A 72,089-nucleotide genomic window follows, 5' to 3' on the forward strand; every position below is an offset into this window, starting at 1 on the left:
TGGAAGCTGAAGTGTGGCTGGTATGTCACTGTGAGGCTGCTGGGCTCAGAGTTGCTGGACCAGGATTGCAGCTATACACAGACACTCAGGGTGTGACCTGCATGCTGTTTGTGAGTGGCCCACAGTGGAAGTTGCAACAGCAGAGCATTGTAAGGCACTCAAATTTGCAGGACAGGCGGTAACACAATCTCTCCCTGGTCTGTATTGCACCCTGGAATGTGACAGAGAGATTGTTATGTAACAAGTTATGGCATAATCATCAGAGCACTGTGCCATCACAGCACCATGACTTCGCTGATATCGCTGTCAGTTAAGGTTATGTTAAAGTTTGCATAGAAACTGGAGCCCATTCAAAATCAGGGTAAGTTCAAGGCTCTGCTATGACCTTATACAGCAGCCCAGTATTGTGAAAGTTTGACTTGAGCTAGTGCAGCTTGTGAAAGCAACATCTCTTGTTAGCCCCCTCTCCCAGTCACTCTGCTAGGCCCTGGAACTCTGCTCTTATCTACCTACACTGTCTGTGGGCTGGGAAGTGACTTAACACTTTTTCCTGTTCCTGAGGCCTGATAGAACTGCTCCTTAGAAGGGAGATGGGAAACGTTATTTCCCTGTGCAGCTGCCAGCACCAGTGGTCAAGTCGCAGAGGATCCTTAGCATGGTAGTAAGGGAATGTATTTATAGTCACACCTTTCACAATCTAACTAGCTACCAGAAAGTATAGACGTGTGCAGTGCTGCGACATTAATGTTGCCCTGAGAGCTGTAACTTTTTTCATTTCCTTGCTTTCCTGTTTAAATTTGGAACCTTAATGTTACATTAATACAGCATTTCATTCTGGATGCTCTAACTGAAAAACAGAATGGAATCTGTGAGGAGGCTGTGCTTCTTGTTAGCAGATTAGGAATTAAGGTGGTGTCATTCATTATTCAAGCAGTAGAAAGTCTTCTTTGGCAGGTGGTTGTAGTGGGGGGGAGCAAAGTCATTAATAGGTATATTTTCATAGTGCAAAGGCAAAAGAAATTAGAAGCCATCCAATACTGTAGTTGTGCATGAAATATCCAAGGAAGCAGGGATTGGCAACAGAAAGTTGATTACTAACACAGTATGCTTCTTCTGTGCATAGGCATAGTACTGAAATCCAAAACTAGAATTAACATGGCTAAGGCTAACATGTGCAAGGAAATTAAAAACAGAAAACAAAACAAAAAAAACCCTAACAAGTCTCTCTAGAGAACAACTTAGAACATAATGGAAAGAAAGGGTAGGACATCACTGGAGAAGGCAGGAGATCCACAGTTTAATCTTTTGAACACAGACCACCATAGTTCTTCAAATGCTGAGATGATTACCATCTGAAGTAACAGTGAAAACATATAAATAACAGATAATTCAATCCTTAAAGAAATATAACTTCTCTTCCTTCATTTGGAAGGATGTCCCTCTTTTGAAACAAAAATGTGGTGGAACAGAATTATGGATGTGGGTGTAAAGAAAGGAGTGAAAAAAATATTATTAGCAATATTACTACAGTATCAGACACTATTAGTAATAAAAATAGGATGCTGTAAGTGCTAATAGTAACATTGTACTCTAGGACAGCAGTGATAATGTTATAAGATGTTTTGAAACAGAAATCCCATTTCTAGTTTCATCTAAGACCTAAGCCAATAGAATAAATGTGCTTGAAATATTATTAACTATTTGTATTACAATAGCATCTGTCTAGAGGCCCTTATTAAGACTGGATCCCCATAGTGCCAGGCACCATACAAACATATAGTAAAAGATACACTCCACTCTTAAGAGCACAGAATCTAAATAGACAAGAAAGAGAGAGGGTGCAAGGGGGATCTTGTGTCCAAGATCACACAGCACATCAGTAGCAGAACCACAGACCAGGTCTCCTAAGGCTTGGTTTACACTTACCTCCGCAATTTGGCGGCAGTCGACGGGAGTTACGCAAAGTATGCAAAGAACTTGTGTAATTCCCGTCGACTGCTGTGCTTCTCTTCTGCGTGCCGTTTTCACTGCACTGCGCTGATGGGAACCGCGTTCCCGTTGACGCAGCGCTGCGCCATTTGCAGGGGTGGATTAATAACATCGTCTTCTGGATCGACTGAGCGGGTCTTCACTGACTGCTCAGTCGATCCAGATAAGTCGATCTGACAGCGGCGACTTTGCCGCTGTCACTGTAGACATAGCCTAAGTCACAGTTGAGGCCCCTAACCACTAGATCACATTGCCTCTAAATTTTAGACAGCTGAGAAATCTGAGAGAGTCAGTTTTGGGTCTGCAAAGACTTGAACAACTTATTGTACCCAAAAGGTATTATAAGTTTTCTAAGTGAAATGAGAAATAAGAGATGGATGATCTACTAGGTCTTTCTCTCCTCTCCCTCCTGCATCTTTAACTTTAAAAATTCTAGGACATAGTTGGGTTAAGCTGTTGACTTTTGACAAGATATTTGAGCAGTGACATTTTATGGTATTTCACGATTCAGTGGTGTGTGTGTTGTGTGTGTGGGGGGGGGAGGTTTGTTTTGTTTTGTCAAAGACATTTTCTCATATGTCATAACTACTGTTATTTTCCAAGCATTGTACTGAGAGTTTGTATTCACATTTGGGAAAATATAGTGAGCAAGATTTGGCCCTTGTTTATCAGTTCAGTATAACTCTCCTAGAAATATCCACCTAGTAGAATTCAGTGACAATTTCTGCTGGTTTGCTCAGTTTTTGACAGTTTTTTCATTTAGAATCTTCAAATATCTCTATGCGACAGTACTGGCAATTTTTTCAAGGTTGATGTTTTTTTAAAAACTTTCTCTTTTGTTTAAATGCAGACAGGAATTTTACCTTCTCACAAAATTAAAATGTTATTTATTAAATATATACTAACCTTTGCTAGAAGTAATTCCTAATTACCAAATGGCCTGCATAATTATTTCTTAGAAACTTTCTATATATCATATGACTGAGAGAGGAAATCAAAATGAAAGAAAATTGACACATCCATAAGCATAATAAATGTTGACTTTGGGGAGACATAATGAGTTCACTTTTGGTTGGGTTCTGGACATTCTTTGGACTAGATACCAAATACAGATCCAGAACCAACTTCTTCCCTTCCAGCTATGCTTACAAACACATTGAGAGCAACAAGTGCTACCTAGTTGCTATTGCGTAGGGAGGGAAAGCAGGTTAGGGAGGGCGCCACAATGAGTGGGAGTGATTCTAGTTTACTGAGGTTCTTATAAACCTCTGGCATCTGATGAGGTCAGGGAGAGAGAAAATGTCTGTGTGAATGATTATTATCAGAAGTCTTTATGTGGTAAATGAGTCTTTCTGCTCTATCACCTTTATGAACAGACATCTTCTCTCTTCTCCCACTGCTCCCAACATATTCACAGCACTTTTATCACATTAGTCTAAGTATGTATCTCATAATTTTTATTATTTATTATTTGTCTAAGTATAGCACCTAGGAGACCTAGTCATGGACCATGGTCCCATTGAGACAAGAGACAACAGATGGATAAAGACAGACAGGTGAGTGCAAGGAAACAATAAGACAATGTTGGTCAGCATGATAGGCAGAGATACCAGTTGCCTAACCATTGTCAAGTTTTTTTTAGGACACACAAAGAAGGAGAGTTTTAGAAACATAAGCCTGATCTGGATACTTAAAATGGCAGCCACATGTGACAGCAACCTTCTCCGGGATACAGCGTCCTGGTGCATCTCTTCTCTCTTTCCCATTTACTGCATCTTTTCGCCTCATTACCTTCCCTTGCCTCCTACAACTCCTTGAGGCTTCCCATCAGTGACCTTGGAAAAGAAGTGCTGTCAGGGGTCAGGGATGGTAGTGGGGACAGGAGCTGCAGTAAGCTGGAGAGGATGTGACAGTACTCAGAGGCTTGTGGAGGGAACCTACAGGACATGTTGTAGATGGTTCCATGATGTATACAGAGTGGTTTACATTTCATAAGCAGATTTGTACTAAGATGAATTTGGCAAAATTGTCAGATTTCTGTACAAATTAGTTAAGAATCAGGGATTTATCACACCTCTGGTACAGGATGCAGTTTCGGTGCAAGAACATTGAAATAAAATGCATATTTAGAAGTGTAATTGGCATATAAATCAGTTATCCCATTATTCTCCAGCAGTAGACATTTGGATAAAATCAGTGATATATAAGTCACAATAACTTTCAGATGAATTTAGACAAACTGTGAAATACACTATAAATAAATTCCACATTTTTTCTTAAGATATTCATGAAAACTCACTTCTTTTGTGCACAGTTGTATTTATATTTTGCTGTGTGCATGTCTTCAGTGTACACACAGGCTTAAGTCAGGTGGAGTTATATATATTTATACTAATTAAAACCATGACAACCCTAAGCTAGCCACAAATTACCTATTCAGATGTAAGTCAAAATGGCTCTCTGACCACTTGCTTAGAATTCCATTCAACAAAAATTAGCCACTGCTATGCCAAAGTGTACTATTTATGGGTGCCATAGTAATGTCTGTATTGCTGTATGTGCATCAAGTTTCAAAGAAAAAACATATGGTAAATAGAGTCCACATGAATATGATACGTGTCTTTTTTTTACAAGATGTATTATTTGTGCACAGCTGTACACATGTTTATGTAAAGAACATTTTTAAAATTGTTTGTGCATAATATAAGCTACCTGCCAAAAGGCAAAGTAATAATTTCTTTTTCTATTTTATCAGCATTGTAAGAAACGATATCATATTGCCTCATTTTGTGAATGAGAATGAAAAGCTTATTAGTCTTAGTCACGCCAGTGTGCTAGCACTGCTTATGTTTAATAGACAGTGAAAGGGGGAAACATAAGACAGCACACAGAGGAACGGATTAAATATTGTTTACTAAACTAATCCACTCTCATTATAAGAGATTTAGTAAGAAACCAGGAAACAGATGTGTAGGGAGAGAGATACAGACATTTTATCTATTACTCAGAAGAGAAGAAAAAAAGAAGATACCTTCCTTGAATGTCAGGAGGTCTATGCCACATAATGTAACACCAGATTAGTGACTAAACATACTTTTGGTATATATTGTAAGTGCTAGGGCCTGATTCAGGACAACTCCTAGGCATTTGCTTAAGCATCTTTAATGTGCTCAAGTGCTCAAGTGCTGTCCGGAATAAAGATCGTTTCCTGAATAGGGGACTTGGTAACACTAATTTAAAATACTCCAAATTAGCTTTTTGGGAGTTGGTCTAATGCTGACTGAAGTCTGTAGCAAAGCTCTCATTGATTTTGAAGGTTCAGGGTCAGGACCTAGATGTCATAAAAAACTCTGGTACAACTTTTTTAGTTTGCCATGTAGAGAATATTATAAAAAGCTATTTCTGTGCTTTACAAGCCTTCCGCTGCAAAATTAATTTTCTTCCCCAGAAGGCTTCTATAATACTTGGGCCCTTTTGTTCCTGTTCTTCATAAAAATATATGGAAAGGGAACACTGATGTACCCAAATAGTATTTGTGGATCTGATATTCTCATAGAACTGCAGGTCTGGTGGTAGCAGATGATATAGTCAAAAATATGTGTGTAAGCCAAGAATCCACAGAAAATGACATTTGATATCATTTAGCTATTGCAGTTGCCCTGTAGAAAGGATTTGTGGAAGAACTGGATTTCAAAGAGATATTTAGAATTTTGCTTCCCAGATAACCATAGCTGACCAGATACCAGTCTAAATAATTAGACGAAAGAGGCAACATGCTTGAGAGCATGAAACTGAGGATGGGAAGAAACAAGTTAGAAGGCAGAAGGACTGGAAAGAGTATAGAGTATGAGAAGAGGAAATATTAGCAGAGATGGAGAAGAGGGCAAGATAATTTCTGGAATAGGGTCTTGGATGATATAAATGATAGACAGAAAGGTAAAAGATTCAAGGAAGGAATAACATGGTCAGAACATCAAGAGAGATGAATTTAGCAGTACAGTAGAGAGAGAAAGACTGAAGGAGATGTTTACAATAATCAATGTGAAAGATGCCCAAGGTGCAGACAAGGGTTTTAGGATTGGGACAGTGAGGAAAGGGTGAACTTGGTGATACTAAGGATGAAGAAGTGACTGGATTCATTAAGAGACAAACTGGGTGTGGGAAGGAGGATAGAGAAGTCCAAAAGTCAGCTGCTATCATTGGGAATGGGATTCCATATAACTTAGAACGTGAATAAATGTGTGGGATATAAAGATGGATAAGAGAAAAACATAAAACAAGCAACATTTCCTACTATTTTTGGATTATGCAGCTACTGCATCATTGATGTGGCCCCAGTTTCTGTTCTGTGGTGTGCTGCTAATCGTTTGGTACTTGTATTGGCAGAGAAAATGCAGCAGCTGCCAAAGAGACATCTTTTCCTCTCTTGAGCTATCTGAGAATGGTTGATAAGGGATCTACTCACATGTAGCAGCTACTTAACCCAAGAACTCTGACATCAGTTGAACTCTGGATAACTGAGACAGAAAAATGTGAAGCTTAGGCTGACCTTGTTGGATTTGCTGGTGCCTGTGGTTTCACTCTGCCATTTCAACAAAAAAAATTATTTTAGTAGCATTTTTACTAGGAAGAAGTTTGAAATGACTTTTGAAAATGACTTAGCTAGCAAGAGATTAAAAAGTCACATTGCTTTCTCTGCCATCACACTTGCAAGTGAAAATAGTTTTCAAAGAGACACTGATCCAAAGCCCACTGAAGTCAATGGAAAGTTTCCTGTTGATTTTTAAAGGACTTTGCATAAGGCCCTTTGACTACTACTTAACTCTCTTAGATACACCAATGCAACAACTGTGCAAGCCTTCATTCCATGGAAAGCTACACAGGTGATGGAATAGGGCAAGATGACACCATTAAGAGTACATTGTATTGCATATGCTAGGTATTAGAAATGTACAGGTTTTGGCATTCATGTGATTCACTCACAAACGGTTGTAGCACAAGGACTATATGATTTTAATGGTTGTGACTGTGGTAGACATGATGATGGCCACACGTGTGAACTGTGCATGTTTCAAGGGTGCTGGAAGTTACTGGGCAGTACCTGCCACAGTGAAATCTTATAAACAAAATGGCAAAGACTTGGTTGCAGAAATTAATATGCATAACAATTAATATGTATCAGCAACCTTGGTGCAGGTCTCAGGATATGGAACTACACTTCCTCCTATTTATATTGGCCACACTTAAAAAGTTTCTTTCATTCTGAAAGATTCTACCACATGCAGTCACTGGCACACCCTTACATGCCTGATGTATTTCACTGCACTGAAGATAACGATAATGCCAAAATGATGAAGAATACCAATTTTCTGTAAATAACACACAAGTGGCAGCAACATGATATGTGTGAGGTTTCTCTTTTGAACGTGGTTCCACTTATGTACAGTACAGAGGCTTGATAAATTAGAAGCTTTTGAGAATTAAATCATAATGAATAGTGAAGTCTATATCTTTAATAGGAGATCTAAACTTACTTAAACAAATTATTTTTGTCAGAATAATGTTTGATAAAGTACACCTGCTAAACAAATACAATTCTGTGTAGCTGACAGTGAAAAATAATTGTTTCTATAAACTAAATAAATCTGATCTTATGTCAAAGCTATAGAAGACAAATCTTTATCCAAGTGTACAGTAAAGCAATAAAGCTGTTTAAGAAATAAATGTAATGTTTCCTATTACCATATATTTCCAATAATTGTTTATATTTTTATTTTAGTAGCATTTTTACAAGAAAGAAGTTTGCTCCTTAAAAATCTTTTTAATCTGAACAATGAATAAAAGATGTATAATAATACTTCTGAATTGGTCTTTGTGGATATTTTGCTTAAGAGTTGAGGAAAAACCAGAATGAACTTAAATGAAATTGGCATTAGAAAGTAAAAGAAACAGAAGAATTGTTTTGATTGATTGAGGGATTAATTACTAGAGGTAATGGTGAAAACTCTTCCATCTTGTGGCCGTTCAGAGCATTTATATGAGAATGAGTTTGTTAGTCAGGGCTGCCTTTTTGTTCCATGCATGTACAGGGCCAAGTACAATGGGGCCTTGGTCCATAACTGAGGCTCCTAGGTGCTACCACAGTCCAAATACAAATAATAATATTAATAATAGGTCTAGGATAAAAGTATCATAAGCACCTAAGTCCCATTTTCAAAAGTGACTTAGGCACTTAAGAGCCTATATTTAATTGAAAATCTATTGGACTTAGACTCTTAAATCACTTTTGAAAATGGGACTTCACATCCTAAGTCAATTATAACGAGAGTCCTGTAGCACCTTAAAGACTAACAAATTTCTGCAGACATAAGCTTTCGTGGGCTGCAACCCACTTCGTCAGATGCATGAAGTGGAAACCACAGATAGGAGGTATATATATACATACAAGGGTGAGAAACATAACAATGGAAAGGGCAAGCGCTAACAAAGTCAATTCAGTTAGGGTAGATGAGGCCTATTCACAACCATTGATTAGAAGGTGAGAATGTGTGAACAGTGACAATTACTTCTTGTAATGAGATAACCATTCTAAGTCCCTATTCAGACCTAGTCTGATTGTGTCAAGTTTGCATATGAGTTCCACCTCTGCAGTTTCTCGCTGAAGTCTGTTTTTGTAGGTTTTTTTGCTGAAGTATGGCAACTTTCAAGTCAGCTACAGAGTGTCCTGGAAGATTGAAATGCTCTCCTACTGGCTTATGGATGTTACCATTTTTTATGTCTGATTTGTGTCCATTTATTCTTTTGTGTAGTGACAGTCCGGTTTGGCCAATGTACATGGCAGAGAGGCATTGCTGGCACATGATGGCATATATTACATCAGTAGATGTGTAGGTGAATGAGCTCCTGATGGTGTGGCTGATGTGGTTAGGACCTGTGATGGTGTCACTAGAATCGATGTGAGGGCAGAGTTGGCAACGGGGTTTGTTGCAGGGATAGGTTACTGGGTTAGTGCTCTTCTTGTATGGTGTACGGTTGCCGGTGAGTAATTGCTTCAAATTGGGAGGCTGTCTGTAAGCAAGGATAGGCTTGAGCGAGTGAGGGATCATCTTCTAGGATAGGTTGTAGATCCTTAATGATGTGTTGGAGAGATTTTAGCTGGGGGCTGTAGGTGATGGCCAGTGGTGTTCTGTTGTTTTCTTTGTTGGGTCTGTCCTGTAGTAGGTGACTTCTGGGTACCCGTCTGGCTTTGGTCCAGATGATGAAAATGTCATCAATGTAAAGAAGAGGTGCTTGGGGACGAATTTCGAGGAAGCGATGTTCTAGGTCAGCCATAAAAATGTTGGCATACTGTGTGGTCATGAGGGTGCCCATAGCTGTGCCACTGGCTTGAAGGTATAGATTCGTTCCAAATCTGAAGTAGTTATGGGTCAAGACAAAGTCACATAGTTCAGCTACCAGGTGTGCCATATCATCATCAGGGAAAATGTTCCTGATGGCTTGTAGTCCATCTTTGTATAGAATGTTGGTGTAGAGAGCTTCTACATCCATAGTGGCTAGGATGGCGTTTTCTGGGAGATCACCGATGGATTGTAGCTTTCTTAGGAAGTCAGTGGTAGCACAAAAATAGCTAGGAGTGCTGGTGGCATAGGGCCTAAGGAGAGAGTCCACATAGCCTGACAATCCTGCTGTGAGAGTGCCAATGCCTGAGATGATGGGGCGTCCAGGATTCCCGGGTTTGTGGATCTTGGGTAGCAGATAGAATAACCCTGGTTGGGGCTCAGGGGGTGTGTCCATGTAGATTTGTTCCTGTGTTTCTTTAGGGAGTTTCTTAATGAGGTTATGGGGCAAGCAATGTTGCTTGTCTACAATCTCAGCTTGTGCATGTCGGCGGAAACACTATGTAAAAGTCTAGTTTGTTGTTTCGACCATCAGGAGGAGTCCATGAAGAATTCTTCTTCTTGTAGCATTGGTAGGAAGGTATCTGTGTGTTAGTGTGTTGTTCAGTGGTGTGGTGGAAATATTCCTTGAGTCGGAGATGGTGAAAGTAGGAATCCAGGTCACTGCAGAACTGTATCATGTGTGTGGGGGTGGTGGGGCAGAAAGAAAGTCCCTGAGACAAGACAGACTCTTCTGCTGGGTTAAGTGTATAGCTGGATAGATTTACAATATTTTTGGATGAGTCAAGTGTATCACAGTTGTGATCCTTTGTGGCATGTAGGAGCTTACATAGTTTAGAGTCCTTTTTCCTCCGTAGAGAAGCAAACTCAGTGTTGTAAATAGTCCATCTTGTTTTTGTAAAGATCAGCCACTTGGAAGTTTCTGTGGAAGTTTGGCTTTTCATGAGATTTTCCAGAATTGAGAGTTCTTTCTTGATCTTCTCCTGTTTGCTGTACAGAATGCTGATCATGTGGTTCCATAGCTTTTTTGAGAGTGTGAGACACGATCTCTCACCATAGTCTGTATAATATGTTGATCGTAATGGATTTTTCACTTTCAGTCCATTTGCTATGATGTCCATTTGTTTGCACTTGGAGAGGAAGATGATGTCTGTCTGTATCTGTGCGAGTTTTTTCATGAAGTTGGTAGATTTCCATTTCATATGGCTAAATTCAGTGCCTTCCATGGTGAAAAGTTCCAGAGAGGTAGCTGTGTTAGTCTGTATACAGCAAAAACAATGAGAGTCCTGTAGCATCTTAAAGACTAAAAGTCAATTATGTGCTTTTGAAAATGTTCCCCACCCCATATTTTTAGTGAGCAACTATCTATACCATCTATTTTCCACCAAAGTGGACACTAATTAGGATGTTTGGCAGTCTTAGGCCTTCTCTACACTTTAAAGTTTTGCCATTTAACTTTGCCAGTATAGCTAAAGTAGCAATCCCTCTCCAGTGCAGACACAGTTTTATTGGTATAAATCTGCTTATACCAGTATAGCTTACTGGTATAATTGTGTCTACACTAAGGGTATGCCTATGCTTAAACTGCTACAGTTAGTGTATGTGTTCTTCCATTGGCATAGGTAATCCACCTTCATGAGAGGCGGTAGCTAGGTCACCAGAAGAATTCTTCCATTCATTTAGCTCTGTCTCCGTAGGGGGTTAGGTTGGCAAACTGTATATCTCAGAGGTGTGGATTTTTCACACCCCTGAGAGATGTAGCTGTGCCAATGTAACTTTTCTGCATAGACGAGCCCTAGGGCTCAGGTATACGTCAAAGATAGGTCACCATAGCAATGTTGGTGACGGGTGTGAAAAAACCACACCCCTGACCAACATAGCTATCCTAATCTAACTCCCAGTGGAAACCCAGCTTTGTTGATGGAATAATGCTTCTGTTGATCTAGCTAACTTTGTTTGGGGAGATGGTGCTCCTACACTGATGGCTACAGCTGTAGGCTGCATCTATACTATGGGGTTATGTTGGCATAGCTACACCAACATAGCTATGCTGGTACAGTCTCCATAGTGTAGACCCAGGCTAGGACTTTTTAATGGCATAACTGTGTCAGTAAAAAATCATGCTCTTAACCAAAATAGTTATACTGATGAAACTTAGGTGTAGACCAGGCCTTAGGGGACAGGTCAAGGTCTAAAGACCTGACCTAAAGCCCACTTCAGTCAATAGCAAGACTCTCACTCCAATTGCAAAACTCCCACTGACTTCAAAGGGCTTTAGATCTGGCCCTGAATGAGCTATGAAAGGTCACTATCTCTAGTGGTGGTTCGTCTAGTTCAGAGCTGATACATACTGGTTTCATATACCTTCACTAGTTATGCTATGTTAATTTTGTGGATGAACAGAGTCCACAATCCTCCTAGATTGTCAGTCCAGCACTTTCAATAAGCACTAACATTTATTTAGCTTTTTAATGAGTAACAGTGGAATAAAACTTAGCTGTGATCATTTAGTTTGGGGGCCAGAGTGTACTTTCTAACAATACGTACCTCATTGGGAAGTATTGGAATCACTATCAATGGAGATATATAAACTTGGCTAGGCAAAGCCCAAAAGGATCAAGCCTGTGTTGGTGGCGAGATAGTTTGATGTCTTCTTTTTGTTTGTTCTACTTATCCAATTATATCTGCACCACACCTGTATCCATTAGAGCCAGCGACCAGCTTAGCAGTGCACACTTTCATTTTTTACCCGAAGCATGCTTTTTTTTTTTTCAGAGGAGTGATTCTTCCTGCTGGCACAGGATGAGATTTACAACATACGAATTAACATGCATGATGTTAGCAGCCCTGCTTTCAGCATTAAGAACTGAATGAATGTTTGTAGGACAATCCTATTCAGGAGGGACAAACTTTATGGGTGTGTGAGTGAATGAATAGTTCAATGACTATGTCCATTCATCTGTAGCTTCTCAGGCCAGGACTACACTGCAAATTCATTCCAACCCTCCAAATGCTTAGTACAAGGAGCTCACACTGAAGTCAACAGGAACTCCATGTGCAAAGCACTTAAAATGTTGATCCCTGTGTCACGGGGTTCTGGGTGCAATTCAGGCCAGTGAGGAGTTGTGTCACTACCTGTCCTGTAACCCTGAGTGCTTGAAATGCCCTGCTGCTGTGGCTCACAAGTTGGATGCCTGAAGCCAACAGACAAGCATTCAGGTCACACCCTCAGTGTCTGTGTGCTAGACAGCCCTGGTTCTGCAGCTCTGACCCCAGGAGCCTGTCTACAGTTCACCAGCCCCACTCTGGTTTCCACCAGCCTTGGTTACAACAAACAAGATGACCCCAACAAACTTTCAGGCCTGCAAATCCCCAAAACTGTGGGGCTAGCTCAATCCTGGACAGTTCAGAGAAATAATAAGATTCATTGCTCCTTTAAGGAGACAAAAGCACATTACAGTTTATTAATTTAACTGGAGTAAACACAGCCTTCCCTTCAAACATAGCATTGAGGTGACTTATAGTAAAAATAAAACATATGTATTAACGACTGGGCATAGGGAAAGGATGCCAAATAAAAGAACTAAAAGTAGAGATGGTTACAAGCAAATAAAAGTGAAAACACACATTTACAAGTCTAAAACTTAATCTATCAAGGTACAGGCTTTGTTCAAGATGATTTTTCTCACCAATCTTCCTTCGTCTCAGCCATGGCTGACTTTCCCTCCATTTGAACCTTCCACAGAAGTACAAGAGGCTGATTTCTCTTGTCTTCCTAGGTGAAGAATCCTTGCTGAAGCAGTTTCTCACCTATAATCAATTTCCAGAGACTTCAGCCCACTTGGTTGCGGGACCCATCTTTCTACGCTTGAGAGAGATCTGTTCCGTTGCGTCTGTATAATAATGGATGCCAAAGATGGCTTCTGTCCTTGCTTATATCTTCCAAAGTTCAATGACCTTATTTCAAGAGGCAGGATGATCTCATGCTATTTTTCCCTTCCTATGGGCTTCCCACCCCCTTGTATGTAAATGGGGCTTCCATGGTTTTGATTCCACCATGCTCAGTTTACATAGGAGACAGGTAAATAGCTGTGGCATTCCCTCCTGATTGTTTCCCCTTTGTTTGATGAAGCACACCATCAACAAACATCCACAATTCCTATATAATGTTAAAACATGCATTTTACAACGATATCGATCACCACTGTGTCATAGGCTTTCATAAAACATCTCAATCAATAAACTCTTATAATACAGCAATACTGTGTACAGTCAGTTGATTCAATTTACTTATCACTTGAAGTACAGATCCCTGTCTTTATAGTTTCTCTTCTCTGATAGAAGCCAGTGGCGTACCGAGGGTCTCCAGCGCCCAGGGACCAAGTCTACATTTGTGCCCCCCCAGGCCTCATGCCCCCCTGTGCAGTGCAGGAGGGGTCCTGGTGCCACCCCCCAGCTGCCCCGAGGGGGGGTCTGTACCAGAGGGGAGGGGAATTATGTGGGGGGACACAAATGCAGGCTTGTCTCTGCTGCTCCCCCCTCCTTGCACTTACCTGGCATGCGGTGCCCGCCTCTCCTGCTGCAGTCTGCAGCCCGGCACTGGCTTCGATGGGAGGACCTCACCCCCCGGCCTGGGGAGAGGGGCTGTGCTGGCCCTTCGCAATGCATGGGCGGGAGGTGCTGAGGAGCGCCCCTGAGAGCTTCCTGCGCCCACCACACCCTGCTTGTCATGAAGGACTGGCCCGGCACCCTCCCCCCCAGCACTTACCCACCACTCCAGCCCTGCAGCCTGGCGGTGGCTTGGATGGGGGTGGCCTCATCCCACGGCCTCGGGGGGGGGGGGGGGCCAGACCAGCCCTTCATGACGTGTGCGAGGGGGTGCAGGAGCAGAAGCAGGAGCAGCCACCCCTCAGCCTCCTGCACCCTCCATCCGTCACCAAGGGCCAGCCCGGCACCCCCCCTGCACCTACCCACCACTCCAGCCTTGCAACCCGTCGCCATGGGGTGGCCTCAACCCCCAGCCTGGGGGGCGCCGGGTCGGCCCTTTGCGGAGGGGGGGGGCGCAGGAGGCTGAGGGGCGGCTGCTCCCATTTCTGCTCCTGCCCTTCCCTATGCATCATGAAGGGTGTGCCCGGCCTCCCCAGGCTGGGGGCAGAGGCCATCCCATCTGAGCCAGTGCCAGGCTACGGGGCTGGAGCGGGGTAAGTGCACTCTGGGCCAGCCTTTTAGATGAGCGGAGGGTGCAGGAGGCTCTGCACCCCTCAGAGCCTCCTGCGCTCCCTGCCTCCTGCGATTCCTGAAGGGCCGGCCCCGCGCCCCCTCGCAAGCTGGCGCACTGGGGCCTGGTCCCCCTGCCTACCCCTCCTTACGCCACTGATGGAAGCTGTCTCCTCCCCTGATTGTTAGCTTGATAGCTTTGTTTACCTAATATGTAAATGGACCTTTATTGTCTCTGCCTGATGACTGGGCTGGTTAGAGAAGCAAATACATATTCCTTTGTTGAAGGCAGATCTTTTTACCAATTACCCCATGCATGCCTGGCTTAAACACTTTTAGTCATCATTCCAGCATATTTTCATGACTCTTAATACACACCGTATACATATATCATGCAAGAACCGTAGTGATCAGTGAGTTATTAATTTTCCAGTGACATATTACATGACACCTTTTAGATACAGATTGTAACCATAGTGAATTGGGGTACACTTAATTGGTCAGGCCAGCTGAACCTCATTATCTGATACGCCACACCTCCCCCTTTACAAAGTTGCAGGAAGGTTAGCCACTGACTGACCTGGAGGCAGCAGTCAGAGCCCTCTTTCATGGACAGAGCATCTGCCACCATATTTCCTTTCTCGTTTATATAGAAGAAACGTGTTTTGTCACTTGTCTATTTACCGACTACAGGACATAATATCAGATAGAAGCCATAATTTCACCTTCAGACTTGTTACAAACATTTCACAGTGACATTAATGACCAGTATAATATTAGCTTTCAAATGATATAATACATGTTATCTTTTAAATAAATAGCATGACACCAGTGCGTGACGCGTAGTAAGTATGTCAGGTCTGACAAGAGTTGCTGACACAGAGTAGTGACCACAAATGGGCCTTTGTGTCCCCCATCTCCCCTCCCCCCGAAATAACAAATGCAGCAGTAAATGTGAGCCAATGAATTTTGATTCAAGCCAAGCTATTATTCACTAATTAATGAGAAAAATGCATTGCTTCTTTGGTAGCATTTTCATGCATAAAGCTTCAGAAACAACAATATTGGGTTACATTAGAACCATCAGAAATGGGTATCTTTGGTAGCATCATTATGCGTCTACTTTGGCTTCAGAGAAATTAGCACATAAAGTACATGGATTGCATGTTCCATAACGTTAACTCCGTGAGGCAAATTGGATTTCATTAGACATATTAAAATCAATGTTTGGTGTTCTGTTTAATTTCAAATGTAAATACTGCCAAGGGTTTTACAGACAAAGAAAATAGTTTCTTAGCAAAATGCAGCTTTCATAGCATGTGTCACTTGTCCATTATTTGAGTACAGAATGATATAGTAATTGAGAAAGCTGATAACAAACCATAAGTTACTCAATAAAGCAGCAAATGACAGTAAATGAGAATTTTTTGCTGTCAATTCAAATTAAATCAAAAGCAGCATATTGTCTGTTTATTATTTTGAACAAAGTTATGAAATTGCATTTGGAATTTTGTTGACTCTGCTGGGACCTTTTTATGTTCCTTTTTCTTTTAAAATGTAAATTATTCTAAATCTAGCTTCCCGTCACATAGGTATTTATGCTTAACTACTACTCTTTCTGAATCAGCTTTTTTTTAATTTAAATGATTGTTATCATTAGTGATTATGACATATGTACAAAGTTATTGATATCTATCCTGGATCCCCTTCACTCAGGCTTCTGACTTCTCCACTCCAATGAAATCATTCTCACAAAGGTTTCTAATTTCCACCTCCTGGACAAGTCTTGGGGCGTTTACGCCCTTCTCGTCCTTCTGTTGCTTTTGACCCTGCTGATCATCCCCTTCTGAGTCACATCCTGTTGTCTTTCACAATATTATCCTCTCCTATTTATCCTCCTCCCTCTCCAGCTGCTCCTTTGGGTTACTACAGTGAAATATGCAATTGCATATTTAAATGCGGCCTATGTAAAATGTTTTACTGCACAGGAACGCTCCTCACCTCTTATATTCGCATTGATTCATACATGTTTGTGTATAACTTAATTGTGACATTTATGTGGGCAATCCTGGTGGATCCTGATGATGATACTCTGCTCTCCTACAGTACATGCGCAGAACTTCCCTTGACACTGATAGCGGATCGAGTTCTCCCCATATAAAGAGAGATCTTGTGATCTGCAGTGAGGGTTACAGTACAGAATTTTGCTGTTAGATTTCAGATTTCTAATGTTTAACCCTTTAAAAAAGAACTTCTACAGTTTAATGGAGCATTTTCTTTAAAATGTTTTCACTTTGAGAAGCCTTTGATGTCTTTGGCTGCTGCGACTTCAAAATTATTGATTGTCTTTGGTGTTAAAAATACTTCAAGCAAATGTCAGTTGAGTAGGTCCTAACAAGTAGAAACAAAACTACTATATGTATCAATTTAATATTTTATGTTGTGATAATGACTAGTTTAGTATTCATTAACAGAGCCTTTTTTAAGCACAGAGTAAATTTAACAGAAGTTTTTAAGCTTTGATGAGATTTACATTTGTTCTTTATGTGAAGTTTAAAATTATGAATGATAATAATTTCAATGCTATGGGATACACCGATAAAAAAAACCATGAATCAGATACCAGGGACACTGATTTTCCATGTCTAAAATTTAAATCATGGCTTTGCATTGGTCAATGCAAGCCCAGTTTCTGGATTTTCTAAGGTTTTACATTAAGAATAATTCCATATTTCTGAGACAATGTAGGTAAGGTAATATATTTTATTGGACTGATTTTGGTTGGTGATAGAGACAAGCGTTTGAGCTTAAAAGCTTGTCTCTCTCACCAACAGAATTTGGTCCAATAAAAGATATTACCTCACTCACCTTGTCTCTCTAATATCCTGGGACCAACACTGCTACAACACTCAATACTTTATTTCATCAAATTGTATTTGACAGATTCAGTACTACTGAAATACGTAACAGTGGTAACTGCTACATTTCTATTGCATCAAGTTTAGACAATAAAACCTAGAGCATCGTAGTAAATGAAACACAATGATATAGCATAGTGATGGTTGCTTCCTGTGAGTTGCTGAGTACCATCAACTCCTACTGACTTCAGTAAGTATTGAAGGTGTTCAGTACTTCACAGAATATTTCTATGGGCTTAACTGTAAAATTCAGGCCTATGAAAGATCCTCCGTCCTGTTGAACCTCTGCATCATAGGTGGTGGAGTGAACAGCAAAGGGCGTCTGTACCACCTGCCTACCAAGGAGATGGACTTTGAATGGGTGGGTGTAGAATGTGAAGACACAGAAAGATACACAAGATGTGGAACAGGAGAGAAGTCTCTAGATCTGAGCCTGTATGGACTCCATAACTAGCAAGCTCCCATGTCATGGTCATGGATGAAGATTCTGTTTTCATGGAAATTCAAATTTAAAACAAGGAATGTTATATAAGGATGTTACACATGATTAAAAACGGTCTATCTCCAAGAAAGACCTTTTATTTATTTATTTATTTATTTATTTAGTGATTGCCTGGTCCATATTAACTCTTTTAAGTGTCGAGTTGCCTTCTTTTATAGGAACTTTTCCATACATGCCTTTGACATGCCTTACTACTGGCCCTTTAAATATGTTAAAGACACACAGCTGCAGCCCCATAATAGCCATTTTGGAACTGGCTGCTGTTTGTTTGCTATATTTTTCTTTCCCAGTTGGTAAGTACCCTTTACTCTCCTTATTCTGACAAACAGGGAGGAACTTGTTGAGAATCTGAAAATGGAAGGCATCTTGGATGCAAGTGATCATGAAATGATAGAGTTCCTGATTCTAAGGTATGGTAGGAGGGAAAACAGCAGAATAAAGAAAATTGACTTCAAGAAGGCAGACTTTAGCAACTCAGAGAATTGATAGGTAACAGCCTATGGAAAGCAAGTCTAAGGGGAAAAAATAGTTCAGTAGAGTTAGCAGCTTTTAAAGAGACATAATTAAGGACACAAGATTAAACTATACCAATGCACAGGAGAGATAGGAAGTATGGTAAGAGGCCATTCTGTCTTAATCAATGACCCGAAACTCAAGAGAGAGTCCTACAAAAAGTGGAAACTGTCAAATTACAAAGGATGAATATAAAAAAACAACACAAGCATAAAGGGACAAAATTAGAATGGCCGAGGCACAAAACAAGATTAAACTAACTAGGGATATAATAGGGAACAAAAAAGCATTTTACAAATACCAGGGTCATGGGGGGAGAGAGGAAGACCAGGAATAGTGTTGGCCCAGTGCTAAATGAGGAGAAAAAGAGAATAACAGAAAATGCAACAGTGGCCAGAGAGTTAAATGGCTTTTTTGTTTCAGTTTTCACTTAAAAAGTTAGCAGTGGCTTTCTACTTCTTGGTAGAGGTACATTAAGGCAAAAAATAAAATCATTCAATCAGTTCATTCTATGACGCTAGAGTCTTGTGTGTAATTCCAAAAACACAAGTGTGCTTTGTGGGAAAAATTGATTTTGTCTTCATTGGTGCCATACACAACCAAGGAGGGGCATGTGGCATTTTATTTACATTAGCAACAATAAATGTTAGTATAATTATTATTACATTTAAAAAATGCATTTTTATATTGAAGGAAATTCTATTTGTATCAAATTCCTCTCCAAAATTGTGTTCATCCCTTTGGAAACTTATTTTCAGTAATATTATCCATGTCTACTGGGTGTCATCTTAAGCTATTTTCTGCACAATTACAGTTTATACCAGTTAGTCTCTTGAAGTTTTTATAACACAAGTGAAAGAAATACTAGTATTTCTAAGTTCTGCATAAATTATGGATCAACATAAAATTTATATATTGATCTGTTTTATTATACACAAAAAAAGGATGTGGTTTATAGTGTATGTGGCTTTTATTTCAGATTTGGTAAAGCCAGCCGACAAAGAAAGTACCAAAAAAGTTACCATGAAAAAAGGAACATAATAACTCACTCAGCAACATTCTGTGTTTAAAGTGAAACTCAAAATGGCCACTGCTTCACACTATCCCCTTTAGAAGGCAGAGAAACTCTTCTACACTTAAAAATGCAATACATAAAGAAATAGAATGACCTAATCTCTTTTCAGTTACATAGATCACAGGTTCATCCCATTTTTTGTCATCCTACGATCCCTTTTAGCATTGTTTCTCCCTTTCAAGATGGACTTGTTATGTACTTTCAAGATATACTTGCCTTGTTATGATACAGCTAATCCATGCTACTGGAGATTTATTTTTTATAAATTACAGGGGAAATCTTTTTTTCTAAAAGCTTACTTGATAATCATCATTTCACAGAAAAATATTTGGTTTATGAATTAAACCCCATCAGTCAAATTCACCAAGAAATTATTTTAGTAAAATAACAAATGAATAAAACAAGAAGAAAATCCAGATCCTAGTACTCTCAGCGAAATAATATGTAGTGGAAGAACTAAATCTATATCCTTTAGTTTATTAAATTATATTTTATGAAACTTCTGTGAGAACAAATCCAAACTGAATGTTTTGTCAATATTAATCCCCCACTCATGGGTCTGACAATGAGTTTTCTTCCAGGGACAGGTCTGGCTCCTCAGGGAAGTAAAGAAAGTCAATGATTTACTGATAAAGCCACCCAGTATATAGATCATCCATGTCTCATACATCAGTGTCAAAGTCAAGAGCTTGCTTCACTAAGTGATTCTGCAGTGTCTCCTTTGGACTTATTTGCCTTGTAATCAGATCAAGCTACCAAACCCAAATACTTGTCTAAGTTAATGTGTCTTTAATAAAACTATTTTCTTTGTGCATCTATGGATATCTTGCTACCCAAAGATTTGGGATGAAATTATACCACCAGAGATACCTGTACTACTGGATCATATCCATCTTAGGTTCTTATATGGCCCACATTACCATTATCTAAACACCTCATAATCTTTAATGTGTTTATTTTCACAACACTCCTGTGTGGTAGGGAAGTGCTATTATCCCCATTTTACCTATGGGGAACTGAGGCAGAGAGTCTCAGGGTATGTCTATATAGCAAGGAAAAACCCCTGGCTGGCCCATGCCAGCTGACTCAGGCTCTCAGGGTTCGGGCTACGGAGCTGTTTAAATGTTGTGTAGACTTACAGGCTCCAGCTGGAGCCTGGTCTGTAGGACCCTGCAGGGTAGGAGGGTCCCAGATCTCAGGCTCCAGCCTGAGCCTGGAAGTCTACACAGCAACGAAGCAGCCCCACAGTCTGAGCCTTGACAGCCAGAGTTGGCTGACACGGGTCAGCCCCGGGTTTTTCTGGGCTGTGTAGACATAGTCTCAGTGACTTGCCAAGGCCACACAGGAAGTCTGTGGTGGAACAGGCGACTGAACCTGGATCTCTTGAGTCCCAGGGTATGACGTTAACCACTGGATCGCCATTTCTCTCTTAGTGTTTTTGAGGTCCATGATTCTATGCAAGTTAATAAGGACACTCCCATATATTAAGTTGTGAACTTATAAATCATGACAGATGCTTTCCATTCCCTCATAAAAGTGCTCATATTCCAAATCATGGATCATGGTCAGTATAGGAGCTCCCTTGGGACCATCATTCACTTTGTAGATTGTCTCAGCTGGCAAGAAAAAACACCCATGATCACAAATAGGCTAAGATGAGCAGTTCTGGACTCATATGGATGAGTGAATACTGGATCAGTGAGGGTCAATAATAATAATAATGGATCTGTTCATGTTTTCCTTGAACCAAAACTCACAGCTGTTGTTGTAACCATGTTGGTCCCAGGATTTTAGAGAGACAAGGTGGGTGAGGCAATATCTTTTATTGGACCAACTTCTGTGGGTGAGAGAGCCCAGCTTTTGAGCTTACACAAAGCTCTTCTTTAATATTATTTACATAGCACTTAAAAGTCCATTTCAGACACATAGATAGGTAGCCCCAGGTTTAAGATTGCTTTAGTAAAGGATAACATCTCCACGTATTGGGGAAAAATACTTGCCTTCTAATCCAGTGGTTCCCAAACTTTTTACCTCACATCCCCCTTATCCCTGTCTGCGTGTCCCCCCCACCCCACCTGTCGGGGTGGGAGCAGGGCCACTGTCAGACCCAAGGGCTGGGGCTGGGAGTGGAGTCACGGTTGGTCAGGGCCAGGGGCTGAGGCCACCAAGCATTGCGACAGGGGGCCAAGGGCTGAGGCCACACACCATGACCAGGGACCAAGCCACGGGCTGGGCCAAGAGGAGAGCAGGGCTAGGTGGTTCTCCATCTGGGCACTGAGACTGGCCATACGCCCCTGAACGTTCCTCTGTATCCCTCTAGGGGGGTGTGCCCCACAGTTTGAAGACCTCTCTTCTAATCAATAGATCTTCTAGCAAAACTCCTGACTAAGCTCAGGAGAGACTAACTTTCAGTTATAATGGAAACACCATACTGTGACAACCAGATAATTCTCTGAACCCTGTCAGGAATGACAGCAATTGATCCCATCAGGCTGAGTGTTTGGATACATTTAATTGCATAGAAGCCAGGGAGAGCCCTCTCCCTGTTCACATTATTTTGGGAGTTAGAGATCAAGAAGCATAAGCTCACATGCTGACCTGTGACTGAGGAGGTCTTTCTACAGCTAAGGGGCACGGGTGCAAATGTGTCTGTAAGCGCTTTTCATTCCCCTGATTCTGGGGCCAGTCACAACTCCACTATAAATTAGAGCATGCTGAAGGCCTGACTAGAAACTCCTAAAGAAGCACTGCCCCTTTTATGATTGACTGACAGATAATGACAGAGCTTTCCGTCTTAGTTTAAAAACATAAAAAGACAGCTTTTACTGTGTGTGTGAGAGAGTATAGCTTGGCATCAGAGGTAAGGTGATACGGGAAATGCCTTTAGAAGGACAAGCCAAAGGGCACATTTTCTTCTGAAATACAAAGAAGAGCTAAAGATTTTTAAATGATATTTTTAAACAAGCTCTTGAGGGGTGTTTTCAAATATTTGCATTTCATGTTCACAAGAATCCCTTTTTAAAATGTTTGTCTGAAGATATGTGTTACTTTATGTGCATATGTTTCAGTGAGGAATTCTACTTGCAGCATATTTTTCTTTAAAGGGTTTTTCATTTTTGCAAAAAAGCTTATTAATTATTTGTAGCTGCTTGTCTTCATATTCTGACAATAGAGGCCTGGTCAAGGATAATAATTACCACTTCACCATTCTGGATCATACATAAATATATATGTATGTATACATATATACACTATTCCTGGTGCAATATTACCCAAAGCATCTCCTCTCTCCCTGTACACAGGACCAAAAGTGCAGGCACATCATTTATTGATAAGACAAAAAGAATGTAATGAAATTATCAATGTTCTTGAATTAATTATGAACATGATTAAGAAAGCTAAAATCTCAGGAGCCAGGATCTCATTACCCATTCAGTCTTAGGGATTGCTTTCATTCAGCAAGGCAAAAAGGCTTTGAGCAGTCCCACAATTGCTTTACTCTCATTTATTTGTGATAGTATTAAGGTTTATTTGTTTTCTGGTTTGCACTTCTTCTAAAATTATTTCTCTTAGTTTCTTCATTTAACAAAATGTTTCTTCCTGTATGGCAGAAGAGAGTGCCTGTAGGGCCTACACAGTGTCTTCAGTCAGCAAACCTCCCTTTGAGAGCATTTCTTTCAATTCACAGTGCTGGAGCTCCTAAATATTTCTCAAGGTAAGTCTGAGAATGTACCCAAAAAAGTTCTTTCAGATTTATGTCTGCAGCTGTACTATGGTACTGTCTGATTCTCATTGAGCTAGGATCCTTAATGACATCATTATTACGCTGTCTGAACCAGATTTAACTTGGAGCCTGCACGATATTGTTACTTATCATTCTTACTGTGTGGAAGTATTAACGTTACTTTGTTTTAAAAAAAATTAACAGGGAGTGATGGATAAATGTTTTAGATAATAAACTCTTCTAAGCGAGAGACCCAAAGGAGCAGCATTAGATATATGCAAGATGTCTATTTTGAATTCATATGTGTGGTACAGAAGTAATAACTGGATTAGGTTTTCCTTTCACATTTCTGCATAATGGTCTCAATGAGAAGTGTGGCACTGCAGCTGTCTTATTTAGAGTTTTAAAACAGTGTTTCACGTAACACTTTATACTTTTTTCCTTTTTACAAGGCCCTTCTGAATTACTTGTTATTGCCATGTTTGGCTCAAAATGAACATCTGAATGATGTGGTATAATGAATAAAATCTGGCAACAATCCTGCTGAAATCAGGCAGTTAAGATTTTCTTTTAATAAAATAAACTGTTGTTAGTTAGACCGAGAAGCAAAGTTCTAGAAGACTTACTAAATCATGTCAAATGGTTCATTTTTGCTCTCTCTCTATTAATGGAAGTTTAATGTGACTATATTGTGCATGGTAATTTAGTTTTGGCCTTTTAAAAAAAGATGGAAGGAATCTGTGCTTTCATACACAGAGCTAGTTATTTGGCATTATGGATCAAGGATTGTAAAGAACCTATTTCAGATAATTAAACAAGTGCTGCCTGTTCCACACTGGGAAGATTGATTCTGGTTGTTTTTGGCATAATGCTTTGATGCAGTATTTTACTATGTTTACTAATCTTAATAAATATATACAAAATGGAAATTGTTTAGATTATGTATGTTACCTAAATAGGATCATCAGACTGAAGAAACTATGGTCATGTCTTTACTCCCTCTTTGTAACCTTAGTTATAACCTTGAAATGTGCAGTTATATATACAGCATGATGCAAAAAGTATGCACACATAGTACTGTTAATCTGTCCCTATATATCTGTAGACAGACAAGAAGACAATGCGTTTAAAGAAATACATTTAGAAGAATGTGTGTGTCAAAGCTGAAATGTGAAAGCTATTTAAACTACTTGCATATCCATCCCAAGGCAATTAGAAAACCCTGTTCTTTGATTTTCATAAGATTCAGTGATGCAATTTCTTTAAAATTACATCTAAATGAAAGATTTCACCCTTGGCAGAATTCTTTGCTGTCTGCTTCAGGTTTATCATAGTTTGATTAACAAATCACTATTGCAGATAACTCAGGATACTCTAAAAACTATATTGTATAATCCTAGGCCTGGTTTTAACTTGCATAATGATGGCAAATTTAATTTACAAGTGTAAAAAACATACACAGTCTAAAAAGCAAAACTTCTATTTCTATATAAGCCAGCAATACATTTTTTTTTCTCTTTTTCATGTGAGTTTTTTAAACTTGCAAAAAGTAAAAGGTCTTTATTTTTCATCTCATTCTTTGAAACTTTAAAATCTATGCATTTCTTTTGATATTTTTTTCTATGTCGTGAAAAGGAAAAACAGAGCTGTATATCACATGCTGTCTCTACATGAAAGGAATTTACCAAATTACTGTGCAGTTTCCTCAAGAGGGATAGGCTGATTATAGTTTTTAGGTGGTCATCCTCACTTCTGCAACTGGGCATTTTCAGATGTTCAGGCAAAATAATCTGGAGAGTATATGTGTACTATGTCAAGAAATATGTAGCTATCAATACAGGGAGGAGCAAAGACAGAGATTTCAATCTGTATTCTATGAAGCTGGGAAATGAAACCCTTGTTTTCAACTATATCATAAGAATATAAACTGCTGTACTTTAGTAATGTTTCAATATGTTTCTGTTATAAAATGCAACCTAATTTGTTTATGTCAGAGTTCACTGTATGTAAAGTACTGTGGTAACCATTATTGGAATTAAACCATACTTTTTAACAGAAAATGTTTAAATGAATGTATTGGTAAATATGTTACCTTATAAATCAGTGAGAAATATTATCAAATTGTATTAATTAAAATCTCTTTGAAATATATAGGAGTTCTTGTATGATCTATAGACTTTCTATGCAGAAGCAAGCAGAAACACTGTCTTTTTAGTGCGTTTAATATATCCTGCAGGTTTATGGTTTTTTGTCAAGGAATAAATTGGGATTAAACTAAGATTGGGAAACCTTGCACACCCAAACTTCCAGTCAATGGGAGACCTGGGTGTGCAAGAATTAAATACAGTATAGAGATCAGAAAAAATTATTTTTGATATGAGAGACATGCTTGTTGTTTAGAAGAATATGACATGATAATTTGATTTGCTATTAAAAGGATTATTAAAGAAATAATTCAAGGAGTAAAGAAAGATTTCACTAAAATATGCCACAGGATAATTCGGAAATCATCCAAATGCAGTATGTTAATTAGATGTCACTTTGATCCTGTGAACTTTCTGATTTTACCCCTATTGAAATCAACGGGTCAACTCACATTGACTTCAGTGTGGGAACAGAATCAAGCCCATAATCATTAAGGGAATAGTTTCTGAAGGTGACCTACTAGTGTGATTTTCTTGGCAATGAAAACTACTGCTATAAAAGTTAGCAGTAACAGTGTATCTTCAGTGAATATAGTCTCTACTTAGTGTATATGAACTTTGTTTATCTGATTTTTTTTTTTCTGGAGGGTAGTTGACTTTGGCATTTCACATATCTTAAGGGCTTTATCAATATGAGAGTTTAATAGTTTATGTTGTATAGTTTATATAGTATTTCTAAACACTAACGAGAAAGTCCTTCTTATAAACTCTTATCATCTAACTAATTATTGGTATAATAATTAGTTGTGATTAATAGTTCAAGTAAATCATACTGTATGTTTAAATGTATGTGAGATATATGGAAACCGTACTTGTCTGTCTAATTTCCTATTTCTATAAAAAAATATAAGTAAAATTTATTTGGCATGATATATATTTAAGTTTGGGGAGTCCCATTAATACATAAAAAGTCCAAACAGGTGGGAATGTAATTTTCTGTGGCATGCTAAAGTACTGATTGAAAAGTTAATGTTTTATTTTTACTTCTGGAAGTTGCAGTATTGTTACTTTTAGGTCTTGCACTGCCTGGAATAAAAAAATCTCTGTGACTGAAATAAAATGTGAGGTGGTGTTCCAGTAAGTATTTTGTTAAAATACATAAATGAACAGTAATTATATTTTTATGTTTTTGAAAACAGTTTTTTTTCCCCCAAATTGATATCAGGCTAATTTTAAATAGACTTAGTAAATGCTTTCCATAAATTGTGTCATGGTTTGTCTTGAATCAATATTTGCAAGGAAATTAGATTTCACTGTTTCAAAGTATTGTCTCTTGCAGGATAGCAACCCTTTATTTAAAAAAAAGTGCAATATTCTTGGTTTGGAGCATCCTCCAATGTTTCATCCTCACTTTTGCTACTACTCAGGTAGATGCGTATTACATCCAATAATGCAGAAATAGTTCATGTTTCTTATAGAGTAGATTACATTGATGGAAGATCAGTTTTGTTCTGAATGGGTTAAACAGAACTACCTGCTTTAGACTGATTTAAATCAGTAATGGATCTTCTCATAAAGCTGCTGTTACTAGATATTACATGCTATCTCAGTCCTTTGATAGCCCAGATAAGAAGTGCTTACCACAGAGGATGCTCCTAAAGGACAGATATTGTTTCCTGTACCTCAGGGAGTAAAAAGCCATACTGCTGGATCAGGAACTTTTACTAACAGCAAGTAAATTCAGGCCTTATCAAGTTACAGCACAAATTGCACTCGTGTTTTATTATTCTCATTAGAGATTTAAGGACTAATTCCAGTTGTTAGCGCTTAGCAGTTTAATGTTTTCCATAGATAAGAATTAAGATTCTTCTGGGGCATTTTTTATTTGCTAAAGCTTGCAAAATATAATGTGGTAATGCACTTACTTTGATGTAATGCAACTGGTTTTCCTAAATGTTTTTAAGGCATGGGTTTTAAAAATTTAAATCTAACAACTGAATTTTTCAACCCTAAAATACTGTCATTCCAGTCGAATGGTGTTTATAGAGCTAAAGAAAGCAGATTTCCCTTTGAAAAAAGTACTATACCAGTGTTGTTGGTACTTTTACTGTTCTGTGCATAAGTAATACTTTTATCTATAAACAAACCATCCAAGGTAAGTTAAGAATTTAACATGCTGAAAATTAGTACTAATTAAACAAACTCATTAAAAGCCCTGTTTTACATGTAATGCTGTTGACACTTTTTTTTTTTAAATTAGAAAAGAACAAATCTTGAATAACTCTGATTCTAATGACCAAAATTATATAAGGGAAGATAATAAATATTGAATTCCTCATAGGTTAATTTTGAAATAAAATTGTACATATTTTAAACTGAATGATATGAAATAAAAACTATATATTTGTGTTAGTTCTTTAAAAGCAGTGATGCCAAAGGATGAATCAGTGTTTTAGCATGATCAGGTTATATGAGACTGTTCAGTGCCAGTGCCTCAGTGACTTTAGCTTTCTGAAGTTAGTTGAACTTGGTTTGAAAAAGTGCAGTATCCAGGGTCTTGAGGGTAGTTCTCAGAATATTGCTACTGTTAGAACTACTAGACCCAGAGCCTGCTGTTTCAATTCTTTTTGCTCCCAAAACACTAATACAGTGAGAGAGCTTTGGGTGTGCAAGAAATGCAATATTGTCACAATGACATGTTGGCTTTTGTTATGTCTAGAAGTTATTCCCTCAGATATTTTATCTTTACTAGGAATTATGTTGCATCATAGGAAGTCCAGTTTGGATGATTCGTTTTACTTACCTAAATAATTAATATGATTTATGAATTTCCACCTGGATATGTTGTTCTTAATTTTCTATCCTCACATGATATATAGTGTGGGTGGGTGTTGCTGTGCTCTGCACCAGAGATGGGTGCATTCAGTGATGGATGGAGTTATTCTTCTCTGTGTTTTCTTTCTCTCTCTCAGTAATTGGATCCATCCTACGTTAATATTATTCTTGGTAATATTACCTCAGAAAGGAAGGTTTTCTAAGAGCATTACAGCTGATCAATAGTAATTGTTATTATTAATGATTATTGATAGCTATGACATTGCTTTTGGAAGACCTGCCCCTTCTGAAGTAGTTTTTTAAGGAATAACAAAAACATGACAGCTCCCATTGACCTAGAAACCCAGAGCATATCAGGTGTTTTGAGGATAGCAATTTTTTCCAAAAAAGATCTTAAGAAGTTAAATGTAACATTTAAAAAGTTGGGACAAACAATAGCTAGCTCTTCAGATAATGTATTCCGTTTGGCTTGCAGTTTACTCTCTTCTTTTTGACTAAGGATTTTTATTTGGTGATATTTTACTTTCAACATTTAAGGTTACTTACTCCAGTTATATTATTGGATGTAATTCTCCCCTATACAGTAAATAAATTTATTATGAAGAACTCCCACTAGATCTCTTGGAAAACTTACATATAGCTGTTCTGTGTCCAAAATGCTGTTCAGTAGGTTTTCCAAAGCACCCAGGTAACAGCTGGTGCAGGCCATGTGCCAGGCTTGACAGCCCATATGCTCTCTTTAGTGCTGTAATTATCTCAACACAAAACTCTGATAACCCAGTCTACAGGGTCCAGTTTCACTAGGTTAAATTGACTCAGTGGCTTTGTTAGTAAGTTCCTTTGGCACAGTAAGAACTTCATCAAGAGTTTAAGTATTGTGGCAAGCTTGGAAAACCAATATGACTGCTAGTTTCAAGACAGGTGTCTTATTAACCCTAGGAGATTGTAGGTTGCAGTTTGTTATAGTGGCCCCCGTCAGCACCACTATAGTTAAAGGTCTGTCATTGTTTCCATTATACACCCCCTTATTTGTGAAGTTTACAATTCATCTGGTTTAATTTGCTTTGGGCTACCTCTTGGCATAGGAGTTTTGAGCCTGGAGGAGTTTTTTTCTCTCTCTCAACAAAAGCTGATCAAGATAGACTATTTTTAACTAGGAAAAGGCAAAAGAGCCTTTTACTTAGTTTTTATGCTGCTTTGGATTTGAAAAAAATTAAAAGTACCTTAGTTCTAAAAATTTCTTGCTGTGGACCAGTTTGTGTAAGCCTTTTATGTAAGGCCCCAAAATAAAGTAAACAGTAAATTGTGTTACACTATATTAAATAGTTCAAACTAACAACATCAAAATAAATGAGTGAAGGTTGATGCCTCAGCTCCTATTTTAACTCACTAAGCACATATATTCGTAGATGTAAAGATCATGCCAGGTCCTTCCAACACCTTTGCAATGCCTGGGTTCTAGTAGAGTGATTGAAAGGTGGAAACAGTTTTAATGGGAATGTTTTTCACAGGTATCATTCTAATTCTCAGTGAACAGATAGCCACCTCACAATTGACCTTTTGAGTAGTTCCAGCATAGTGGCCAAAGAATTGGAGCCTAATCCAAATCTCATTCCAGCTAATGGAAATTTTTCTATTGACTCTAAAGGGCTTTGGATTAGGCCTTTCATGAACATGAGGTACCTAAAGTGGTCTCTATAATTCAGGGTGCTGGGGAGGCAGTATAGGAAAACTGGCACTGCTGTTGTCTATGTAATACACTTCTTACGTCAAATACTGTTTGCCTTATTCAGAGTTCCTATTGACTCCATCGGGAGTCTTTACCTTGGTGAGGTGAATATGGTTTGCCCCATGGGGGACAATAGTTGGCTTCAATCTTCAGGGCTGGAAATCTTTTCCACTAGCAATGAACATGAAGAGAAATAAATAAATCCAAATTCAGACTAGTATTTGCTGTTGTCTATTGAAATGAAATGATTAGACCCTTGAAGGGTCATTGGTTTCATTTTTGGCAAACAGAAAAGAAGGCCTGTTGCCATTTTGAGAAATAATGGAACTTCAGGCTTTATTGTGCATGAAAACTAACACAAGGACCCTCATTATATAGTTTCCCTCCACAGGTAGTTATACATCTGAAGTTATTATTTATGAGAGTCATGAGTACTCACCAAATTTATTGACTTGTACATTATTCTTTGCAAATAAGGTCTAGCTGCTCTCTTCATATTATAATTAAAACGGCAGGGACTTTAATCATTGATGAAATTTTAAACTACATACGGAATATAAATGTATCATTCAATGTGATAGAATGAATTAAATTCATCACTGTCAAATAACTGTATGAAAGATGAAATATCTCGTATCCCACATCATTAGCCAATAAAAAGGCCTGTTTTTCAAGTAGTAAAGTACAGAGTACAGTTTGTGTCCCCTTTAGGGCTCTTCTTGAGAACCAAAGCTTTTTGCAGTTTATATAAGGAACATTTTAAAAGAATCATGTTTTTAACAAAAGTTACCTTGGGCCAGATTGTCCCACTGAAATCCAACCACGGAGGGGAGCATCTATATTTAGATTTCATCCTTTCTGCATGGAAGAAGGTCACCTATCTCTGCAGCTTTGCTGGTCCCCTCCACACCTCTCAGGCCTATGACGATGTCTGGCCTTAGACTCTGCAAGTGCAAAAGGGGCAGACTGTGCATTGACACACGGTAGGATCTACAGAAATGTTAATGAAGCCTGGTTGGAGGGGAGTTTCCAGGGCAGGGGATGGAGGAATGATCCTGGCATTGTGATTCCCATGAAGTTACACTGCTGGGCAGTGAGCCTCCATAGGGACTCCATGTGAGTGACCCTCTGCCTCTAGCAGGTTCCCTTGAGAGCCATACCTTCTGGAGGCAGAAGGCCCTTATCATTCTGCAGGAGCAGGAATGAAATCGGGGGGGGGGGGGGGGGGGAAGAGGAGGGGCGGAACTGGTAGGGAATCTTGCAGATTTCTTACCCTTCCCCCATCTCACCTCAGAAGAGGTTGATCTAATTGGCAAGTGGGACTTTATTCTGTTTTGCCATATTCTCTGAAGGTTCTAAGGTTAAGCTGAAAACAAAATAAATAATTAGTGACTAAAGCCATAAAACTATAGCTGTTCTTTCTGTGACTATCTTTTTTGAGCCATTTTGTATTTCCCATCATCATAACCCTATACTCTTAATTATTCTCAATCACTTTTCTCAGGTCCACCTATCTTTCTGCATTCTGGCTCCTGTACACATCTAAGGACACTAACTATCTTCTCTAAAGTCTGCTTTCCAGATGTCTTTTCTTGATTTTCTTTTCACTTTTAATGGTAATAACGAAATAGCAAATTTAGTTCTCATGAATTTTGCCTTATTGACAGTCCTGGACTGAAATCCTCTATTCACAGAGCTGGTACAACTCAGGCTTCCACACCAGTGTTCCTCAACCTTGAACTGGAGGTCCCACGTCTAAGAGTGAGAGAGTAGTTGTTCGTGACCTCCATGTAACAACTTCTAACAAAGGTCAGTTCCTTACCCTTGGATATGTATATATACATATATATCCCCTATCTGATTTCTATTCCTTACATCTGACAAAGTGGGTTACAGCCCACGAAAGTTTATGCCTGCAGAAATTAAATTTGTTAGCCTTTAAAGTGCTACAGGACTCTCGTTGTTTTTGCAGTTCTTCTTGGTTATTTTTGGGCTGTAGCTTTTGTGATGTGGACATCAATCTTCAGGGAACTGGCCTAAGCATATAAACGTATAGGTCATTGAACAGCCATCACATGACACACTTTGGGAGCCTGATCCAGAACCCATTGATATCAATGATATCAATGGGCTTTGAATCAGGTCTTGGGTAACTAACGATGTGGGTAGTATTCAAACCATTGACCTGCAATTTATTCTCAGTTGGTAAGTGCTTAAATGAACATAGCAATTGTGATGTTGGCTATCACCAACAAATAAAATCTGCATTCACTGTTAATGTTTCACTAGGAAAATTATTAAGAAAATAGAATCTGTATAAAGAACATATTTTAATGTCCCTCATTTGTGTTAGATTAATTATATTCTCTTTTCATATATAGAATAAATTAGATTCATTACATTGTATTTATTTGTACAATATGTGGCCATATTTCAATATGAAATACAGTGCCCTAATTAGCTTCTTCCAAGCAGATACAATTACCTAAGACTGGTGAGCAGGCAAATTAAAGCAAACCTGGTGTTAGTGTATCCGTTTGTTTGTAATCAGAGTGCCATGCTAAAAATCTTTTCTAAAGCTTTCATGTGGCTCATGACCACAATAAATGCTGTAATTGTTTGAGACAGTTCATAGGGATCAGGCAGTTTGCTTGTTATGGTGAGGCATGTATCATGAAAGAAGACACTTGAGGTTTAATTATATCTTTCTAATAGCTTTATGATAGAACTCCTTTATACTGAAGGGTTTTATTAGTCCGGAAATATAATTTTCATGAAATCACAAAAAAGAGTAGAAGCAAAGTGCATTTGCTAAAACCTTAACAATCTTTTTCTCCTGCTTCCCAGTATTTTTTCGAAGACTAGAAGGTGATGTTGTATTCCTTGGTGTGCTGTTTAAAGTCAGGAGCAGCAATATTTAGCACATGCTTGGGCAGCCGTGTTTGAAATCCATGCTTCCTCTCTCTGGTGTTCTGATGTGCCTTTAGGGGATGCTTGCCTGTTTGTAGTTTGTTTTCTTTTGTTTAAGGTTTCAGCTACTGCATTGACTAATGATTATATAGCAGTAAACTCTCGTCCCTGCTAAATTCAGAGGTAATGCCTCAAAAGCATTTTTCCCCTGTGTGACATAAAACAATAAAAGAACTAGACAAACCCGTTTTGAAAAAGAATAATCCTTTGTTTAAAGGAAAGAAAAGGCACATTCTTGATGCTGGAGGGTGCAGAATTTCAAATCAAAGACTAAGCTAATTGATAAAAATAAAACAAATGTCTCATAGTATAATCCTTTTTAGGTAGAGTTAATGTTCTTCATATTAACAAGTCTCCAATAATAATTGCATGTGCTATTTTAGTATTACGATGCACTTTGATTTGAATTTTGCAATATCTATTTAGTACATTAAAATAAGTTTATTAATGTGTTTCTTATGGAAAATATTAGGTCTGAGTTTTGTCTCACTTACACCAGTATCAATTCAAAGCAATTCCATTTCAGTCAATATTACAGCCATGCAAAACTGGTGTAAGTAAACTTAGAATCAGGATGTATCTAAATTATAAATCTTTGATTTACGAATTTACCAATAAAATGTGTTTGTTTCATATACTAAAGTACAATATATTTATTTAACTCTTTGGAAAACTTCATGAATTAGTAAAGATTTGAAATTACACCTATGCATTCTTAGTGAATGACATGTTTACTTTTATTTTCAACATAATTGTGATAATATTATTATCCTTAGAATTTGCATAGAATTTGTCCTAAATGATTGATTAGCCACTTTAAAAATGGTCTTAGCATGATCTTTAATTATGTACTTCCTGCATAGTTTGAGTAACTCCATCACGTGTTTGAGTGATAAATTCAGTACTGTCAATTTATCAGAGATGTTTTTCTAAACTCTCTAAAGCTAACTATAACCCAGAATTTATTTTTATTTTAAAATAAAATATGTAACTAGTGTTATAGAATGGCAAGATTACAGTCAAGCACTGTTCTGAGCCATAGTCTGCAAACCTCTGTGAATCCTAAAAGTACCCTGTGTATATTATATTATATTTTACTGTACATATACCCTATAGATACTATGTTTTTGTGGTGACATTTTCAGAGCAAAATCTGTTCACAGCTTCTATTTTTATTTTAAAAGTTGCAAATGTATCCTAGACACATTTTTTGTTCACTTTAAGGAAGGGAATTTTTCTCTCTTTTTTTGCCTGTACTTTTAGGTTGCAGTCAATTGTGGGAGTAAAACTACAGGGACAATTAGTTAGGGGTCCAAACACGAGCAGTTAGACATCCAAATACCTGATTGTAAGTATAAACATATAATTAAAAGTCTGAGACACTGATCCTTCAAACATTTATGTATTTGTTTAACTTTACGCATATGAGTAGTCCCATTCACTTCATTGGTGTACTCACCAGAGTAAAGTTAAACACTTTTATTTTTGCACATTGGAGCCTAAATGTTTTGCACTCACAATTAATTATGTCCCAAATTGATTACAGACACAAAAATAAAGGCTAAGTTGAGTCCTGTTTTCAAAATTTGGCCCATCACATGAATCCAATCCATAGTTAGATCACAAAATAGTCAAAGTTAGCCCAAAAGCAGATGTTCCCAGTTTGAGCATCATTCTTGCCTTTTTCATAGAGAAACAAAATAAAGTACTTCAAACACAGGTGCAAAATTATGACACTGCTAAGGGAAGAGCAATGTGTACAGCCTGAAACCATGGGTTCTTCTGGCCATTTTCAGCATGTAAACCCTATTCTCAATGGGTGCACCTGTGTCAGGATCAATCAGGGAAACGGTTGCACATTACAAACACCTAATATTGTTGTTTGGTTCTTGGTTAGCAGCAGTACCAAAATTCATGCAAACACATAAGTCTGCCTAATAGTTAAAGCTACTCTTTAACAATTGCCTTATGTCCATTAGCCTAATGGTTTGTGGGAATACTGAAGGCAATAAAAAAAATATTTATGTTGAGAAAAATTAAGCATCAAAGCTGCCACTACCTTTGGTCTGCAGAAAGGTTTTTGAGATTTTTAGTTTTGTCCTTTTGCAAAACCACTTACTCCATAAAGATATAAAATACTACACTTAGTGGTGATCGTGCATTTATTCAAGTGCATGAGACAGTTCCTCCTTCTCCTCCTCCTCTTCCTGTTTCATTGGCAGCCAGAGATTCTAGATGCAAAGCTAGGAAGATATTATAGGAAAAGCAGCAGGATCTGGCACCAGAGAAAACTCCACAGGCAATTGTGCTGATGGTGCCTTTGTAGTTGCCTATGGCCTGATGAAAGCTGGCCTCTGGCCTGATGAAAGCTATCTGGCAGTCATATGCTCTTGAAACCTCCCTCTTTCCCAACTCCCCCCCCCCCACACACACATTGACATTTTAAATGTTATGGTGTTTAGCTGTAAACAAGGAATTGTAAATCCTGCACTGTAGTAGCTCTCTGCAGAGGCTGAAGTTGCTTACGATATATGTCCATATTTCTACTTTTTTTTCCCAAGCTTTGATCCTGCCATGACTCACATATATGTTTATCTACATACACATGCACAGAGCTGGATTAAGGCAATATGGGGTCCTAGACATACCATGAGAGGGGGGCCCCTCCATGGCTCTGGCCTGTGATCAGGTCTCCCACTTGGAGTGGCAGTGTCATGGAGCTCCATTATCTCCTCCCAAAGAGGCATGGGTTTGGCGCATGGAGCCCCATCAGAGAGGCAGGAGTGGCATCAGTGGCCACCCAAATACTTGCCGCAGCAGCTGGGCTATATCTGAATTGCCGTATGAGCTGAGCCTGCTGTACTCTTCTCTTCCTGCCATACAGACAGTTAGGACGGTGGGGTCCTCCCAAGTGGTAGGTCTTGTAGTGAACACCCCACAGCTATGCCTGGGACATTTAACATTTCTTAGAGTTATGTCAGGCTTCCTGCAGACTCATGCAGACATAACTCTGTCAATTACATTGGACTCATTTCCCCCTCCAAGCTTTTCTTCAGACCCATGAGGGATAGAAACTTCTTTTTAAGAAAAGAATGCTGAGCTGATATGCTAATCTGGCCTGAACACGCATTGTACCTTGATCGCAGTGGGACCATTCACATCCTTAAAAGTAAACACACCTTTAAATCTTTGTAGGCTCGAGGCCTAAATTTGCACCGTGAGCTTGTCCTCCAGTTAAGCTACATAAATCACATTTCTCCTTGGGGCCAGGACCACCTCTTTTTGCTTCTGTGTTTGTACACTGAGGTTCTGGACTATGGCTGGAGCCGGTAGGTACTGTTGTACACCATTGCTAGAACAAACCCCTGGGGATCCAAGCCATTTGTTCAGTATAGCCAGGGGTTCGTTATAGCAAGAGAGTGGAGGGACAGCTCCTCCAGCTCTGGGGCCGTGGGGAGGTGGGGGACAGAGAGCTCCTCTGGGGCCAGAGGAGCGATGTCAACTTCTGCCATGATCCCAGGGCTGGAGGAGCTCCCTCTCCCCACTGTGGCACCGGGGATGGAAGAATTCTTTGCCTTCCAGCCAAGGCTGCAGGCCCAGAGGAGCTCTCTACCTTCCCCTTTTGACCCGGGCCAGAGGAGCACTGTGCCCCCTTGACGCAGCCCTGGGCCAAAGGACCTGTCAGCCTCAGACCTCTCCATCACCCACCACGATTGGCAAGACTGCAGGTAGGATCCAAGGAATACATTTGCTATAGCCTGCAGTTTGCTGTTGTGAAGGGCTTTATAGCGAGGGTCCATTATAGTAATAATAATAATAGTTCACAGTTTTCCACGTGCACTGGATATAACTATATATACTTTATATATGCTTTATAACTTGTATATTTTAAAGGTGAAATGGTGTTAGCTTACCCATACCAAGCCAATAGAGGAGTGAATGATCAAGGCTCTGCTTCAGAGGAATTTGTACAAACATTTTCTTTGGTCAAAAACACTTGTATTTAAGTTGGTGCCGTAGTATGTTTTTAAGTGATTTTGATCCAAAAGTCAAAAGTCATCCCAAGTTTACTGAAAACTTAAAGCTAGGGTAAAATCAGAAGGTCCATGAATACTGTGTAACTTTTTGATAGATTTGGTCTAGGGTTTGAGTTTGTAACAATGAAATTGAAAGCAGGTGAGTTTAATGTGGTTTCTGGTTTCACTGCTTGAGCATCTGAAAGCTCAGGTACTAAGAAGAAGATCTCTGTGGAAGAGATCCTCTGTTCTGTAAGAACAATGGTGCTGGGTGTCAGGATACTGATGAAAAGGAATAATCCAGCAATTTAATTTATAAAGAAAATGTTATGATAAAATTTGGAAAGAAAAGACTAAAAATGGGGAGGGAAGTTTCATTTCTTTGTGAATGACACACAAATGAATGTTGCTTCATTAAAACCACTGTATGGAGTTCAAGAGGCATTAAACAATGTTTCACTATAGGTTGTGGCTTGTACTGGCTCTGAAAAATCCTGGAAAAATTCTCTGTTTGCTGTATGTGGTAGATGGCAAGTATCCTGTGGGCTTACTGAAATACTTCCATTTTACTAAATGCCAAGGCTGCTTCACTTGCCACTGCAAGTGATCTAACCTCTAAATTGCATGGAAGGGAAGAAGAGACACACACACACACACTAGGAGATAGCACAGTGAGAAAAGAAAACAGGAAGGGCACATGTAATTATGTAGTCATTTGTTCATCCAGAAAATCAAATTTTGGTGAACCGAGTCCCTGTACATTTCTATATAAACCAGCATAACTGGGTTTAATAGTTCACAGCATGCTAAATACTGATGTACAACTGGGAGACAGAGGAGAGGAGGGGTGAATGGAGTTTTTCTCTGGGGCCAAATTAAAAAAAGGAGAACACTTATAAAAAGTAATTTACTTTGCTGAAAATTTTCCATATTCCCTGATTGCCAATTATTAAATACATTTTCTTTTAATAAGAGCTTCCTCTCAAAACATGCAGTTTCTCTTCCTCCTTAATCCTAGCATGCCATCTTAATAGCAAGGTGCCAAACAATGAAGTCCTTACTCAGTTTTACTTATGGCCTGATCCAAAGTCTGTTGAAGTCAATTGGACTTCAATAGGCTTTGGATCAGACTTTAATCTTTACTCAGGCAAAGCTCCTAATGACTTCAGTGGAAGTTCTGTCAGAGTAAAGATTTCAGGATTTGGCTTCATTATTTATCAAACCAATGTCAATGCCTTGGAAATAATTTTGATATAAAAAATTCAGCCTTATGAATCCACTGAAAGATCAAATTTAAAAAAATAATGAACTGTGCTAGAGAAATGCCAATTTGTCACAATCAAAACATTCTGTTGGAATGTGTTGATTTCAACAAAATTTTGTTTTGCATTTTTTGATGGTCTTTTATATTATAATACTATACAAATAAAAATCATATAAAATAAAAATATAAATATAAATAAGTAAAATACAGTAAAAATCAAAACAAGACACTCACATTCACTCAAAGTTAATTTCTTTTGGAAATTTCATGTTATGGGAAATTTGAAAATTTCATCTTTTCTTTCTGATCTGAAACATTTTTTTTTCCTTCAGAATGTCAGAAATTTCAAATTTTGACCAATTCTACTTTTTGACTACAATGCGATGTCAACCCAACTGGGGTTGGTCCTGCTCTGAGCAGGGGGTTGGACTAGATGACATCCTGAGGTAATTTCCAACCTTAATCTTCTATGATTATCTGATGATTCTCTGATTCTATGATAAGAAGCATCCAATGTGGGAAAGCATAGAAATACATTAGAGACTGAGATTTGTTTGTATTTGAGCATTTCATCAGTTGCACAATCCCTGATGGAGGACACTGCATATCTACATACTCTCTACATACGTATTTACCCACACAGACTTCCAGAAGCTGCCTCAGTGTATGTACCTAATCAACTTCACTCTCCTAGGCTGTCGTACCTTAGGAACCACCCAATCCACTAGTTTAGTTCTTCTTGCTTGAGTCTCCATATGGAAAAATAGAGGTAGCCCACCTCTGAGCTGTTGAAAGCTTTTCTGCCACCACGTTGTGAAGAGCTCTTATATCTTGACCTACTCTAATAAATAAGATTCAGAATCTGTTCCTTCTTGATTTGCCAAACTCTTTCAATAAAAGTCCTTTAAAAAATACAGCCTACAAAGCAGCTGAACTTCAAACTAGTGCACCTGGAAAGCTTTGGACTATTTTTTTAAAATTTGTATTACCATAGCACCCGCGAACTCCAGTCATGGACCAAGATCCCATTCAAAGAGTCTTCTGATTTTTTTGCATGCAGCCTTTTAGCAATTCATACAGGCCTGATTGTATACTTGGAATTTTGTTCCTGCTCAGATACCATAGTGTTATAAACACCTACACAGACTCTTATTTGTTGCATGCTGTCACGCTGGCTGGATTGGGGGAGGGGGGGCATTCATTATATTATTTAACATCAGTATGTCATAATCATAGTAATTCATGTGAGATATGCTGTGTCAGATACTGTTAGAAAGGCTATAATGTGCTAAGTAAGATGATGATATTTATGTTCATGTGTTATATGTGTAATGGAAGTTATGGATATGTTTGATATATCTGTATTTCAAATTGTGCTGTGTCTGGGCGACACCCCAGACAGGATGGTTGCAGCACTAGCCTGCTTAATGGCCCATTAAGAAATTCACAGATACAAGGGGCCCAGGAGGAGAAGCCAGGGATATATCTGATGAGTCAATAGGACTTACTCATGTGACTCTGAACTCCATTTTATTCCTGTAAAATTCCACAAGTAGCATGGCCAAGGCCAAGGGACATAAAAGGCAGCTACATGACATCCATTTTGTCTTTACTCCATCTTTAGTCTCCAGCCTACCTCTGCATCAACTCATCTACAACTGAACTGAACTGAAGTTGTGAAACAAAGGACTGAGACCCATCCAGGTACTGGATGTATACCAGAGGGACTATATGAGCCTGCAAACTCTACAATTCTATTAGAAACCTGATATATATGGACTTTCAAATCAATTGTATTTGTCTGATTGCTTTAATCCTTTAACACTTCTCTTATAGCTTGTTTCTTTCTTTTTATAATAAACCTTTAGTTTTAGTTAGTAAAGGATTGGCTGGCAGCATGGTATTTTAGGTAAAATCCAAACTTATATTGATCTGGTTCTGTGGCTGACCCTTTGGGGTCAGGAGGAACCTTTTTGGTTAAGAGCATAGAGTTTTAAATAACTGGTCTCTTTACTGGACTTAGTGGCCGATTGGGAGCCAGAGACTGAAATGCAGTAAAGCGGGCTGTGTATATTTTTATTTTGGCTTCTTGATAACCATTGTGGGGAATCAGAAGCACTGTTTGTGGCTGGTTGAGAAGTCTGATTTCAGTGTCACCTACCAGTGCTGGGAGAATCTGCTCTCCTTTTACAGCCTGCCCTGACCTTGGCATTTTCAGGTGGCTACCCTAGGCATGGCTGGGTCACACATGCACTAACTCTTGTTACTATCACAGTAAAAGTAAGCATCCACTTTTTTCTTTATTTTCAAGAAGAGACCCCAGAAAAGCCTAATACCAGGCCAGAAACCTAAGGAAGACGAGATTGATTCTATACTGTAGGTCTTAATTAGACATCTACTCCATTAGTTGTTAGTGTACACTTGAATATTTTAAAACTCACAATTTTAGGGTGGAATTTTCAAAAGTGCTTAGAATTCCAGAAGCTTCCTGACTCTGCTCCCACTGAAGTCAATGGGAATTTTACCAGGCACTGGGAGAAGTCCTGATTTGGCCCTCCTTACTCGCTGTCCAGAGTAGCTGGCCAGGTATGTAATGCAAAGTAAGCTGCTCCATGATAGGAATGAAGTGACTTAATACTCGTAGGAGCAATGGGGAAACAGGGGAGGAACTGTGACTCTGAATCACAATTCATTTTCTCTTGTGCCCTGGGGCAGTACAGCTATATGTGTTCCATCAGTCAGAGCAGAGCGTAAAGTTAATGTTTAGTACTTCTAAGAAAAAAATTATATCATGAATGTATATCTATAAATAACGCCACCTTTTTATATAAAGGTGTTTCATTCAGTCAGAGTACACAATTTCCAAGGACATGATAAACAATAATACATTCAACTTTTTGTCTAGTGATTAAAGTACAGGACTGGGATTCAGGAGACTTGTTGTTTAACTTGCTGTGAGTCATTAGGCAAGTCACATGTGACTCAATTTCCCCATCTCTGAAATGGAGATGATAATATCAACTATTGCAAGGCATTTTAGAATCCTAAAATGAAAAAATGCACTATATAAGTGCCAGGTACTGTTATTGCTGCTGTTATTTGTATGATTAATAACATTATGATGAGCTTGCTTGTCTAAAGTTAAGGGTGAAGCTAGTTTCCCATTATAAGCTGATCAGTTTTAAATGGCCTGGTTATGATCTCAGTTATTCTGGTTTTATGCTGGTGTGACTTCACTGAATAGAATGGAAAGACTTCTGATTCACACCAAAGTAAATGAGAGGAGAGTCAGGCTCAGTATTTTAAAATACCTTGCCTCTTCAGATTACAGTTAATGACTGATTGCAAACATGATGAAAAACAAAGTGCTATAAAATTATTTGTGTACTTCTTCAAATTACTCATGATAAATTGCATTAGAAAAATGGAGCAACATGACCAGCTCTAACCACATGACTCTGAACTTGTTTGCCTCATCACTAAATTGATATTCATATGCTTACCTAATGAAAATCTACAGCTGACCTAAAAGCAGCTTTAGGGGCATAATTGCCCATTCATCTCATGTTAAATGGTGGCACTCTAATTCACAAAAGCACATGGTTATCATGGTTAAACTTACTTAAATAAGTGTGAGCTACATGGGACTTCAAGCTGTTTCCCCCTAATTGTCACTGAGAATGAGAATATATTTCTTAAGGATTTTCTCGGATGCTGTCACAGACCTAGTAGAATGTCCCCATTTGGGCACTCACCAGACTGCTGAGAGGGAACCAGCTACTGGATCCCAGGTGCTTTATGCCTCAGGAATCTGAACGGAGTCCAGACCTCTGCCCATGTCTTGAGGATTCTAGTCATGCTCTCAGGCTATAAATCCCCTATCTAGCATCCCCTCCTGAAAGCTTAGACCCCAGAGTCCAACTGCCTCATCTCAGGGACTAATGCTGACCCCTCAGAGTCTTCCATTGCTTAAGAACACCCTCTCCCAGAACTTCAGCCATGTGGGCATACTGGGTCCATAGGTTAACTCCTCAGGGGCAAATGATAAGTGTAATACATAACGCACGCACAGACTTCACACTAGATTCTAAAGCACATCCATTGATCTTTACATAGTTGCACAAGAAAATACAGATAATTTAGAAACCAGCAAACTTCCTGAACACAATGCCCCTCACTCTAGCACACCCTTCCCCTGGAAGTCCCTCAGAGGACCATCTGAGTTCAGGTAGGCAGCGTCACCCTCACCTCATCAGGGTTCTGCAGCAGTTTCCCTCTGCTTGAGCTGATGTAAATATCTGAAGACTCCAACTCAACTTTCTTGCCCTTTTATAATCTTCCAGTCCCTGTGTCAGGTGACTGATGTATCAGCCTCCTCATTTGATCACAGCCCCTTACCAGGTGACTTCATTGCCAGGCAACCTCTTTCTTCACAAACCAGTTCTCCTGGATGGGAGCCAATCTATTGTATAGGATATATGTAATTAAACAGAGGGCCATCCTGATATAAGGACCCTTTATCGTCAGCCCGGTATCACTCCCCTTTGGAATTCCAGTCCAACATAGAGGTAAAGATGCACCAGAGAAAGTAACTAACACCCATATTCAAATGGAGTTTACAGCTTGATAAAGATGAATATAGAGAGAGTTTATAATCTCACAGACAATACATAAATTGTACAGATAGATTCCACAAATTGTCACATTAACCAAACTTTTTATTGCTGGGTGGCCAAATTCTGCTCTAAGTTACACTTCTGAATTCCATTGACTTGGTGATTCCACCCAGCTGTGTAAGTTCTTTTCCCCCACACTATTCTCCTCCAACCTGGTTTCTGCCTGTGAAGTGTCAAATAATTTTTGGACATGAATAGTTGTTAAAATAGATCAAGGCAGGAGATGGGAACTCACTCGTGGTAGACAACAAAGGATTCAGTGTTACTTGGGGAATGAGGTTTTGCTTCACTTTGTGATGATGGAAATCAGTGTGGGGAAGAGACCGGGAACGCTCTGTCTGTGTAGGTGTTTAACCACACACATTTGTCACTGTGGTGTCTGAGCACCTTGCGAGACATGAGAAGTGCATCCAAAAGGAGGCAAGGTCTATAGCTAGCTGGCTCAAAGCTAGGCAAGCTAAAGTGTATGTATTCGTGTGCACAGCTGTGTACCACTGCCACCATCATTTCTAAAAACGCTACCATTTAGATCTGACCAGGTTTGCAAGGGAAGGTGGAACCAAAGGGGTGGTTCTTTCATAGAAGATTACTTAATACCTAATGTCATTTCCTACATTTTAGAAGATTCTAAAACATTTTTAAAAGACCAGTAACGCAAGATTTGGGCATTATGCATTATTTGTCTTTCCATTTGGAAGGGAGACATTCATAGGTCAGGGACTTTTGAGTTGGGAGATCTCTTTTCACATCAGCTGCTGCAGGCAGGAAACTTCTCAGCCCGACTCTGTCTCCTCTTGTTACTCCCATTCTAGATGCCTTGATAAGCCCTTGCTTCCTCAGCCAAAGAGGGGAAGGTGAAATTCTTCAAGCCCCGAAGAGGCTGCATTCCCATTTCCCCCCTTTAATGTAACCACTGGCCACATCATAGGTAGTAACCTGGGGGGATGCGTGGGTTGCCTTCCTTTTTCAGTGCGTGGGTACGGATCACTTGCCATGATTATTGGGGTATATGTAACTTAATCATTTCCCTGCCATTGCGAGGGGGGCTTTGGGCGCTAGTACATCTCGGTCCCTCCTATTCTCTACCAGTGGCACATAATAGTCTACTCTCCTGTGGGCTGTAATATTTTTGTCTAATTTCTATTGTTGGGTTTAATGTGCAGGTGCTGGGTGGTATTAGTGGCCTGTGAGATACAGGAGGTCAGACTGGATGATCTTCTGGCCTTAAATTCTGTGACACGAAGTATTCAATCTGTCTCCTTGATCTTGACTTCTCTTGACCCATCCTATTTTCTTATATTTAATCTCTCCCTAGTACGTTTTCCTCTGCATTTAAACACATCATGATCTCCCCCATCTTCATAATCTCTCTTGGCCCTGTCCATCTTCAGTGACCATGTTCTTTCCCTTTTCCTGTAAACATCTCATACATGCTGTCTACTCCCACTGCCTTTAATATTATTTTACTCTTTCCTTGATTCTCTACAATCTGGCTTCTGCTCCTTCTGCTCTATTAAAACTTGACCGTATCTCTATTTTCATTCTTTCTGACTTTTCTGCTACCTTTAACACTATGTGATGTGTAGATTGAGGCATGGGGAAGTTAGGTGTCACTGTGATTGATTGACAGTCTGGAGTAGGCCCCTCAGTCCTTTGCTGAAAACACTCCCTCAGCTGAAAACACTCCCTCACTTTTTGGCACTGAAACAATAGTTTTCACCTAATTTAAGTTCCTGAATGGGAAATCGCAAAGTTAGGAAACAACGGACTATATGCTGCTTTTGGCCTTATCGTGCAATGAGCCTTATGGGGACATAAAGTTCTGCCTGCATGGATCTCATGCCTTAGATCTTCCATGGAACTTGTACTGATGTCAATGTGAATTGCACTGGTAAATTTGGGGCATATATGTGAAAACAATTTATTTGATGAGTGTACTTATAGTCTAATTTTCAGGCCAGTAAGTTGAAGCATTATTGCTAAAGTCCTTGTAAAACTGCTGAAAAACTGCTAATAAAACCAGATAGAAATATGGAAGAAAGCATATTTAATTAAAATATACTAAAATGAAATCCATATATCCTAGTGTATCCTTTTACATGAAAACCGATAAAAGTGGAGACAGTTGTATAACAAAGGATGGTCAGTTTAAACCTAACTGCTCTGTGATAAGATCACTGTATTTATTCCAGCAACAAACTGTTTAAGCCATGTAAAAAATGAAAATCCTGTGGACACTTTGCAAAAGGTGGCATTAGTTCTACTGAATTAATCTGCAATTTTTTGGCTATATTAAATGGTTTGTCTCTCCTAAATAAAATATTTGTCACCAGTAATAAATTCATATGCAGTATTCTGGTGATATATAGTTATACCAGTACACCTGTGTTTGTGTATAGCCCCACCTCTAAAATGTCATTGGCTATAGATGGGGGCACTGAGGGGGATCAAAAATAGTAGGAGTCAGCTGCTATAATCCCATGAGTTAAGGAAATTGTTTCCCTCCTCTTCTCATTGTAAAAGGCTTTACTATATGCCTACTATCTGCTTAAGGTTTCTTGCAAGCCAGTAAAAATGTTACTCAACATTTACTTTTTAATTAAATGTGGTACCATTTAGGAAGATGTATGCTAATCTGGGCCCCAAATCTGCAGCCCTCAGCTTTACAAGATGCTGCTCCAGCAGAGGCTGTAAAGCTCTCGATAAGAGGGGTAAGGAGCAAGGTGCAAGTCCCTCAGCGATAACCTCCTGACTCTAACATTATAGGTCTTTCTGCTGGAATTGAGTTCTACATCTTACTCGATTGGTTATTGTCACAAATGAGTAATGGATGCACCCTGCCTGGGTCCCAGGGTACAAGAGCCAGTCCATCAGGCCATCAAGAGGCACAGCTGTGGGCTGCAGGGGCCGACAGATAAAGAGAAAGCTGTTAAAGGTACAGGGACTACCAGTGAGGGAATGGAATACCTACAGCTTTACTGAATAACTACGTGACTGTAAATGTTCCTTGTACCCGTTAGAATGTACATTAATCAAACTGCTCCCTGGACTAATGTAGGAGTTCAGATAAAGCAGTAAAAACAAATCAAAACAAAGGAGGCTGTTGTAAAGAGGACACCCTCTGTATGCTGGCAATGTTTAAGGATATATTTTTTAAGGTGAGCTGTTCAAAATAACTAATAAGCACTGTTAATGTAGGGTAGTTATTGCTATAAATAACTAAGAAGTTTTGTTCAGTCTGGCAAAATTGTCATGAAATCTTACCAGTTTAGGCACAAAATACACTTTCCAGTCCTTTGCTATAATGATGGATGATAATGAAAAAGCTAATGGTATTTTACTGGCCTGTCAAAAAAAAAAAATTACTTGGGCTGGGTGAGTAAATAAATAAAATAGTGTCTAGCTCTTTGAGTTTAATATTAATAAACATTTCCTTTTTGAAAGTGGTTTGGCTGGTGTTGCTCTTCCTAATACAAAGGAATATGAAGGTCCTACTAACTGAAAATACTCTGCATTAGTACATGAAGTATATGTGATAAAGTGAGACTCTGTTTAACTTCTCAGTTATGTTTGGTAGCCGGTTTAGTTCCTGAATAATACAAACTTACTATGATACAACCTTAAATAAATGATGCACGTTCCTCCCTGGAGGTAAAAACAAACAAAAAAACCCGTCTGATAATTAGTTACAGGTTAGAAAATTCAGTTCTACATACTATATCATCCCTTCTATTCAAATCATATCTCTAGAACTCTGGAATATTAATACAAAGTTCAAGAGTTAGTTTGTCAAAAGAGCTAACCCAGCATCCACAATTAGGGACAGATTTTCAAAAGAGCTCAGCTTTCATTTAAGCATCTAAATGATGTACTCAGGGTTTCAAAATTGATCAGAATCCAGCAGCTGCTGTTGAATCAATGGGATCTGTTAGTGTTGAGCACCTTTGAAAATTTGACCCTAAAATGCTATAACCAAATTTCTTTAATTAACTCCAGAGCTCTTTAGGACTTCCTTCATCATGCCTGGTGGTGCTAGAGCTTGGAACAAGGCACTGTACAGCATACTACGGCTTACAATAGGAAGACTTTATACTTGCAGTATTGCAGTGAGAGAAGAAAGGTCCAATATTATAGTGCAGAAAATACTTTGTTTACATCAAAACCAAAACTGCAAAGAGTGTTACAGAATGTTTAGAGGCAAATCCTCACATTGTCAGTGTTTGCAAACTGCTGTGAGGCAATCACCCATCCAGCAGATTTAACTTGTGGGATGGGACCAGAGGAGAGGAGAGTGTGCTGAATAATAGGGAGATTTGGCTCCCCAGAACTTACAGGTCCTCTGAGATCTTTTGGAGGCATCGGTGCAGAGCATGTATTAGCACATAGTAGAGCAGATTGAAATTTTTCATTTGAAACATTTGTTGATGACAAATGGCCTTAAAAACAGAGAAAAAAATTTTGGAAGAAAAAATTCATTTCTAAAACAAAAAATTTTGTTCCCAAAACTAAAAGATAGTTTTTTAAAAAAACTGGCCCCTCTCCTTGCTCACCCCCTCTTTCCTTATTTTAATTTTACCACTGAAAGAGGAGTAAAAAATAACAGAAGAGGGGGGAGGAACCATAAACTGAAAAATCATAAACTGGAGGGGGAAGGATTTCAGTTTTGAAAACTGAAAATATTAAAAGATTTTATAATATGCACTTTTTTCCATTAGGGTTTTGAAGCTGATTCCCACTCAGTTGTTTGTCTTTAGCCATTGATTCAGAGGAGCTTGATGAAAATAAAAAGCCTTTTAAAAGACATATAGCTCCTTCAAGGCATAGCAGCTTTGTTAATTATAGGCAGAGCTAGTTAAACCTATAGTTAAGTTGCCTACTGCTTGCAACTTTCCCATACTTCAACTGTTTGGTCTGAAATTTTCTATATTGGTTTTCTGCATGAGATTGAATTATTTTGCAAAAATTCAACAACAACTGCTCAGCCACTTCTGAGAACAAATTTAGGAAAAATGCATTGTTTTGCCAACATTAAAATTCTGACAACTGTTTTATTAAGAACCTTTAGCACCTCCAAGTTTTGGTGCAGGGACTGGAAATTTGGTGGGGAGGACAGGGTAGGGGAAGCCGGGGTCCAGAAATGAGCCTTTTGCTGTCTCTATGGAAAATCCATCCAAATTTTGCAAAATTATAAGCACATGAAAATCACCAATTGTATATGCTCTGCAGAGGTTTGTTAGAAGCTGGCAGCATTATCCTCCCAGTCTATTTCCTCCCAGTCTCATTATACTCCTAGTCTGTACTACTTTTCACTAGGAGGTTGGTGAAGCACTGGAATGGGTTACCTAGGGAGGTGGTGGAATCTCCATCTTTAGAGGTTTTTAAGGTGCGGCTTGACAAAGCCCTGGCTGGAATGATTTAGCTGAGGTTAGTCCTGCTTTGAGCAGGGGGTTGGACTAGATGACCTCCTGAGGTCCCTTCCAACTCTAATATTCTATGATTCTATACTGAGTGCACTCTACCTCCAGAGAGATCTGTGTGACGATCATGTCTTTTTAAGTGCTAGTATGCTACTTCGCTCTCTCTCTCTGGTTTCACTTTTGGGTTTTTAGCAGTTCTCCCTTCTAGTTAGACATGTTGGTACAGGTTGGCTGTTTACTTCAATAGAGAATTATCTTTCTCATACACTGGATTTGGACTCCTTCATCAGAACACTAAATAGAACACAACATGGTACCAGAAGTGGTGGGACATAAGTGGTTGGATCGCCTGGAATGAACACTGGATAAAAGAAAATGGAGCATCTAAGGGTTCCAGCAGAGGTGAAACTTTCCAGTCATGCATTGGCTCACTGAAGGAGGTTGAAGCAGCATTTCAGCCTTTACATGCAGGAGAGTGGAGGCATTAAGAAGTCAAGTAAGCAAAAGATAACTATCTTTCTAAATATAGTGGGGGCTGAGGCACTGGAAGTCTGTAATAGTCTGCAATTGAGCCAAGCAAAACAGGCTGATTATGAGATTCTGTTCTGAAGGTTTGAGGAGTTCTGCATTCAAAATAAAAATGAGACTTTTGAGAGAGAATAATTTCATATGAGGTTACAAAAAAAAAAAGGGGGAGAATTATTTGAGGAATTTGTAAAGGACATCAGAGTGTTGAGTCAATTGTGTAATTTCAGATGACTCCCCTAATTAGAGACCAGACAGTGATTGGGCTCATCAGAGATGGACAGCTGAGAAAAAGATTGCTGAAGGATCCTGATCTCAAACTAAAGAATGAAATTAGCTTCTGCCAAGCAACAAAGACCAACCAGACCAGGCTAGAACTTTCGGAGGTAGGGTGACCAGATGTCCTATTTTATAGAGACAGTCCTGATATTTGGGGCTTTGTGTTATATATGGGCTCCTTATCCCCCCCCCCATCCCAATTTTTCACACTTGCTAATTGGTCACCCTATTTGGAGGGAAAGCAAGGTGCTGAAATAGTGGACAGGATAACAAATCCTCAAGAAAAGATCAGAAACAGAACAGAAATTCCAGGGAAAAGTCTACAAAATACAATCAGAAAGAGTCTGTAGAAGACAGCATAAAGAGATGTATCTGGTGTGGTAACAGACGTAGACCACAACAGTGTCCCGCCTTTGGATAATGTTGCAACAGATGCAAGAAGTTACATCAAGAGTTTGCAAATGCTACAGTGCAAGCAACAGCAAAGAACTTTTCATAGGCATGTTGCATGAAATAACAGCATCAAATGACTGGACTATTGCTCTGGAAACAAATGGAACTTCTCTGACTTTTTAATTGGACACTTATGCACAAGCCAATGTTATACCAAGCTCCATTGTAAAAGACTTGAAAAAACCCCACAAGCATTCAGAGCAAGCAAATAAAGCTTCGAGCTTACCATGGTGAGCTGATTCCTACTATTGGTTAATGCAAGCTGGAGATAAAGGTAAAAAATAACCGTGAAAAGATTAAGTTTACAGTGATACTAATAAGTTTAGTGATTAAGTGATAGTGCCAGGAAAATGTGTATCTATACTAAGGTTCAAGACGTGTCAGGCATTAGGCCTTATTTAGAGAATATATGCTATAAAGGGAAAGGGGTAAATAAAAATTGAAGATAAATTTCAGGATGTCTTTGAGGGGATTAGGAAACTGACCACACAGTATAAAATTGAGCTGTCAGAGTCCATTAATTCTACAATTAATGTTCCTCTGATTCTAAGAAAAAAATTTGAGGAGGAACTAGGTAAATTGGTTGCTGTAGGCATTTCTGAGAGACTGGAGGAACCCACAGAGTGGGTTCATTCTCTATTTATCATGCAAAAAACCAAAAAGCAAACCAAAAACAAACAAACAAAAAAACCTTTGCCTATACCTAGACCCAAAGGAACTCAATAAATACATATAAAGGGAACATTTTCTCATTCCCATGAGAGAAGACTTTTTTTGAAGAAATGGAACAGGCTAAGCATTTCTCCACATTAGATGCATCAGCTGGTTTTTGGTAGGCTCCACCATAGAAAAATAGCATGTGTTTGTGCACATTTGACACACTATATGGGATATTCTGCTTTTGCAGATTGCCTTGGATCACGCTCAGCACGTGAAGTGTTTCACAGAACTAAACCGCAAATATTTGATGGCAATGAAGGTTCCAAAGTATACACTGATGATGTTTTGATATGAAACTGTACCATGGAGGAACGTGACCAGAGACTATGAAAGGGCTTGCTCAGTGAAGTTAAAATTAAATCAACATAATTGTAAAGTTAGAGTCAGAGAAATACTATATTTGGGTGAAACATTAAAAAAGCAAGGGGTACAGATAGATTAAGGCAGGGTACAGGCGATTACCAATAAGTCATCTCCAACAGATAAAGAAGGACTACAAAGGTTCACGGGCAGATAAACCTAAGAACCTAAGAACATTATTACTCAAAAATAATCAACAGATTTGAGAGGCATGTCACAAGAAGGAGTTTGAGAAGCTAAAGCAGTTATTGAAAGAGGCTACAGTACTTAAATTTTATGATAGCAAATGTCAGACCAAATTGTCAAGAGATGTCTCAAGGTAAGGTTTTGGGACAGCACTTCTTCAAAAGTAAGGTGGCATTGGAGGCCTGTAGCATATGTTCAAGAGCTTTAACTAAAACTCAATGCTAACACTGAAAAAGTGGCTTTGGCTCTGGTGAATGAATGCAAGAAGTTCCACGTTTTCCTGTATGAGAGATCTATGTTTGCAGAAACAGATCACAGATCACTGTCAGTAAGAAAACAAGGATTAGCTTCTAAATTAGAGATTAATTCTTTCAATTTGCAGCTATATGATCTAAAATTAGACTACAAACATGGGAAAGATTTAGTGATGGCAGACGATGACAGAACAGTATTCTGTATTGTCTGTGACCCTTCCATGCCTAGGGCAGCCATCTGAAAATGCCAAGGTCAGGGCAGAATGTAAAAAGGGAGCAAATTCTCCCAGCACCGGTGGGTGGCACTGAAGCCAGACTTCCCAACCAGCCACAAACCATGCTTCTGATTCCCCCAAACTGGTTATCAAGAAGCCAGTCCACTAATACACACAGCCCCCTTTACTGTATTCCAGCCTCTGGCTCCCACTCAGCCACTAGGTCCAGTAAAGAGACCAGTTATTTAAACTTTATGCTCTTTACTAAAAAGGTTCCCTCTTACCCCAGAGGGTCAGCCACAGTACCAGATCAATATGAGTTTGGATCTTACCCAAAATACCACGCTGCCAGCCAATCCTTTAGTAACTAAAATTAAAGGTTTATTGTAAAAAAAAAGAAATAAACCATAAGAGAAATGTTAAAGGATTAAAGCAATCAGATACATACAAATGATTTGAAAGTCCATATACATCAGGTTTCTAGAAGAATTGTGGAGTTTGCAGGCTTGTACAGTTCCTCTGGTATACATCCAGTATCTGGATGGGTCTTAGTCCTTCGGTTCAGTTGCAGGTGAATTGATCCAGAGGCAGGTATGTGTCTGTAGCTGAACAGGAACAAAAGACAAAATGTTTCCCAGGACACCGCCTTATATACCCCCTGGCCCTGGCCACGCTGTCTTGTGGAATTTTACATGAACTAAGATGGAGTCCAGAGTCACATGGGCCAGTCCTGGTGCTTCATCAGGCATGCTGCCTGTGGAATTTCACAGGAACCAAAATGGAGTCCAGAGTCACATGGGCAAGTAGTCAGAGTCACATGGGCAAGTCCTGTTGACTCATCAGGTATATCCCTGGCTTCTCCCCCTAGGCCTTTTGCACCTGGGAATGTCTTAATGGGCCATTGTTTTGCAGCCATCCTGTCTGAGTCGTTACCCAGACAGCACAATTTGAAATGCTGATATGTCAAACATATCCATAACTTCCATCTCACATATAACACATGAACATAAACATCATCATCTTACTTAGCACATTATAGCCTTTCTAAGAGTACCTGACATGGCATATCTCCCATGAATTATTATGAGTTCGATATACTGATGTCAAACAATATACTAAATGCCCCCCCCACCAATCCAGCCAGTGTGACAATGTCCACAAATGAATACAGATTCAGAAAAAAATAAACATTAAGGCTAATGAAACATGCCAAAAATACAAACAAAACAGCCTATGATGATAAATGAAGAAAGTTTGTCATCCTGATCCAGTGTAGGCACATTTCTGTTTATTTATTCTGGCAAGAATTATGTTTTGGTTACGGATTATTATTCTCACTTTTAATAAATAACAAGACTTGAGAAAACTACTGCAAAACATGTTATTGGAAGTATCAAATGTATCTTTGCCAGGTGTGGCATACCAGAAGGGGTCCCGTCAGACAGTGGACCATAAAATGATGGTTATGAGTTCCAACATTTTTCAAGAGAATATGAGTTTAGACACATTACATCTCGTCCAAGATATCTAAGTCTAATGGCCTTGTGGAAAATGGTGTTACGATAAAGTCGAGGAGTCTAACACAGCCCCCTATCTGGCATTACTAAATTATAAAGCAGCTCCTTTGAAACATGGCTTTTCACCAGCAGAGCTTTTTTTACCAGGAAGATCGAAACAAGATTACCTGATTTTGTAGCAATTGATAATAAACAAAATAGGGTCATGAATATTTATAGGATAAATGACAAATATAAAAGAAACATTATTCTGATAAAGGGTCCCGGGTATGGTTACCATATTTCAGATTCCCAGAAAGAGGACATTGCCGGAGCAGGGGAGTGACACTCTGTGTCTGACAACACCACCACAGAACCCCCATATTCACCACAGTCATATAATTATGATGCTTTGAACAAGGTATGCATCGTGAGGTATCATTTTAAAAGTCTTGTTCTGTTGAACATTAATATCCGGTTGGATTGTATGCGTTATCAATGTATGTGAAATTATGAAGTTTTGCTATGTATGTATTACTGAAACATGCTGTGGGAAAGGAAACTCTCACAAACAGCCTTCCAGGTACAACAGTGGAGTGGCCAGACAGTGTTAATGGCTCACTAACACCCACCAAGGAGAGAATCCACTATCCCTGAGACTGTATACAGTGGGGATTTCACTGAGGAAGCATGTTGGCAATGAACACTGCTTGATCAATGAGGGTGCCTCCCCCTAGGTCACAAACATCAATTGTTCGAGAAAGCTGGAGGAAGCTATAAAAGAAGGGAAGATCTGGATGTATGGTGACCTAGTCATGGGAGCTAGGGCTTTTGCTACCACATGAGAGGGTACGCTTGTATGATGACAAAACATGGATGCAAAAAACAGAAGCCTCTTATGAGATAGCTCCTAGGTCAGATGGAGTGGTCGCTAATGAAGGTCCGGACTACAAATGGGATCGGAAGCACCTTTCGCTCATCACAAAAGGAAAGGAGGACAAGGAGACAATGTCCAACTCTACAGTGTCTGAACCAGAGAAGGACAGGAAGAAACAAAAAAACAGATTGAACAATACAATGTAGACACTAATGGGATGCCTCACAGATCACCAAGATGTCATAGGGTAGTGCAAAGCCTCACTGGAAATTGTTAAGAGTTTCCTGAGGTTTTCCCCCATTGTATACGTGCTGCTATTAGTCATTAAAAGTGGCTGATGGCAAAGCTCTGTGTCATTACTTGCAAAGGGGAGACGTGAGGATCATGTCTCTTTAAGAGCTAGTCTGCTACTCCGTTCTCTCTCTGGTTTCACTGCTGGGTTTTTTAGCGGCTCTCCCTCCTAGTTTGACATGCTGGGGACAGCCTGGCTCTTTACTTCAATAAAGAATCATCTTTCTCAGACACAGGCTTCGGTCTCCTGCATCAGAACACTAAACAGAACACAACAGTGTGTGCCAGTCACACAGAGCAAGTAACATTGGTCACTGCGCGCGTGCTCCAGGCTCAAGTTAAGCAGGACTTTTCTCTAATTGTTCTTCCTTCTTGGCTGCTGGGGGTTGCTATAGTGCCAGGCACTAGAACAGAGACCAGGGCGATTCTTTCTCCTATGCTCTCAGTGTTCCTCTCCCCCTGCCTTGAGTGCCCAGTTAGCATGGAGGGGAGGAGAAAGCAGCATGGCTTGGATGAGGAGTAAGGAGCAAATGGGGATCAGGGACAGATTGTGGAGCGCAGGCTGAGGTGCGAGCGGGTTATTAGAAGGATTAACAGGGACAGGCTGGAGGATGACAGGAATACAGGGGGATAGAAGCAGGGAAGATGGGTAAAGAAGAGGACAGGTTGGAGGGGACATGAGGGGATAAGGCAGAAGCTCCCATTGACTTCCCTGTGCAGCTGTAACTCTGCAGTATTTTAACAAATCAGATCCCAGGTGTATCAAGATGAGTGCTCATAAAACGAGGAACAAACAACGTGTGACTCCACCTGTGAAAAGTATTGGTTTATGTGACTTGTCCAGCATCACATAGGAACTCTGTGGCAGAGGCAGGGACAGAATTATGTTCTCCAATGTGGCATTCAATTTCCTTAACCATGAGACCATCCTTTTTCTTCCTGTAATTCCCTGCCTCATTCAATAGACACCTCCAACTTTTGCAGCCAGTGAGGCAGGAGTCCTTCAGACAACAACCTCATTCACTACACAGCATTTCATGAGCACCATCCATCTTTGTGTACTGAATGTGCTGGTTAATTGCACCACTTCAGCAATACAAAGCAGCCAAAAACCTATTTTAACCAATCACTTATGCTGGGTGTATGGCTTCTTACCATCATCAGAATGATGTATAGTTTTATATATATATATAGTATATAGTATATGTTAGTAATCAGAATGTGCCAGGGAATCTGGACGTGTGTTTTCAAAATAGATACCATTATATAAAACCATGCTCTCTCTGTTAAGCAGATAGATTTTGCACTTGATCCTGCTCCCAGTGAAGTCACTGGGAGTTAACCAAGAGAATAATCAGAGAGAAAGTAATTCCAGAGAGAAAATAAAAGCAGACTAAAATAAGTTTATAGAACAGAAATAGTTAATTATAAAGACATCTGTTATTTTGAAAAAAAGAGTTACATGTAAGTCTAAGAGAAAAAGTCTAATAGATGTGATCAGTGGAAACCAGTAGAAGTGAGAGAATAAAACACACCAGAGCCAATTTCTGTCCTCAGATACATATTCACAACTCCAGTTTACTTCATGGGGAGTTGTGTGTTCATACTGAACTTAATTCAAAGATCATTGATGTCACTGGGAGTCTTTCCATTGACCTCATGGGCTTTTGATCAGGATCTTACTGGGAACCAACATTTTTCCTCTCAGAATAAATTCATGGAACCAGTTCTTAAATAAATCCTGAAAAATAAGATAGACACCCCAACAAAACTTGGGATAATTTGTGATTTAGGATTCTAAGCAATAGTTAATGGGGCTTAGGCCCCAAAGTCACTTAGGCACTTTGAAATTTTTACCCTTGGTAACCCAAATACTCAGACGCAACAGGTAAAACCCATAAAAGGTACCCGTTATCCAAAGTGTGGTGTCAATCACATCTTACCTATTAGCAGTGTATTAACAACTGACACATTAATTTTCACAAAAGGCTTTCACTGCATATGCTTAATACTATATGTTTTTTTTTTCAGGCACACACAGATGTTCTGTGTTTTTTCTCTTCCAAGTGTATTTATTTTTACATTTTTGACATATGAAAATTTCAGCATTGCTTTTTATATTACAATCTTAAAATAATAACAATCCCTAAAACAAATTCACTGGAGTTTGCCATTGCCTGGCTATTAACCACTCTGCTGAGCTGGAAGTGCTGCTGCAAACAAAGTTCTTGTAAGAATTTAAGATGTAAGGATCCATTTCTGCCTAGCAATCTCATACTCATGCATTCCCTAAAGTGTATCCCATCTGCTTTTGGGAGCTCTCATTGCAATATGCAGTGATTGCAGGATAAGCACACCATTTTCCTGTCAATACTTTCCTATTAGCCTCCTGGATCCATACATCATCGTCTTGCTGGCCTGCAGTTTGCTTATCTTTGTCTCTGAGGCTGCCTTTGATTTATCTAACACCCAGGTTAATGAGGCATTGAGCCCAGGGTGGCTCCAAGGATAATGCACTCCTGTATAAAAATGCTTAAGGAAGGATCAAGTGATAATCCATTCCAGACTAAAAGGCCTAGCTCTTCAACAAATGTTGTATTTCTTAATCACTAAACTAAGACTATAATAGCTCCCCTTAAGCTGCTACCATCAGTAAAACTATACACACTAACCACATAAAATTTACAAAAAGAGCTGAAAATTAGGTTTTAATTTGAGCTTAAAAAAAAAAAGAGGCCCAAAAAAAGTTTGTATCTTAGGAACAGTTATCACCATCATTTGACAGGGTTCTTATGCAAAAATAAGTTAGCTTTAATATTTAATTTACAGTAATAGTTTTATATTCCCTCGCTGGGACCTATGTTTTTCTAAAGACAAAAGTAACAGAAGCTGGAATGTTACCGTGGCAAGGATAAATCAGACTAGCTATTTCAATAATGGAGGTAATTACAAAGTGTATATATCTGAAATGTACTGAGTGGTTAGGGGTTGTTTAATTAACATAAAAATTTCAATATCATCAGCAAGTGTGTTGGCATTACAAAAGCATTGTTAAAAAGGCATCTTAAAATAGTTATGGCTCTCTCTGTTTCTAGCTAGTATGTAAGGCTAATATACCTTTGAGTTCCAGTTCTACTAATTACCATCTTTTACAGAAACATTTTTAATGGAAGCTAAGTGATAACGTTAAGTTTTCAGAGCTTTTTTTTAAAACTCTCTATTGCATGTTACTCTGTTTTTGTTTTGCTTGGTGTGACCTTCATCTTATGAACCTGCCACAAGCTCTTGAAATAGTACTAGTATATGTCCATTTAGAAAATGACATCTCACCAAATACTGGGATAATTCACAAGGGAGGACATGCTTATTTTGTGAAGTATCCACACAAGCAAAGCTTTCACCAGTTGGTCTATTGCAGCCCCAGAGGACTTGACCCAGGTAATAACTCCCTTACTGGTCACTAACCTACATTATTGAGATCTAGTTTGGATTTTAATGACATGACATTGTTAGGGATTGTTATTGAGATGCAAATGATCTTCTCTTGGGTTCTTTAAGACACATGAAGGACCCTCGTTTAGAATGAAAATTAGTTATTGATTATTCCAGCAATTAACAAAATAAATTTTAGCACCTGTACTAACATTTTTGAAAGTCTTAAATTGTTATTGCCAAAAACTGATCAAAGTACTTTAACAGATTTTTTGTGTGGAACAGAGAGCTATGAAAATATTGCCCTTCAAATCTTGCTTTCAAGTTTACTGCAGTATACCTGAGTCACTATGCTTTAAATTCCCAATCTTTTCTTTTCTGTGTAAAATCTGAGCCATGTCAGCATATGATGTACTGTATAATCTTAATTACATGGATACAAGAACAGTTTGCTCCATATTTCCTTTAATATTTAAAAGACGTGCTGAGCACATGTAAAAGTGAAATCTTTATCTTGTTTCTTCCTTCTTTTTCTAAACTTCCATTGTTAGATTAACATCATTTTTCATTTATAGAGCTCACTTTCTCCAGTTGTGTTGCTTTCATTAGTACTTTGGATCTACTCACTTATAAACATCCTAAGATGTTATTATTTATAGAAATCTTCTAATGGTACCAGCAGCACAAACTTTAATAAAATATATTTCTCTATCCCATTTAATATGCAGAGGATGTTAGTTTATCCCAGGATATTTTGACTGGAAACGGTACCATTTGTGGCTCATGATTCTTTTCGTATGGAATTTTTTTAGAAATTATTGGAAGACTTTAGATATTCTAAATAGATTGTAGAACTTTGTCTTTTGTAGCCAACCTGAAAATACAGCTTATCTTGTAGACTACATGGTACACATTTTATATCTGTCTCGTCTTTGGCTCTTGTTTTCCTCTTTTTTTCCTAAAACCTCCAGTCAAACAGAAGCTTTAATGAGTGATCATGGACTAATGTTTCCTACTTAAAGTTTCAGTGTTTAGATTCAGAGATTTCCAGGCCAAAATGGGCCACTGTGATCATCTAGCCTGACCTCCTGTATAAAACAGGCCATAGAACTTCCCCCTCAAAATCCTAGAGTATATCTCTTAGGCTACAAAGACACTTTAAACTATCAAATATTTAGTTGGAGAAACAACACGAGCAGACAGACAGTACTTTTGTGCTGGAACTTCTTATTTAGTGTGTCTTTTGTGCACAGTACTGAACTTATTAAAAGAAATACTATGAGCACATACTGTACTTTGCATTCCCATATCTTTTTAGCATCTCCAGGACTTTAGGCAAGATTTTTGTGGAAAATCAGATGCATTGCTATGGCAGGTTCAGGACTCTCAGAAAATCCTTCCATAAAGAGAGATTTTAATTAAAAGATTCCTTTTAAAATGACCAGGTAATGGAGTGGGTGTCAACATTTTTTTAATGTTTTCTTTCCCTGAAAAATGCACCTTCGGTTTGTAATATAGCACATATAGTTGTCTTTCTACTATATCTATCCTGCGGTCTGCATGCAGGCAAATGCCCATCGACTTCAAAGGGACTTAACTGTTTTGTTTCCAGTTATTATGCTCAATGTCAGCACCATCAGGAGAGTCATTTAACTCTCTCTTTAAACGAATGCCTGACTGTGATGGTTCAGGCCTTTGAGGCAGATTCTACGCATGGATATTTATGGCAGCTTCACATCAGTCTCTACACTTGTCAGTCGAATGACATCAGCTTATTGTTTTTCCCCCTAATAAGTGATAAATGGTGCTTTTGGAGTATGACATTACTTAGGCTTTCTGGATATGGGAAGCTAATTTTTAGTTACATTATTAGCTTTCAGAAATCCAGTGGAAATCTAATGGTACAGTCTGCCAATAGATAACACATTTACCAAAATAAAGCTATTCAAGCCTTGTGGTTGTAACAGGACTTTCAAGATTTTTTTTTGGTGGAAATTTATAGAACCAGAGGCACTCCTCTGAACACTCGAGGCACCTCAGACGGATACTCAAAAGTACAATAAATCAAAAAGCATCCCCATAACTTATAACACCAATAAATTACAAGGCAGCCTTCCCACCCCCACCCCTCAAAATCAAATGCCCCACTTCCTCTATAAGTCACTCCTAACAACACTGACTTCTTCAGCAGTCTTGCTAAAAAGATGGGTCTTGCAGCGTGTCCTAAATATTAACAGATTTGGGTTCTTGGACGGATGAAGAGGAGAGAGTAAAGGACCCTCACAGAGAATGGTCTGCCAGCAATCCCCTCTCTTTTATGCAGATGTGGGTCCATCTTAAATGCCTCTGCTGACTGCAGCTGTGGCAGTATCCCACAAAAAAATACCCAGGGTTAACTCCGTGCTCCATTGACCGAAGTGCTGTGGACCCCTCTCTGCTATTCTGATAAAGATTTTTTTTTTACAATGTTTTGACATCTGTAACTGGGATTTTCCACCCGTTGCGCTCCATAGCCACCAGAGCGATGCAGTGAAGCTGTAGAACAAATGCAATGATCTGAATGAACAAACAGAATTGGAAGTTGAAGAGCGTAGGAAGTAAAGAGAGAATTTGTGTGAGTTCTTCTTCCCCAGGTAGTGATGCAACTCCCTGACATAAAACTCTTTTTTTTTTTTTTTTTTTTTTTAAAGTTTTGTGGTTTCTATGGATGAGGACCTATTCCCTTGAATAAGTGACTCTGATACAGATCCTCTGTTGTTCATGACTGACTGCCACTTGCATGCCAGAAGGGTGCAGATGCACTGCATTGGATCAGGCTGTTTTATTCCATCTCCTTGGGATAACAGCATAACATATATGTGGCAAAACCTTCTCCCCCTCAGAAGAAGTCCTAAATTCCCCACTATGGCGTGGGAGCTACAGGCAGGTAAGACCACAGCATCAAATTATATAACCTGAACCAAAAGGGCAAGGGCTCATAATGGGCCAAATCTTGAAGTCTTTATTCAGTTTGTTCTCAGGCAAAACTCCTATCCCAAGTCATTGGGAGTTTGACTGATCTAGGACTTGAGGGAAACTTCAGTTTGGGCCCACTGTCATCCAGGTTGTTTCCTGCAAGGGTGCATGTCTGTGTCTTTGTATCTGTGTGGACATGTCACCAGTAAAACTGATTTATAAAAACGATGTCAAACCTGAATGAAGTGCATATCCCTTCAATGACAGTGCAGACAGCTGGGTTTCAGCCAGTTTGATTCTGGATATAATAGAGCATGTAATAAACTTTGTTTGTATAAGCATCTATTACAGTCAACAACAACGTCTCAGTCTAGCATGATACATAATATTAGTTAATTGTTTACTTTCTACTGACAGATGAACATAGCCGATTGTGCGTTACTGTTATTTATTAGAGCTGGTTGAAAATTTTCATTTGAAATCATTTTACAATGTAAAGGGCTTCCCTCCCTCCCCCCAAATGAAAGAGAAATGAGCTCAGTCAGCATTCTAAATGAAAATTATCTGTGAACTTCTTCATTTTGTTCAAAATTTTCAAGTTTCTTGGCAGAAAACTGATTTTTTTTCAGCTCCCTCTCCCTCCCCAGTCTTTCCTTTTTATTTTCTTTCTCCCTTTATCAGTGTCAAAATGAAAAACAAGAAAATGTGGCAGGGTGTGTAGGGGAGAAAGGGAGGGAAAAAAGGAAAATTTTCGTTAAAAAAACAGTGGTAGGGTTTTTTCCCCCTGGATTTTCCCCTAAAGACCAATTCCCATTGTTGACCCCCTCTTTTATTTATTTTTAGTATGTTTTGGAATATAAGATGGGTTCCTGTCCCAAAGACTTTACAATCTCTATTATCAACATGGAGACAAGGGATTGGTGAGATGATATGATGTGCATGCACACTTTTTAAAAAAAACTTTTATTTTATTTTATTTTATTTGCCCCTAGCCCACTGCCCTTGAGAGCTATAGAAATGCATAAGAGAGTTAGGGAGGCTCCTGAGTCTCTGCAAACAAGCCACTGTACCTGGCTGGCACTCTGACTCCAATCCTTCCTCTCAGACACCAGGCTGAGGTGGGTGAGAGGCTTCTGCCTTCAGCCCCATAATCGCATAGATTTGCATTTATGTGGCAACTGTGTGAACTGAACATGGAATGGACAGTCAGGACACCTGCGTTTGTCACTGACTTTTGTGACCTTGGGCAGGTCAATTAATCGCTGTGTACCTCAGTTACCCATCTGTAAAACACAGGTGAAAATGCCTACTTATCTCTGTAAAGAGCACTAAGCTCTATGGATTTTTTTTTAAAGTACTGCGCTATATAAAGACAAAGTATTAATATGAGTTCTAAAAGCGATTTCTTCCTTGTGGCATTTCAACTAAATCTGTTTCCCTTTCATTTTCTTCTCTCTTCTCTCAGGCTTCTGCTTTTTACTCTTTGGAGTAAAACATTTGAGTAAAACAAATGTTTTAAAACAACTTTTTGATAGGGACTCAAATCAATAAGAATGAACATTTTCAGGGACACAATTTGAATTTTTATTTGTTTGTTTCCTTGTTTTTTGCACACCTTGTGTGGTGCTAGTGAATCTTGGCTACAAGTCAACAGGGCTTTTTTCCTCCCTAGATCTGTGGCAGTTCTCTCTGATTTCTTGCTTCTTTGCTGTTTTTTTTTTTTTTTTTAATAAATATTATATGTTGTCATGTTTAGGGGCCTTCTAACAATATCCTGTTATTCTATCATTAGATTTGAAAAAAATGCTATAATGTGTAGGAAAAAGTTTGATGGGGTCTATCTATTTCTTCGATGGTCCTAAATCATGTGGTACTGTTTCTTGTAGTCAGAAATAGGCCCAAGAGGCAAAATTTGAATTTGGGGGATAGGATTTGGATAAGAAGTGTTTGGATCCAAAATTTGGATTTGTTCCATTGTAGAAATAAGCTGAAGCCCCAGAATTTGAGTCTGGATTCAGAAGCACCCCCTCTGTGCAAAGTTCAGGGTAATTAGGACTTTGGTTTGGAATTGGACCCACCATGCAGAAAAACAAGAGTACAGCATACATAATGTAGTACATTTTATCTTCAGGTTTGTATTGCTGAAATACAAACTCCTGGTAATACTCTCCATAATACTACTGGTTAAGATACACGGCTGATTATTCTGAAGATACAGCATTAAGTAATAATGCCATATATACATTAAGAGGGAGAAATATGAGGACATAATTGAACTGTGGTAACATCCAGTTTCGTACAGTCACTGGCCTCTTTAGAACTTACCTTTCAGCTAGGTTCTTTGTAAGATAAGAAATAGGGATGTCACGTTTCCCCCAATCCTGCTTCTGGCAGGTGTATACTACACATTGACTGCTAAATACTTTGTAATTAGTATGCCTTGGAGCAGTCACTGTCATCTTACGTCTGTAACTGGAGTGAGGGCACTGTTAGCATGGCTGTGTTCATTTCTCCAACGTCTCAAGCCTATAGACGTATACAAGGCTGCCTGAAGGATCAGTGTTTGATGCACGAACCATAGGCAGACCTCAGAAATGTATCTAATTATACTAGTATCTGACTGCACTATTGTAGCAAGATGTATTATTCATAATCAAAAACAAATTGCTATTCAAGGATAGAAAAATCTTACATATATTGCCAGTTTTAAGGCTCTGTGTCTACTTGCAGATTAAACAGTTCAAGACAATCAATAGATATATTTTAGATTTTTAAAACTTACTACCGTACTACATTAATACCTCTCTGGGTACAATATAATATCTGTACTTTATCCAAAGGGGAGGGGAACAAAGAGAGAGAAATAAAGATAAGAGATCTCAAGTTAATGATCTCAAGTTAAATGAGTTACCTGAGAGCTGCATTATATAAAACCATTCAATTCTTTATCTGATTAGGGTTTTTGGCTCATATCCTTTTCTCCTACTGCAAAACCTTATTTTTTAATCAGTTTTTGGGTGCTACTGAAGAACTAATAGTAATTCCTACTTGAGTCACTGGTATCTTTTTTTTTAATTTGCAATACATATTTAAAAAGCACTTGTCCTAACCTCAAGATACCTTTGCCATAAATCACAAATACCAATCGCACAGAGAAAATTGAACCAGTAACTATTTCTCACCCCAAACCTAGAGAGCAAATTAGAACGCAGTCAATACCACCTTACCCTTATTATATGCCTGCTTCTCAAAAGGCGTGGGTAAAAGAATGGGCTTTTGGTGCACCCTGAAAGTCTACCGTGCTAGGCGTTTACACACCAACAAAGGAAGTAAATTCCAAAGCTGAGGATCCCACTCTCTACTAGCAACTTTTATAAACTGAGGAGGATTCAGCTTGAGTACTTTTCCTGGCAGTATAATAGGGAGAAAGATGCAGGGTCTCAAATAGGTCCTAAGCCATTTAGACCTTCAGAGGTCAAAATCAATACCTTAATTTGTACCCAGGTACCAGTAGGCAGCCCTGCAGATTTGCTCTCCTGTGACCTGGCAAGATTCACAGCTTAATAAGTCAGTTGCCTCATTCTTCATCTTTTCATAACTTCATAGATTTTAAGGTCAGAAGGGACCAGAATGATCATCTAGTCTGATTTCCGGCATAACACAGGCCATAGAATTTCACTCGGTAATTCCTGCATAAAGACGATAACTTCTAGTTAAGCTAGAGCATGAGTTTTAGAAAGATATGTAGTCTTGATTTAAAGACTTCAGGTGATCCCTAGGCAAATAGTTCCAATGAGTAATAACCCTCTACTGTTGAAAATTTGTACCTTATTTCTAATTATTTTCACCTTATTTCTGAATTTGTCTTGCTATGCCTTTGTCTGCCAGATTTAGAGAGTTCTCCACTATTAGAAATCTGTTCCCCATGTAGGTACTTATAGACAATTATCAAGTCACTTCTTAAGCTTCTTTTTGTTAAGCTAAATAGACAGAGCTTCTTTATTCCCTCTCTCTAAAGCATGTTTTCCGGACCTTAAATCATTCTTGTAGGTCTTTTCTCAACCCTTTCCAATTTGTCAACTTTTGTCGGCTTTTTAAAGGGTGGACCCCAGAATTGGACACAATATTCCCGTAATCGTTCATTAATGCCATATTCAGTGATAGTAGCACCTCCCTTCTGCTTGGTATTCTCATTCTTATACATCCAAGGATTGCATTCACTGTCTTAGTAAGCACAATGTACTGCAAGCTCATGTTGAGTTGGTTATCCACCACAACTCCTAAGTCGCTTTCAGGGTCACTACTTTCCAAAATACAGTCTCCCAGCTGTAAGTGTGGCCTGCATTTGTTGTTCCTAGATGTGTGACCTTGCATTTAGTTGCAGCAAAATGCATGTTTTTCAGGTGAGCCCAGTTTACCAAGTGATCCAGATTGCTCTGTAAAGCTGATGTATCCTTATCATTAATCTCTCTACCAATTTTGTGTCATCTGTAAACTTTGCCAACAATAGTTGTGTTTTCTTCCAGATAACTGATAAAAATATTAATAGCATTGGACTCAGCATACATTCCATTGGGAGCCCATTAGACATAGTCCCCTTGAATAATGATTCCCCTTTAATTATTTTTTAAGATCTCTGTTAGTCAGTTTTTAATCTATTTAATATGGACTACATTGATTTTGCATAGTGTTATTTTTTCTATCAGACTTCATGCAGACTAAGTCAGGTGCCCTACAGAAGTGCAAGTATAAATGTCAACACAGTTACTTTTATCAACTAAATATGGAATCTCCTCAAAAAATTATATCGTTTGTTTGACAATACTTATTTGCTAAAAAACCATGCTGATTTGTATTAGATATTATACCATCCTTTAAATCTTTACTGACTGCATTGTGTATCAGCTATTCTGGGGCTTTTTTTCTGGGACTGTTACCCAGGTCATCTTTTTTTACCCTTTTAAATATGAGGGCAGCATATGCTTGTTTCCAGTCCTCTGGAACTTCTTAGTATTCCAAGGTGGTTGAACAGCAATGTCAACGTTTCAGTAGCTTCTTGGCCAATTCTTTTAAAACTCTTGGAAGCAAGTTGTCCGGTCAAGCAAATTTGAAAAATGTTTGCGTTTAGTAGCTGCATTTTAACATCTTCCCTATTTGCTGATGCAATAGAAAGCATTTAATTATCACTGTAAGAAGTGAATACATCATCCACCTTCCTTACAAATAAAGATCAGAAGCCACTTCAGATTTAAGGTGTACTTGCTTCATATAGAACACATTGCAATAATCCAGTTTTGTAGGAATAAAGGCCTGGATTATGATAGCAACATCCTCATCCCAAAGAAAAGGTCAAAATCTCTTGGTCAGATATAGGAGAAAAAATAGCAGTATATTTACAAATATGAATGTTGATTATTGGAAAATACATAAAGTATATTCTAGGTTGTTAAATTATTTTTATTTTTTAAAAATTGTTCAGTCAATTCAAAATATTAAGTAAACAGACATTCCCATAAGTAGAGAAAATCTACAAAAAATACTGACCGGATGATCCATAAGGGATTAAATCCAAATAGTACTACCTTTGCCTTTCATAGTAAAACTGTATGATTCTCAATGTTATGATAAGTAGGTTATTAGCAATAGTAGGGCTATATCCTGCAATGTGCTTAGTGCCTCCTGAGAAGACCTAAATGCCCTCAAAGTTGGGAGTTGAAGGTACTCCTCATCTCTCAGGAGGTATTATTTACCAGAAAGACACTTTTAAGTGCTTCTTAGATGTTTCAGAACTCAGATCAATAGTCTCTCAAGCTTGACAAGAAAACTGGCTTAACTGCCCGGGTATTATAAGAAAGTTTTGCATTAAAAAGTCATTATTTGTGTAAATGTGTATTCTGAGAAAATGTTGATCTGCAAATCGACTATGTCCTTAAACAGATAGAATTGCAATGGCTTCAAGATACTATTTGTGTGTCTAGCAAACACGATTGTTGAAAATGCAGTTCAAAGGAATCTACACATCCAGTAAGTAGTATCCTGCACATTATTTTCGATGTGGCACGTGGAGTATATGATCAAAAGAAACAGCATGGCAAGCCAAGGCAACTTCTACTGTGCTGGTGCTAAAGGACATTTGCTTGAGAGTCAGAGGGAATCACTTATCTGCTTCAGTCTGGGTCTAGTTTGCTATTCAAGGGTGTGACTCCGAAGCACCATTTCTATTATTCATCCTGGCATCGGTTGAATGATTTACATGCAGCCTATGCAGAAATCAGGGCAGAGGTGCACTGCCCCAGGGAGTGCTAGAAAAGAATGTGTGTTTCAAGCCAGCCCAGTCTCTTCAGAGTTTCCCAGCATATTTGGTACCATCCATTAGGAAGCAACCCCAGACCACTGCAGAAGGAAAAGTGGAAACCAGCCCTGCCTCTTCCCTGTTCCTGTTCAGGTGATTTGTTTGACAGGGGAAGAGGGAACAAGCAGGGACTGCTATGGAGATTGACCCATAGGTGGGCCATGCAAAGGAGTGAGAGTCTTTTCTCTCTCCACGCAAGGACCCATCAAAATCTGGATTCCTGTGCATAGTGCCTGGTGCTTTAGGATGAGTGAGGATGGTTCTTGGAGAGAATATAAAATCTTACCTGGTGACTATCTGAATCCTGATTTATCTTTATCTGTTGTCATCAATTCCTGCTCGGAGTATAAGGCTAGCTTAGAAACTACACTTATGTCTAGGTATGTTTTTATTTTAGTTTTAACTGTATTCTCATATAGATCTATAAAATAAATTTTAATATTGGATCATTTTGTGCAAGTTTTACCTGTGTTGGGGAGAATTTATTCTGAGACCATTGTTAGAGAGGAAGGGCTGCTCCAGTAACCAGGGCACTGGTTTGGGATTTGGGATACTTGGGTTGAATATCCTGCTCTGCCACAGACTTCCTGTGTGACCTTGTGCAAGTCCCCTAGCCTCTCTGTGCCTCAGTTCCCCATCTGTACAATGGGGGTAACAGCACCTCTCTACTTCACAGATGTGTTGTGGGAATAAATACATTAAAGATGGTGAGATGCTCAGCTATGCTGATGCAAGTCATCTAAAGCCTAAAACAGAATGTTTCCACTTGTTTCAATGGGACTATCTGTGTAAGTGCTCACCAATGCAAATAAGGGGTGCACAGCGGGGGGCCAGTATTAGAAGAAGTAGAGTGATTCTGGACTTGCTTGCACCCTGTACAACCCAGATTAACCCTATGAATTCATTAAGTCACTGTGAAATTTGATTTCCTCTGTGCAGCCCAAGATAGGACCTGTTCCTATTAAAAAACAGTTAATGAAAGTGGTGCCATTTAAAGCCAACTGGAGTTGCAGGTGCTCAGTAGAATTTTGCAAGACGAGACCCATTGTTATCGAGGGGAGATGCTCTGGAATGAGGGTAGTTTATGATTCTAACTTTGTAGACTTGTCCCCTGGGCCATAATTAAGTATGTATTGCAGCCCTCTTCACAAAACACATTTGACTCCTCTAAGATAAATTGGTGCCTAGCTGATCAAACATGGCCGACATAGATGGTGTTAATGAAGGAGCTGGACACAACTGAGAGCTTTGTGATGATTGTGCAGTGCATGTATCTTCTGAAAAATGTCAAAAGCAAGACCGTGTTTTGACACAATGAGCAGTTTTCATTCCACCACAGTGACATTTGTTATCAGTGGAATTCCCCAATGAAAGGGCATCAAACTGGATTTCACCCCCCTAGATCTTGCTGCATGAGAAGCGTACATCTCATCCTGCATTAAAAAGGGGTGTTGGACACCTCTGTGACGCTGTCCCCTCCCTGAGAGAGGTCTCAGTGGGATTGGGCATCAATGACTGCAGAGATGACCAGTGCCTGCTGATAGTGGGGGGGAGGGGCAAAGTGAGGGCAGCAGGCTCAGAAGTGTTACTGAGCATGCTCAGTCCATGTGAACATGCTGAATGCAAGCCAAGCAGCAAATCTGCCCCCCACCCACCACACATGCCCCCCACCCACCCCATGCGTCACCTCTGCATGCATTGCAGACAGGAGGAGGAGGCCCAGAGATGCGGCAGCTGTGTATCATTGCCCTCCTCCAACAGACTTGTATGAAAATTAATATTAATTTGAAATACTGCTAGAAAAATTTCCATGGGCTAAATCCTGCCAACGCTGACTTCAGTGGGAGTTTTACCTGATTACAATCTGCAGGATTTGGCCTTCTGACACATCCCAAGGCAATAAACAAAATCCTTAGGTAAAATAAAATATTAGTAGCAAATAGTTGGTGAAACTTCAGCTGCTTCTCCCATTTGTGTACATTTTTCCTTCTTTAAACAGGCAGAATGTCTGATCTTATAACCAAATCTTGCTATGTAGTTGGCAAAGATTTCCTGTAACAAGTGAAATACATAGCCCCTTAAAGCAAAATATCCTATGGTTTATTGATAACATCACTATTCACCCTTCTTGACTGACAATGTGATATTCTTCTCCCAAGATAACATTTTCATCTAAGAGATGAATGATAACACAATATTTGGCTAAGTTCATACACTTTCTTTCATTTCTTCCTTCCCTTGTTTCTGACTATTCCTTTCTTCTTTGCTTGCTTGTAGTACCTCTTTTTAAAACTGTCTCTAATTCCTTACACTTTATGCTCATGGGAGTCCCTGCACTTTGAGAATACTTGACATTCAGGAAAATACACTTTATATGTTAAAAATCAATGGTGACACAATATTTACAGCCCAAAGGCCAAACATTTGGCGTTTCTTTATAGAAGGTAAGTGCTTGGAGACCAGCTTTGTGCTGCTAAGCTGTAGACATCAAAGAATAATACTACCGCAGTTTGAAACTCAATGGCTTGAGTGGGCTCCAACATGGTTAAGTAAGGGACTGAGCTGTTTTTTGTGGATCCCATCAATACAGAGATAGATAAAAGCATCATGATTTTTGCTAAATTAACAAGCATCCCTTTATTGTATAATATAAGATCATCTCCTTTGTATTAAAACATGTATATAGTGTCTAAAATTATAGAATACCTTATTCTCATAAAAAGTTGAATTATTCTTTTAAAAAATCAGATTTTTGTTAAAATTACAATGAATGCCTTGCAATAGGAAGGATTTAGTGTGATATAACTATATATCTGTCTATATCTAGGTAGATACAGATACTTCTTTAAAGACTGATTTTTAATTGGCATCTGAAATAAAACATGCTTTACACTTAAGTCCTCTCTATTCCAAGGAGTGGTTTGTCATTTTAAAATTGAGGCAGAGAGATTTGTATTACATTCAGGCAAGAACTGAAAGGGTTTCAGTTGGCATACTTTACTCAACTAGGCTTAATTTTGGAGGGTGAGAGAAAAACACTGTGAGTTGTTTATTACATCACTGGAAATGGCATTATATATCCTGGGAATGCATTGTCATTTGGTTTGTACGTTTGACCCCAACTTCTTATTAGATGCACTTTACTAAATCAGCAGAAAAAAAGATAGGTCAGTAATGACTATTATCAAGCTAATAATAATTATAAGGGCAAAACATTGTTATTGATGTTTCAGACATCATTTCATATGTGTTGTTCCTAGACACTGATTTGTGATTTGCGTTATTACGTGTGAACTTTCTTTGACCCGTCATTTATCATAAGTATACTAGTTGGCCAAGTAGTTACGTAACAGATCTTTTTAAATAGTGAACATGGGTGTACATAAGCCATCAGCATCCAATGGTTTTGAATACGAATTTCATTTCACTTTATTTCTAAAGGAAACTAAAAAGAGGGGAGATCATGTAAGAATTGAATATAGAGAACACATTAGAAAAAGATACTAATGGATTATTGGGGAATGGCAGCACATGCTATAGTTAAAGATGAATAATGGTTACCATTATTACCCTTTACCTTTTTCCAATTGCTCATAACTTTCACTTTTCAATATAAAATTTTCCAGGCTTTGTCATTGCCCAAAGATGAATAGTTTTTTGAAAGTTTGAGAGGGGAAAAATAAATATTCTTCCATTTTTGAGTTCAAGTGTGAAAAATATATACTTTTACCACCAGAAAGACAATGGATGAAAAAATGTATTTGAACATTACTACAGCCAAAACAGCTTTGGGATAGAAAGCTAGAATTTGTACCAGCTTCATCAACAGGAATTGCCTTTGAGTATTTTGGTGCAATATGGTTTTTATTTCACCGTGTTCTGAATCTTTGAAAATTGCATGCAAAGTACACATTACGTGTTTATTATAAACTCATAAGGTAAATCTACACTGCACACTAAGCCTGGGACTGTGGGACCTGGGCTTTTGGACTCACTGTCCATGTCACTTGAGCATCCACACTGTCTTGAGAACCTGGGTTTATGATTGCTGGTCCCAGGTCTCACAGCCATGCTAGGGCATCCATACTGCATTACGCAGACCTTCTGACTTGTGTCTGTGCTTTGAGCTGTGGCCACTGTCCAAAATGACAGAGCTTGGACCCAAGGCACCGAAGGACTCAGGCACTGATCCCATCCCCCTAACAGGGTCCTAGGACCGAGATTCTGAGTGCTTGCTGACCCAAGTCAGACTGATTTGTATGTGGACCTAAGTGGGCTCAGGCTCAAACATGAGCCAGAACCTGGGTTTAGTGTGCAGTGTAGACATACCCATAAAGTCCCTGACCCCATAAAGCACCTAATTATATGTTTAACTTTGAGCATGTGAGTAATCTCATTGACTTCAATGCAAATACTTGTGTACTTAAAGTTAAGTGCTCTGCTGTATTAGTGCCAAATTGAACAGCTAAAGACGGCTTTACTATCTATGCCTGCCAGGCTAATTAAACCGAATTGTGTACAGGAGGTGCTAGGCAAGGCTGCTTTACACTTACAATGTTGAGTTGTTCCACGGGCTCCAGTGGGACTATTCCTGTGAATAACTGCTCACCAATGGAAACAAGGGCTATGGACTTTTGTACTAACTTTGTAGGACAGAGACCCCTCCTGAGTCACCTACATTGTGCAGCAGAGGGAGTTCAAAAGAAGGAAGTTCCTTATTCCCCCTTCCCTACCTCATCCCTCATCTTTTTTTCTTTTGACATATCTAAAGGAAATACATTATAAATGTCAATGTTGCATAGTTAAGCATCTAAAATCAGGAAATGCCCCAGCTAAGGCTGCGTGTTCAACCTTAACTCTCCCCGCCTGGCATCTATGCATTTGTTAGTCCCACAGGGGCTGGTCCGGTGGGAATCCCCTTGGCCCCAGTGTGTATAACACAAAAACATTTGTTTGACTTTTGAAAGTGAACAGTTGGTTTCCTGCTGGCTGTGTCCAATCATGTGGGCCTTTACTTCATTTCAGTGTGAAGAGATTTACGTGAAAAACATCCAAACAAGACCAAGTCTGTCAGAAGCGGCTGATCCTGTTATTCCTAGAATGGGGAGCAGGCTGCTAGTAGTCCCTTCTCACCATGATCATGAGGTCTCTGAATGTAGCCGAGGAGGAGCAGGATCACCAAAGCCCTTCCACAGTAAATCTCTGCGGTAGTGCAGTGGGATTACATGTGCTGCCTCGTGCATTATCTTGCCTGTGGCCGATGACAAAAACAAAAGAACCAGATTTACAAGGGAGTCACTATTTGTGG

The sequence above is a fragment of the Emydura macquarii genome, unplaced genomic scaffold (assembly GCF_026122565.2).
Source record: "Emydura macquarii macquarii isolate MOO-44397 ecotype Brisbane River unplaced genomic scaffold, CSIRO-AGI_Emac_v2 contig_2473, whole genome shotgun sequence".
Classification (NCBI taxonomy): Eukaryota; Metazoa; Chordata; order Testudines; family Chelidae; genus Emydura; species Emydura macquarii.